The sequence below is a fragment of the Rhinolophus sinicus genome, linkage group LG12, assembly GCF_036562045.2.
Source record: "Rhinolophus sinicus isolate RSC01 linkage group LG12, ASM3656204v1, whole genome shotgun sequence".
Classification (NCBI taxonomy): Eukaryota; Metazoa; Chordata; class Mammalia; order Chiroptera; family Rhinolophidae; genus Rhinolophus; species Rhinolophus sinicus.
This window is the reverse complement of record NC_133761.1, coordinates 23233533-23305621: the sequence shown is the minus strand read 5'-3', so window position 1 is coordinate 23305621 and position 72089 is coordinate 23233533. Positions and strand designations below refer to the sequence as shown.

The 72089-nt window shown below is 38.2% G+C and overlaps 1 protein-coding gene across 1 annotated transcript; it reads left to right on the top strand.

Annotated features, from left to right (window-relative positions):
- Nucleotides 1-20820: 20820 nt before the first annotated feature.
- Nucleotides 20821-62792, top strand: TRHR (thyrotropin releasing hormone receptor). Its single transcript, XM_019750570.2, has 3 exons — nt 20821-21292; nt 21837-22710; nt 56195-62792. The coding sequence occupies exons 2-3, from the start codon at nt 21922-21924 to the stop codon at nt 56600-56602; spliced, it is 1197 nt and encodes a 398-aa protein (XP_019606129.1). The 5' UTR covers nt 20821-21292; nt 21837-21921; the 3' UTR covers nt 56603-62792.
- The last annotated feature ends 9297 nt before the right edge of the window (nt 62793-72089 follow it).

Here is a 72089-nt window from a genome sequence, read left to right as displayed (position 1 = left end):
CAGTTAGGAAGGGAAGATGGAGATAAAGTGGGGAGAGCAAAAAAAAAAAAAAGAAAGCTGGAATCCATAAACATGATCTGATGTCCAAAAAAGAATGAAACTCGTGTTATTTCCTGTTACTTCTGACCTGGATAGCGTGGGTGTCTGAAGAAATCTGGGTGTTTCATCATGGCATTAAACACACACACCTGGCCCAGGATTCAGAGAAGTTGAAGGAAGTTCCAGAGGAAGAAGGTAGAGTAGTTGCAGATCTGGCTGCTGCCTCACATTCATGAGGTGAATCAACAGGTGTGCAGCACATTGTATAAGTTACAAAATGTCTGCAGTTTCACTTCCACTACCCACGTATCCTACAAGGATATCTCTTGTTGGCCACCCTATTTGGAAACACATAGGAAAGGGACTTCTGAGGAATGTAGTACAGCCTAGCTACGGTGACACACGACAAAGCTTCCTCTCATATCTTCCAATTAATTATTCATGACAATTCTGAGTTGCATTCCTATTTTGTCAGTTATTAACAATCCATCATAATTAAGACTAGAAACTCGAGGAGGCGTCTTTCATTCTTTTATAAAGGTGTTGATAGTCATTACTGAGTTCCTAATAACATCTTACGTGTACCATGCCACTTAACATTTGATTGGGTATTCACTTAAGTTAATTGCTTAAAATTGGGTTTTTCTGAAAATAGTATAAAATCAAAAGATCTAAAAAATAAAAATTATTTCTCAAAAAGACAGAAGTTTCTTTCTCACATAAGAGAAATATAGAAGTAGGAAGCCTACAGTTGGTCCATGATCATCAGAAATCTAGGGTGTTTTTTTTTTTCTGTTAATGACAAAATTCTTATTGAAACTAATATAAAAAATTAAAAAGAAAAGTCTTAGCATCTTCAAAGTTACTTCATGGTCAATTATGGCTGCTAGATCTCCAATCATTACACTTACTTTCCAGTTACAGGTAAATTTCAAGGAACTTTACCTCTCAGCTCACTTGCAGCTTTCTTGACATCCTCCTGGAAATCCTGAAGAGCAACTTCCACTTGTATCTCAGAACTTCAAGAGAAGCTGAAAATTATAGTCCAGAATTGTGCACGTTGCTCAGAGGAAAGTGAATATTGGGAAGCAAATAGCAATGCCTGCCACAATTTCTAAGAAACACTCCCTATATAAATCACACTTACCAAGAGGAGATATTACTTTCTTTATTAGGGATGAGAATATTATCTAATATAATAGTGGGCTTTAAAACAGTTAATTTTGTGATAGATGACTTCATTCAACATTGTCAACAAGGACTTTTGAAACTCTGAACTTACATGGTGGGTGTACAAAGACCGTCCTCGAACACTTCAGCTGAAGCAGTGGAGGTAATACAGAAAGACAAATTTTGCAGAGAATGTATGTTGATGACTGTAAAAGTTGTTTAGAGTGATGAGAGCTCAGGGGGACCGCGGGTGCCCATTAGTGATAGCCATAGGAACTGGAGACTGATTCAAACAGGGTTGTGGATGGAGCACAGGCTGGCACATTAAGATCCACATGAAACCATCATGATTTGAACCAGGTTGTGGAGAGTGCAGGGGTCAATTCAACAAGGATGGGTTCACTAGTTTACCAGAAGGAGAGAGGAAAGGACCCTAAAAAAAAAAAAAAAAAAAAAAAAAAAGAGAGAGAGAGAGAGAGAGAGACAGAAATTTGGTACAAATTCTAAGAACCGGTAGAAGTGGAGGAAGCAACGTAGAATTTACTTTGGCCACAGAATTAGTACTTTAATATCACAGCATACGAACGTGAACTACCCACAGTTCCCATGCAGGTCTTATTCATCCACTTGATCGATCATATTACCATCAAAACACTTTTCTGTCTGCATTGTTAAGAATGTTATGCCAGACAAAACATAACCTTAATGAAACCACGATAGTGTTTTTATCTTTGCTTTTGTAGCCTTGCCCCTCTAACAGTAAAAAAAAAAAAAAAAAAAAAAAAAAAAAGGAAGTTGGCTTGTGAACATTTGCTTGTCACTTAGCCATGTTGATTACTATAGAAAAAGCACGACAACAGAGTAATGAGACTAATGTCTTACAGATGCAGTGGCATTTATGCATCCTACTGAATGACACCTCCTTCCAAGTGTCATAAGGAAAGGAGACAGTTACAGTAGTTGCTGTAGTTCCACACACTTTTGGAGCTCGTGTTTTAGAATTCAACAGAGACTGTGGCATTTTCTTTTCTGCAGTCACGTGTGCTTTCTTTTTTTCCATCCTGCTTGGGTAAAAGGGACCCAAAGAATGGATTTGTTCTATGCGGTAGGCAGTAGGGAGGCCCAGAGCATATCATTAGGAGCACAGGTTCCAAGGACAGAGCACCCACGTTCAAATCCCAGCTCTGCTCCACACTAGCTGGGCAACCCTGGGGGAGCTTTTTATCACCTCCTTGTCTCAGTTTTCCCACCTGCAAAGTGGGAAATACTGAAAATAGTTCTATGTCATAGAGTCTGGGGCAGGGCTGAGGCTTTAGGTAGAGTGTAATTTATTTTAGCTGTGAGGATAATGTCCCCGGGAGCAAACAGAAAAAAATATGTGGTATTGATGAACAAACAAGTATGTACATTAAACTTTTTTTCCTCGCAAAATATTCTAATTGCGAGGAAAAAACTTAATTGTTTTTAAGTTAAATCTGAACAACCAACTCCCTACTGTTTAAAAATAAAAAATAGAGCAGCTTTATAATTAATATCTTAAATCTTTTTAAAATAACAGATTCTCAATAATGTAAAGAAAATGCAGACCAAGGTGCTTTTACATTAGCACTCCTGTTTTGAAGACATATCAAATGTACTGAGAAATTAAAGGGCAATCTCTGGTTCCTCATTCAGCTTGCCTTCGAGACCATACAGTCTACATAAGCTCTATATTCTAGAATGATTTTACTGCCTTCTTTCAATAATCCAGGGTACGTGGAGTTGTGTCAGCCTGACAGGTGAAATTTAGTTTGAGGGAACAAATTGGAAAAGTGGAATCAGTTATTGGACAGTTTTACGGATCCTCAAATTGTTTCTTTACAGCCTTTACTGCGTTTATTAAATCAATTTTTACTCCTCATTAAGAACTGAGTGGTTATCCTCAAACCGCCATGTAAAAACAGACTGCCATTTGCTAGAGCTACAAAGCTCTAGCATTGATGGGTTCCTGGGCTCCATGGCTCTCACAGCCCAGGTTGGCATGTGTGGGGACAGAGCCCCAGAAAGCAGTTTCCAGGCTCTCGGCCTCACACAGAAAGGTGCTGGCTCAGGTAGTAAATGGCCATCAGCTGTGATTGGATGGCCATCAGCTGTGGCTAGTTGGCTGTCAGCTGTAACCAGTGAGCCATCGGCCACTAATATAACTGCTGTGGCTAGGCTAGCAAAAAGATGGGGGCTAGCAAGAAGATGGTGGCTGAGCCTGCAAGCGATGCAGTGATGGTTGAGAATTGTGTGGCTCCTGTTTCCTGTTTCTCCAACCCAGCTGCCAGCGAGAGTATAGAGGTATGACTCCCCTACCTATGGCTCCATGGGTGTTCCCTTTTGGCCTCACCATATCCTGCGTTCTCTTGTGGGGAGCGGGAGCAGAGACCCCGCAGGATCCCCCGCACGACAAAAGGAGCAGGGTTTCCTGCACGACAGCATGCCTGCCAGCTTGAATAGATCTTGCCATGGAACTGTTCCTGTGCTCTAGAAATGTTAATTTGCACTTGGGGTTTTTGCATGAGCATGTAAATTCAGACTTTTGAATGACTATAGAAACAATAGTTTGACCCAAAGTGGGTTTCTTTATTCCCAGTTAGACCTGGATTTGAAGAATTCACGTGGGTCCTTAGTTGTCTGTCTAGGTACTTTGCTACTCATGGCAATGGGTAGAATGTTCTGGTGGCTGGATTTGGCCATGGCTGTTTCCTTGATTCTTCTTCAAAAGGATACATTTACTGTCAGGCAATATATCCCTTCCTATGCAACATGTATAGCCCCTCTTTCTGGTTGAGAGAATTGTACAATCAGTCCCTGAACGTAATTTATACTGTGAGTGTGAAGCAGACAGAAGCAAAACCTTTTTTTTTTTTAATTTTTATTTAATTTATTGGGTGGCATTGGTTAGTAAAATTATATAGGCTTCAAGTTTATAATTCTATAATGCACCATCTATATATTGCATTGTGTCTTCACCACCCAAAATCAATTCTCCTTCCATCTCCACATATTTGACCCCCTCTACCTTTTTCTACCACCCACCCCTTACCCTCTAGTAACCACTATACTGTATTCTGTGCCTATGAGTTTTTTCTTTGTCTCGTTCATTTGTTGCTTTCAGTTTTGTATCCCTCATAAGAGGGGAAACCTTTATTAATGTACAAAATAGAATTTTTCAAATCCAAGATAAAAGACTGTTTTCAGAGTACCTATTTGCAATGGATTTCAGCTATCACGTTTACATTTTTCCTATTATTTGCTTTTCTCTCCTTGTTTCAAAGTGTTAATCTGATGCTTTGAGACTTTCCTTTAAAAAAAATTTTAAGACGCTCATTATGAACTCACTGTAGGCAGTTCAAAGGAAAATCTCTAGGACTCCTGTAAGTCCCAGGAGATGAGAAGAACACTTTTGTATCTGGCATGATATTGTATTTTGACCTTCAGAACACCAGCAGGATTGTCAGTAACAGGCAATATAGCAGACATATACGGGTGTTATATGGGTGTATAAAAAGATAAAGTATTGTTTTCCAAAATGAGTTCCACTGGACTAGTGCTTGAAACACACACACACACACACACACACACACACACACACACACACACAGTAGGGGAAGACAGGAGAGAATGCCATGGTCAAATACATTGGAGAAATGCTACGTGCTCTATCCCTTCATAGAGACAGACACCCAATACACTTTATTATCTTCAAAGGTATGAAATGTTCTATAATTAAGACATCTGTTTAGCCTAGGATTTCTCCACGTGTTTGAACCACAGAATATTTTATCACTTGGGATTAGTAGAATTTGCATTTTCAATAAAACGCTTTGGGAAACATTTTCTCAATAATCGTTAGTTAAGGCCTGTATCAAGGATTAGCTAATGCATTAATTTGAAAAAAGATAATGATCCTGTCAGTTTTAATCATATTTTTCCCGTGAACTAAATTATTTTATTTCTCCAATAGACATTTGTGTTGTTTGACCCTCTATAAGTTGAGAACACTAGAATGTTGACGTTTTGTCCATAGGAGCCAGGAAGTGAGGCCTTATTTAAGTGAATAAATACTTATTTTTCTAACCTGATGACTAATTTGGCAGTGGCCTTTGCTTTTTCCACTCCTAGCTAATAATCATAATAACCACTACATGTCTCCCACATGCCAGGTAGGGAGTGAATATTATTTTCCAACAATCACACTTAGGTAAAATCAGCCCCATTAAGACAAAAATGGAACTTATAGGATTCTAAGAGTCTTAACTAGTGAATAGCAGGGTGAGAGACTGAACTCAGTTCTTTTTGATTCCATGTGTTCTCCTCTGAGCTTACTTACCTTCTAATTTTAGGCAGAATATTATGTATCTACCTCCAAAATAAAAGCACACTGATCCTACTGGTTTGAAAGGATGAAAATTGACTGTGGCTCTCACCTAAAACTAAGCCCCCTCTTTACACACCTCTGTCAGCACCATTGTCACACTCTGTTGCTATTACTGCCTGACTCATGGTCTCCTCTACCAGTTGGTGAGTAGCTATGTCTTTCGTCTCAGAATTCCCAGAATTTACCATAAAGCCTTGACAAATTACAAATGTAATAATAACTAACACTTATTAGACAGTTATATTGTGTCAGGTCTTAATTTGGATGCTTTACATGCTTTTAACTTATTGTGTCCTCCCACCAATATCATGAGGTAAGTACTATTATTATCTTTCTGTTACAGATGATAAGCCTGAGGTTCAGAGAGGTTAAGCAACTTGCCCAAGGTCACATAGCTAGTAAATAAAAGAGGCCAAGGTTTGAGCATACTAGGGACAGGTGAACTCCCAGCTGAATAATAAATGAATGAAAAGAGCTAACATTTACTGAATTTTTACTGTGTGGTAGGCACCATCTAAGAGCTTTACATGAATTACGACTTTGATTCCTTGCAACAATTCTGTCAGATGGTTGAGATTCTACCCCCTTTTTCTGTACCTTTGCTCAGGTTACTGAGAGCTTAAATAACTTATTCAAAGTCACAAAGCCAGTGAGTGATGAGGCTGGGGTTAGAACTGACTCTGTTATTATGCTTTGAATGAACGAATAGTTTAATTACATTTTTAAAAACAACTAATTACAAGACAACTCAGTAGGAAATCACACACCTAAAAAAATTTATAGGAATCACACATCTATGAAATCATTAATCTCAGAAAATGTCTGACACCACTTTTAAGAAGCAATAAAAAGTGCTGTCAGTGGTCTCCATTAGGAAATTCCCCAAATTGACACCTGGCTTTCCCTAAGGGAGAGAGAATATTTTGGAACAGCATTCCTTCTTGTGGCTTGTATCTTTTAAAAAAAAAAAAAATTTAAAATTTTGATATGGCCTTTCTTGGGAAAACTGATTCGAAAGACTTTAAACCAATCATCAAAAAGAAAGCAAAAAAGAAAGCAAATCATCAGAACATGGCCTCTAGATATGTTCAAAATTCCCCCATTTCCTCTTCTGTATGCTCTACGCTTCCTATCAAAAACTATATTCCTCAGCTCTAAACTCCCTTAAAGGACCAGGAACCACAAATAAAAGAAGGCAGTGAAAGAAGAAGAGAAAACAGTAAGAGTCATAAAAAACTGTTTTAATAGATAACTCTGGGAGGGCAGTTCTCGACTGCCCAACAGCTGCGTAATGTTCAGCAAATTTTGCCTGTCTGGATTTATGAGGTATAAAAAATGGCCATCGTAAGATCTGAAAATGATGAGAACAGTCCTGAAATCACCGTGTCAACACTTAGAAAGTGCAGTGGAAGGCAAATAAAAATGATTAAATTTTTTGTGACAGAAGGTGCCGGCACGCAGAACACAAGCAGCGTTTCCACAGGGAAACATTCATCCTAAGTGGGACATAGATGGTGGCCAGGAGCAGGCAGCCAGGGGCAGGTGAGAGAAAGGTGGCTGCATTGCTCTGGTGACTGCAGAAGGAACAGAGGGTGCTTATATAGTGTACTCGATCTAAGTCGCGTTGGCTCTTTCCATGGATATCAAATCTTGCTACTTTGGTCCTGTCCCAAGATGGCACAGCATCTCCCATTGTGCCCTGAGGTCCTCTGTGGAGGAGAATTACTTCTATTAATGAGCATTTACTATGTTAAAAGCAATTCTAGCCACTGTATATCTAGCCACTTATTTAAATCTTAAAAATTCCAACAGTAGGTACTATTGCCAGTTTCACTGTACACCTGAGGAAACCAAGACATCGATAAAATTAATTGCCAAGGTAGAAAGGAAGACTCCAGAATGCAGAGAGAGAGACAAGCTGACTCCAGATTTTGCCCTTTTAACATTCTCTGCGAGCGATCAGCAGACAGCAGCCTGCTGGCCAAATTGGCCCACTGCCTGTTAGTTTAGTGGCCCAGGAGCGAAGGATAGTTTTTACATTGTAAAACGGTTGGGGAGAGGGGAAAAAATCAAAAGAAGAAGAATATTTTGTGGCGCATGAAAATGACATGAGATTCAAATCTCATTGTTCATAAAGTTTGACTGGAACACAGCCATGCTCATTCATCTCCATATTGTCTGTGACTGCTCTTGTGCTACTGTGCAAGAAGGGAGCACTTAGTACAGCGGTGGTCTGCAAAGTCAACAATATTTATTTTCTGGCCTGTTACAAAAAGTGAGTTTGGTGCCTGGCATAGGCGATACTGAGCAAGCACTGAGGAGGATTCTCCAAATGTGCCGAGCTCGAGTGTCCGTCCACTGCTATCCAGGCAAACCTCTCCTCCATCTATTCCACTCTCGTGTCTTTGCTCCTGGGTGTGAATGGAGGCAGCAGCACATTTCTGACCTATCACCAATAGGTCAGCTCATTTTGTCTGGTAAAGTATGGATAGACATATCAGCATGGCACACCTGCAAAAGTGGATGAGGGCATTCTACAAAATGGAACTGGAAATAAAACCAAGTTTCCAAAATGTAGTAATTGTGACTTTAAAAATATTGAGGCCAGTGTTCAAGTGGGAGGAGGGGAATGAAGCATTTAAAATCCCTTTGTAATTCAACGGCTCCCATTAAAGAGCAGAAGTTCAAATTGTTGCCCAGAAAAGGTGGACCCTTCAGCTGCCTTCATTATGGTTTGGTGATTCTCACCTGAGAATAAGGAAATGCAAGTGAGTCACTGCTGCTGAAGACACAGGTGTGCATAAAACAGCTGTCAAAGAGGAAAAGGCAAAGGTAATTGGGAAGGTAGTGTTCAGCTTCCCTGATCACCAGATTTTGAATGTTTTCATAAATAAATTGAGATCCATGCTTAATTTAAGCATTAGTTTGATAAAATTTCACCTGAATACTTCATGCCTGACTTTTATCTCCGGGATCTCTATAGCAACAGGACCGGAACAGATTTGGCATTTCCCTAAACCACAGTTAAGGGGGGAACCAATAAAAGAGGTGAACTTACAACAAAAGGCCTATGAAATATACATCATTTGCCCAGCGGAGCTCCAGTTTTCTCTTGTGTTAATATGCATTCCATAAGAACAGAAAGCAAGATGGTAAATCTCATGATTATCTCCAAAGAGGAGATATTACCCTGTGCTCTCAAGGGGACTCATCTACATATGTACAGTGGGTTTAAAGGTCCCCAAGAACTTGATTCTTATGCAGCTCTGAATCTCCGCAGGCTCAGCAAGCTAAGAGCTTTACTTTTGTGATGCACAAGAGCTTCAGCCGTTTTCCACGCTGAAGGTAAACCCACACAGAAGAGCCAAATAGAGCAGCCTTGTAGGCTGCCAGACAATGCAGGCTGTGCAGTTTTACAGATATGGGATGAAATCCTAAGGACACAACCAGAGGGTCCAATTTCCCAGCCTAGGCCCAGAAGACAGATTTATCCACTTTCAGAGAGGAAACTGACTTTTTCCCTTTTCATTCTCTTGAGATGATGGGGTAAGAGAGATGCTAGAGTAAGACTCTGTGATCCCTGAACCATAAAGATCTTTTCTCTTGGTTTTCAAGGAGAACCTAAAATATACTCAAAATCAAACATTTAAAACCACAACACGTCAATTATTCCCACACCCTAATTTTATAGACCAGGAAACTGAGGCTCGGAGAACTGAAGCAAATTACCCAGTCATCCAGCTGATTTATGAGATGCTCAAGTCTTTCACGGGACACTCAAGGCTTTCATTTCCATTATACTTACCCCCTTGCCTCCTTGCTCTTCCAAGTATGGACCAATTATTTTTAAAAATGACATTGGATCACTGCACATTATACTGAACTCTGGGTTGCCAAAAGCTAATATTGCTTGTTGAAACATGTTGTTGAAAACATATATCTAGAATGAGAAGATATTCTCACCACTTGTTCTTCCCTGGGGAGCTGGTGAACACTTGACATACTAATTGAGACAAGCAAGGGAAGTTTAAAATTGCTGCCTGTGGTGTCTTCCTTGAAAGACAGTCAATCAATGAATACAAAGTGTTTCAATTTTTAAAGCACACTAACCCCTTCGATAAGCCAGTTCAGCCAGAATTCATTAGGAACAAGGATAATGTTGTAGAAATTTCCTTTTCCAGCTGCGCTAGTATTCAATTACACACATTCACTAGAGCCTAGGAGAATGCATCTATTTTGGCAAGGTTCAACATTTCTTCAGTTATTAGGGTGTTGTAGAAAAAATATAGAATGTTCATTTTCAAAGACATTCTCATTACCAGGAAACGTGAGTTGGAACGACTTATGATATGTTCCATAAATACGTTCCACCCTCCCACTCCTTCACTTTATTACATGCCTTTTCCCCTCAACCTAAAATAACCCCTCCTCTTTCTATTCTCAAGATTCTCGTCAAGGATTAGCTCCTCTAGGAGCTTTTTAGACCCTCAGGCCAAGTTGGTGGCCATTCTTATGTACAACTGAAGAGCTCCCTGCATTTCTTCACATTTCTGTCATTGAACTTGCAAGGTCATATAGAAACTCATATTTCGTGTTTGCTTGTCTCTACCATTGGACTATAAACGACTTGAGAACAAGGGACCCTGTTTTATTTATCTTTGCTCCCCCCAATATTTGGAATATATAGGTTCACAGTGAATATTATTTGCTAAAATAATGTTTTGTGAATGATGCTAGCTCAAGTTTTTTTGCTCTGCCCATGCCAGCTGTTCACTATTTTCTCTCCCTAAAAAGATGCCCTTGAAGACTTGGACGTCTTACGCTTTTGCATACACTTATGTTCCTCTTTCATTCTTAAATTGATTCAATCATTTGGCTGAACCTCAGAAGAAATGTGAAGATTAATACTAGCTGTGATTGCTAAGATGTGGGAAGGATTGCAAAGGTAGCATACTTTCCTAGAGACTTTGGGGTGGTAAAAGTTGCACTTCTCTTCATCACAGTGGCTTTCAAACTCGTCTGACCTAGGCCTACAGTAAGATGCACATTTTATATTATAACCAGGTACCTCATAGCTTCTGGAGCCAGACTTCTAGGTCTGTGCCGTGACTGGAACATATCAACTCTCTGTCCTTGTAAAGTTGTTTAACCCCTTCTTCCCCTCATCTGCAAAATAGAGTTGGTCATGAAATCTACCTCCTAAGATTGTTATGAGAATTAACTGAGTTATTATAAAGTTCTTAGAACATTGCCCATCATATTATTACTTGTATGAATTAAGTGAAACCAGAAATTTATGAAATAATACCCATAGCATCTGCAATCTAAAATAGCATTTGTTGTCAAACTTTACATTGACTTCACAACCCAATATTGCATCTTGTCCTACCATTTAAAAAATTAGCAGTGCTCAGCAATTTCATTCTCTTTTTAAATATTCATTGGCTCGAGTTTGGTAAACACTGATTGCTTTTGGAAATCGTTTTTAAAACAGCCAGAGAGACTATAAATCGTCAATCAGAAGCAGTCATAAGAACAGGACTTCATCTCCATGACTTATTTCAAGAATAAGCAAAAAAGGAGCTTCCCTGTCCATTTTTTTTTCATCATTAAATAGATTTGAATCCTACCTTTTCTCTGCTAGTTCTCTGCAATACACATTAGCATCCAGCCTCCGCAGATGGCCCTGCCACTTCTGGAAACCAATAAGCAGTCAGCTGGATACAACTGTAGAGGGCCATGTCTCAAAAATCAGCAGAACTAGAAAACAGTCATTTTGTTTTTGTTTTGTTTTTCCCTACTCTTAGTAACGGTTAATATTTACTCAGTACCCTGCCTATGTGGGCATAAGTCTAATAATTTTAACTCATGATTTCATTTAATCCTTTTAAAAAAGACACACCACCCTATGAGATAGCTACTATTAAAACGACTTGCCAAAGTCCCACAGACAGTAAATGAGCTGGGACTAAAGAGCAGTCAGTCTGAGTCAAGACCGTGGGCCTTTGAAGTTGGGTTCCATGTTACTCAGTTTTTTCAGGATGAGGAATCAGGCATTGCATTTGCTCACCATGGGCATCTCCAGAGAGAAACCAAGCACCTACTGCTCTGCACTGAGGATTTCCTATGCATGGTTCCTGCCCATGTGCCATCTGGTTGGCCAGGGGATATTTGTCCAACACTTGATTACTTATTTTTTTCTCCTGGGCCTGAGTCCTATTGACTTTCTCCCTGGTCTTGTGAACTTACTCCATACTATTTCCCATGGAATGAGCACTCCTATATACCCTTAAAAATGTGTGCATACCTCCATTATAGCCACTAACACACTGCATTATAATTAGCAGTTTATGTAAGTATCCACCTGCCTGGCTGGGAGCTCCTCTGTGCTTTTTGTATTCACATTCCTATCTGTAGGGTCTGGCATAGAGCCTGTCAAATAATTGGCACTTGGTAAGTAAGCATTTGCCAAGTGTGAATGGATGAAAAGGTGGACAGACAATTGAACCTTTACACTGAAGGTGAGAAATCACTCTGTAATGTCTCTTAACTCATTCACCACACTTCTTTCCTACCATTCTTCTTCACTGAGGCTTCCCGCCAGACTGGAAAGTTTAAGGAAAAGTATAAGATACTTCACAACGGTCTCGCTTCAGAGGAAATTACTGTGATGATTTCACCAACTGAAAATTTGTTCCACATTAATGTCTCTTTTTATTTATTTACTTTTGTTTTCTAATCATTTCCAATATTACAGTAGCTTTTGATTCTCTATGATGCAATACTTTTGATTTTGGCAGATCTTACCGAACTCCTTCAAACAAACTACCACTTTCTATCACCATTATGCCCAATGAGCTCCCACTCACCCACTTTTTCCATGCACTTGGGCTACATGTGGGGCTGTCAGAAAACATCTCTCATGGAGATGTGACCCTTTCCACACATCAGTGCTAGGATGATCTCATCTGTAACACAAAACATCCACCTGCAACTAACAACCTCATAACTGACTGGATTTTATATTATTTGTAACTACTGCCTTCCTTTCCTTTTTATTATAAACAGCTTCAATATTCTGTACTCGCCTTTCTGCTTTAGGATACTATTTAAGATAACACTCCCAACAAGGAAAATAAATCATTTTTTTCAAGGTTTTCTATCACAATCATTATAATTTCAAAGACATCAGTAAGAATTTCAATTCTACAAATTTCCCCATTTCTTATGGACATAATGATGGTGAATGATCAAATACTTGCATTTTTGTTAATCAGTTAATCAAATTACTGAGACATGAAAATATTTAATGTTATATATTACATTAACTCAGTGTTAGAAGAATAAGAGTGATATGGCACTAGGATCTCCATAGAGATAGATCTCAGCCAAACCATTAAAAAACTCCATTAGATACAGCAAGATATATTTTATAACTTAGATATTTAAAGGTACAGTGTGTTGTTTTAGCAAGTTTAATAATGCCAGTTTCATAAACACAAATACATTGTGTTTATAGAAGTGCCAGACTGAGTGCTGGATATGTATTATGTCATTTACTCATCACATCTGTTCTATGAATTACATTTCACATCAATTACTTCGGAAAATTCATTCATTCATTTATACAACAAATTTGTATTGTACACAAACTGCCCTCTCTGCGTACTCTCTATATTCTGTCTGCAACATGCTCAGGGACACATAAATACATAAAGCAAAATTCACTCTAAACACGTAGGGTTTCTTTCTGCTTTGAATTTTTTATATGTAGCCATTATGCAGATTTTCATGAAAATAGTGTAATCATTTTGGAATATATTTTGGCTGTTTCTTAAAAATGTAAACATATTCTAAATTTATGTCCCAATAATTTCACTCTTAGTAAGAACTTGATCATTCTTATCCAAGAAAAATGACAAAATATTTCCACAAATATTGTATTCGTATATATTAATAGAAGTTTTATTCATAAAACCAAAACCTGAAAACAATAAAAATATCCAACAGATAAATGGATAAACAAAATATGATATATCTATATATCCATACAATGGAATATTATGCAGCCATAAAGGGAACAAACTACTGACTCATGTAATGAAATAGATAACATAAAAAAAATTATGCTGATTTATAGAAGTCAGACACTTAAGAATACATATTATGTAATTCCACTTATATGAAACTCTTCAAACGATAAATATAATCTAGAGATAAAAAGCTGAAAAACATTTACTCGAACACAGAATTGTTCAGGGGATGGAGAATTAACTGGGAAAGAACTCAAGGAACATTTACGATTTCTGTATCTTAATTGTGGTGGTGGCTACAAAGGTTTATGTATTTGCAAAAACTCATAAACTCTACACTGAAAATTAATTCTTTTTATTTTATCTAAATTGTACCTAAATAAAGTTGATTTTTAAGAAAATTATATGTACACATTTAGGAAGCAGTACTGTATGCCTACATTTGTGTGTATGATCCAATAAAGAAATAAAAAGAGGGAAAGACCTGAAGGTCAAATATTAAATTGATAGATTTAGTAGGCAAAAAAAACAAAAAAAACATTTTATTGGTAAAATCTTACACAACTATCCAAGTAAGGGTACAAATTTGGACTTGAGATTCCTAGCAGCCAGAGTAAAGAATAAAACCTGATCAGCTACAAAATGGATAATAAAAATAACAGTAACTTTTTTGAATTATATGGATTAAAAAAATATGTTTAATGTTCCATATAGCATGCAATAAATTGAGATAAACACAAGTTCAGAAATTAGATATTATGATTAAATTCTTACTCTTTAAACTTTTGTGTAGGTTGTATCCTCAGGTGACATTTTTGTAAACAATGTTAACTCTTTCTGAAGGTGCTTCACCTGACCAGATAATAAACAGTACAGACTGAAGAGCAGAAGGAGCTATGTGTATATGTTACTGAGGTCTGTGTGCCCAGTGCTTCGAAAGGCCAAAACTCAAAAGGCCATAGCTTGGTACTACAAAATAGTCACAGGGATGCAAAGTACAGCACAGAGAATATAGTCAGTGATGTTGCAGCAACTATGTCTAGTGCCAAATGGGTATTAGACTAATTGGGGGATCACTGCCTAAATTATATAAATGTCTAACCACTATGCCGTACACTCGAAACTATTATAAAATAATATTGAACATTCACTGTCACTGGAAAGAAAGAAATAATTTTTTTAAATGCATGAGAAAACATACACACACAAAAGGTCATAGTTGGGAGCACGGAAAGGTGTATTGATTGAGAGGGCGCCAACCCAGGAGATGGGAGACTTAGCAGTTTCTCAAATCCATCTTTAAAAAGTACAAAGTTCAGACATCTGTTATGTCAAGGGAAGGGAAAATGGGAGGGGCAAGAGGTGATTGATAACTGCAGTCATGGGGCACTAGCAGGGGTGGGAGGGAGATGGAGAAATCTCTAATCTCTTTGTTCCTGACCCCAGCTGGTCTGAGTCCGGTCTTGAGGTTCCTGCAAATCTTTGATAAACAATCATTCTTTTTGTACATATTTCCCCCATCTCCTCTGTAGAGGTACCTTCCGCCAACGGGGGGATAGGGGCGGGGGGTTGTTTTTGTAAAAACTCAAGTAGCAAGCAGAAAGCGTCTAATGCTTACCATGTCTATTCGCAGGTTTGAACAAGATGGAGTCAGAGAGGCAGAGCATTTCACTCTGTTACATATGGGTTTATACTTTTTCATTTTTAAGCATTTTTAGGTTGAGTTCTACTGAGCTTTGTTTTTCAATCTAAGATCCTCTTTTCTCCACAAATACTAAGGTATATCAAAGTATATACGATAAGAGAAATAGAAAGGAAGGGCAGCTTGTGCTCAAAATATACAAATTACGATACAGCATATTTTACCTTTCCAAGTAAACAAGATTTCATGTCTTTTCCAGTAAACACAAACACAACTTTGTAATCCCATTACATAAAGTATTTTCCTTTCTCGATCAGCAGCCAACCATTTTTATTTTTTAGTGAATATTTAAATTTCAGCAAAAATGGATGTTGAATGAAGTCTGCCAAATGCCTTCTTCCACCTCAGGCTCTGTGAGGAAGTTACACCTGAACAGAGGAGACTGAAGGATCCTTAGTTCAATACCTAGGTGACTCAGCATTAAAAATCCTTTTTTTCTACTTCCAGAATCCAGACCTTGTATCCGGATTCCAGGGACCAAGTCTTTGCCGGGGTTTCTGTGTCTGAATCTTAAATTGATATACTATACCACATTCAGCACTTCCAAGCCTAGACACTGCATTGTTATACAATTTCTCTCAGGAACTAGAGTCTTGTGCCAGAGTTCTGTTCCCAAAGTTTTCTGATGTCCCCTTTCTGAGTCTTGGCAGGGGCCTTGCATCCAGTTTATTTCACCTCCCTGGCCGTCCTGCAGTGAGGATCGCAATGTACCACCCATCCCTCATCTCCAGAGAACAACATTTGTTGGTGGAGCCCAGTGGTTCTTGACCATTGTTGTATGTACATACCAAAGCGTGGGTTTCACTTCATAACTAATCAAACAAGACTATCTGGGAGAGAGACCAAAGTATCTGTATTTTTTACAACTTTCCAGATGATTCTGAAATTCAACCAGGGATGAGAAAGCAGGGCATAGGGTGAGGCAAGTGAGGGTGCAAAATTCAAAAGAGCTCCAAAAAACCCAGTAATGCAATAGTTGTAAAAATCAAAATGAATGGCAAATAATCCTTAATAAACAAAATACCTAGATCTAAGTAAAGGATCAGTACTTGCAGCCTGAGGTGAAAGGGAAAACTCATAATATTGGTCTGGTCTTTACATTTTTGATATTTTATTCATCAATGACTTTTTCGCATTAATTTTTATTTTTAATTTTTAAAAGTTGCCTTAAAATATTAAATATATTAATTACTGAGGTTTTTGTTACTTCCTTAAATTTTGCCCTCTCCTCATCCTGCTCTGAGTTCTGTAAACCACTGACCCCGCTGGATGCTGTCCACTCTCTGTGAGCTCAGTGGGGCTTGACTCTAGTAAGCACAGAGATATTCTCTTTCCCAACAATCCCCCACCCACTCCAGTTATGACAGTTCAAGATGGAGAATGAGAAGAACACTTTTGCCCAGAGTCCCAATCTCTTTCTCAGGCCATAGTCCAATTGTAGGAAACACATACCTATACCAAAAATATATAGGACAGCTGGGCTGCTATGTACATTTTGTAAAACTCTCTCTAAGTGTCTCTGATTCATCATTGCTCCCCACCTCCTACATCAGGACCTGGAGTTAAGTCACAGAGTTACACTGTGGTTACTCTACAGACCAACAGCATCAACATCACATGGAAGGTTATAAGAAATGCACATACTCAGGTCTGAATCACAGAGCAACTGAAACAGCAGTTTGGGGATGAAGCCAGATGTCTAGGTTTTACCAAGGTCCAGGAGATTCAGATGCGTGCTAAAGTTTGAGAAGTGCTGATAGCTTAAATAATTACCTATCTACGAACGTCTTCGTGACAACCAGGGGAAGGCCACCGACTACCTAGATCACTTCCAGAGACAAGAATAGGGCTTACCTGAATTTCTCTTGTGTAGAGGTAGGTGGGCCCAGCAGGAGTGATATCATATCATACACTGTGTTCCAGGGACAGAGACCTGGCCAAGCAGATGAAAGGAAAGATGCAAGGAAAGAGAAGCCAGATACCAAGAGCAAACCATCTGACTAGGAATGTCAATGGTCGGTGAGAAGCAGAAGTACCAAGTCTTTTCTCAAGTTCAAGGGGCAAGTCTGAGGCCAGACAGAAACAATAGTCCCAACTAGGATTCCAAGGACATTCTTACAGAGGAGCCTGTGAATGCTGATGCTCATTTTTATTGATGCTAGCCAAGTGATATAGGAGTGAGAAGACCTGGTTAATGACATATGGTCAGAGGAAACAGAGTGAGGCTGAAATGGGCATGAAAGGTGTGCAGGGTTTTGGGTTTGCCATCTACACCTCTGTAGACATGACTTACCAACTTTTTTACAAAACAGATGCCACTGAACTGTTTTCAAAGGATGCATTTCTCTCTAGTCAGAAATATTCAAAAAATAATAAAGCTACAGTTGGTTAGCATTTAAGATATTGCTGTGAGAAAAAAAATGTCAACCCAGTGTAAGGTTTATTCTAATTGTACCCTATCTTTTTTTTGCGTGGGGTGGGGGGAAAGGGGAACAAGATCCAGTTGCCATTGTTAGTTGCAAGGGGCGCAGCCCACCATCCCTTGTGGGAGTCGAACTGGCAACCTTGTGGTTAAGAGGATATGCTCCAATCAACTGAGCCATCCAGGAGCTCAGCAACAGTTCAGCTCAAGGTGCCGTGCTCAATCTTAGTTGCAGGGTCGGAGCCCACCATCCCTTGCGGAATCGAGGAGTCCAACCAGCAACTTTGTGGTTGGGAGCCCTCGCTCCAATCAACTGAGCCATCTGGCACTAGCCCATGTGGGAATTGAACCGGCATCCTTCAGAGTTAGGAGCACAGAGCTCCAACCACCTGAGCCACTGGACCAGCCCTGTACCCTATCTTTGTGCATTTCTTTACACATAGGGAGCATTTATTAGATATTATCTCATTGAGGTTTACAAATAAAAAACCCACCATATGAAATCAGTTATACTGAAAATACAATTTTGTGAGGAGCATGAAATTAATTGAAAATAAGCAGCATCACAATGAACAGGTAAGCCTGGGATGGTGAAGTCAGAAACATGGACGCCCTAGAAGTGAAAGAACAAGTTAAGGGGGAGGGAAGGACGGTGTGTGTCAGAGCAGAAGGGAGGGCTCCTTACTAGAAAACCTGATTAGTGTCTCATTAGCAGCTCAAACTCCTCATGGCCAAAGCAGAGTCATAAAATTGTTCTCCCTCCCTTCCCCTCCGCTCCAAAATCCTTGCCATTTTCCACAGCAGGGCCGTACATAGCCTGTCACCTCCAGTCAGAAAATGTTCCCTTTCCCACCTATCAAAAGGGAGCTGTACTTTTCTTTGAGACTGTTCTCACATGTTGTCTTGCTTCTTATGCTCACTGTGGTCCCTCAGTCTATTGCCTCCACCACCCACAAATGACTTCTTCACAACCGAAACCCTCTCAACATATGTTTTTTAATGCATTAGCTCCCTGTAATTATTTATACTTCTGCTTCTCCCAGTAGGCCATGACCTATTTCAAGGTAAAAACAAAATTTTAGATACCAGGTGCCTGGTACATAGTAAGAGCTTAACAATTAATTATGTACTGAAAGAATGAATAGAGACAAAAATGGAGCCTCAGAATGATGCCCTTGCGTATAAATGTTGAAGAACATGATAAGAAAAGATCTGGAGCACAAGTGGAATGCCCTAGTACGTAGCATTGTAGATGTTCTCTCCCTTCATCTTTACTACCCAAGTATAAGACTTGGATAAGGTTCTGTGGGGAGGGCTGAAAGCCAGCTAAAGCCCTGTGGAGAATGACAGGGGAAGATGTGTTTTATGAAGTATGACTTTTCATAGGCATTTTGGGTTGAAGATGGTAGCATTGGGATGGGTTAGGGAGTCAATGTCTTCACCTTCGAAAACATTTTTAATCTGAAATGCAGAGGCCTGGTTAAGAAATGGGGTATTCAGAGTAACCTATGTCTTCTAGTCCCAAGAGAGAGGTAAAGGGGGCATCCATTGTCCAGTCTGCTAACCCAGTTGGGGGAACAAACTAGACTGTGAGCTGAAATTCTACTCGGGATAAAAGAATTTGCATTTGGCTGTCACTCTCCAATTGCTCTCAGGAATGTGTAGGTGATACAGGGGTCCAGACTCAAACAGCTACAGAGACCAGGTATGTGTGAGAACTGGGTGAAGCTGGCATGTGTGACAGATAAGAAGGAAGTAGTGTGTAGTGAGGAAAATAGAAGAGGGTTCATCCTGTATCAAGGGCTCCCATAAACTGCTACCCACAACCACTACTCAGCTTCAGATAATAATTGCTATGTAGGAATATGGGCCCATGATTGCCAGATCTTCCTAATTTTTATGAAAGGCAGAAATTCAGAATTAGTGTACAATTTCTCAATTTTCTTATTACTTTAAATCACACTGGAGTCTACATTGTGTCAGCCAAGTAATACACATCTGAAAGCTGAATCTGGGTCGTGGGTCATTAATTTGTTATCATGGATCATTTAGAAGGAGAAATAGATATTGAAGGAGCCCTTGATGGTTCAGAGGGTGGAATTTATTCAATATGATCCAGAGCTTCACCTCCATCTCATTGTTACCTAGTCTTCAACATGGTTTTGATATTCCCATGGTCCTGTCTACTCAAAATTCCTTCTTCCATTGATATCTTCTAGAAGGAAGATCATCCAAATTTCTTAAAACAGAGAATCAACCCATTCACCATACAGGGAATTCAGTTAGGGGCTGCTTTTCATAGACAGTTAATAAAAGTGGACAAGCATTAACATTTGGTGTATTTAGATGGTGCCTAGAGAAGGGATACCTCTTCTCTGAGCTTCCATAAAAAAAGTATAAAGATTAGCCCACAGGCTATCTTAGACAAATAAAAATCAAGGTGAAGTCCACTTTTCATAAAAAAGAGAGGAAAAAAGAAAGATGAGTCTATAAAGTTTCATTTCAAAGGTACAGAACAAGAGTGGCACTGGCTAGATTTCCACTGGATGAATTTTCACCTAGAAATAAATCGACAGAAAACATTGCTGGGTGGTACATGTGATTGGTAGTCCAGAGGGTGGGTGAAGAGGAGAAAGATCCCCAGAGCAATTAGGGAAATTCTATAATATTAAATGATGCAGAGGCAGAAGTGAAATAACAAACTTAACAGATCATATGCAAGTTTAAATTGATGTTCTTGGCTCAAATCGCTTTTTTTTAAAAAAAGAAAATAACCTTTATAAGCCTCAGAAGATTGCAGTTGAAATGGTTTAAAATCAATTTTAACTCATTTTCCATTCATATAATATGAGAGGAAGGAGACAATTTTACTGGTTTACTGGAGAAATAGTCCAAGGGTTTCTTTCCATAGTAGAGAAAGAAGTTGATTTCAGCTCAGACAGATATTTCAAGCTTCAAGGTCTCTGTCTGGACCGAGAAAGATGTGCTCTTCCCAAAGTCCTATCGAACAGAGAGTGTTAATACATTTCCCGGCTGCCCAGGTCCTGAAGCTGCTGCACAACTTCGACCATAAGCAACTCTGCAAACCACCTGCTTCCAGACCACACGCTTGTGATTTCAGCCTTTCAGATTGAGGACGGTAACATCAGCACATTGAAAAGTGTATCCTCCAAGGGGAGAAGATTAAGAATCAGTGAGGACTGACAGGCATTTGTGAATGTGAGTGTATGTGAATGTGTGTGAGAGAGAGAGAGCGCGAGAGCGAGAGAGACCGTGTGTTCTCATTAGGGGACGATCTATGATTTGACAGCCTCACTGCTGCTGCTCCTGCTGCGGCTGTATGGTATGTCATCAGTTGCAAAGGGCTGCGAGGGTTTAGAGGAACTGCAGTTCTGAAGACTGAGCACTGCTAAGTGGTCTCCCTGTCAAACAAAGTAGATGAGATTTGCTGCAGGATTGGAAACTTGGACTTATTACTGCTTCATCCACCCAGAGAAGCGGGCAGCACTACAGAAGAAAAGGTAAGAGAAGAAACTGTGCTCTCTGGGGTAGGTAGGGCAGGGGGCATGGGGAGATACAGGCTCGAAGGCTTGCTGTTTCGTAGCAAAGGGATTTTACCTTCTGAGAGTAAAGAGGGCAAATGCTGATTTCCTACCGGGCTTGATTATTGAGCCTCTTGGCTTTCCTACCCCCAGTACCTTTACCTTATTTATATAGTTTTCCCAAGCATCTGAGAGATTTCTTTGCATTTATTTTTCAGCTAGCAGATAGTGTTTAGTTTTTCCCATTGGGCACTCTTTCAAAACAAGGAGGTTTTCTGTTCCTGGTTTCTTAAGCATTTTTTTCCAAGAGGAAACTGGCCCCTCTCACTGTATGCTGGTCAAAACAGTTACTCCATCCTACGCTAGAGTTTCAATAAAAGGAGTTTTCAGAAATATGCCTGATCCCTATTCTTGCAGAAAAATGGGAGGTGAAAGGAGCAGAGGTGAGAGTTACCTGGCAATAACTGTGACTGGATCTAAAATGGTGACACTATGAATGAATATGGATTATACCTCTTCACAGGGGGAGAGAAGCACCGTGATAAAGGCAGGGCCCTGGAGAGAAGATGTTTTGAGAAGTGCTTCAGAGAAACTTCAAGCTACTAAAGATGGAAAACGAAACAGTAAGTGAACTGAACCAAACACAGCTTCAGCCGCGAGCAGTGGTGGCCCTAGAATACCAAGTGGTCACCATCTTACTTGTGCTCGTCATTTGCGGTCTGGGCATCGTGGGCAATATCATGGTGGTCCTGGTGGTCATGAGAACCAAGCACATGAGGACGCCCACAAACTGCTACCTGGTGAGTCTGGCAGTAGCCGATCTCATGGTCTTGGTGGCCGCAGGCCTACCCAACATAACAGACAGCATCTATGGTTCCTGGGTCTATGGCTACGTCGGCTGTCTCTGCATTACTTATCTCCAGTACTTGGGCATCAATGCTTCCTCTTGCTCAATCACAGCCTTTACCATTGAGAGGTACATAGCTATCTGTCACCCCATCAAAGCCCAGTTTCTCTGCACATTCTCCAGAGCCAAAAAGATCATCATCTTTGTCTGGGCTTTCACATCCATTTACTGTATGCTCTGGTTCTTCTTGCTGGATCTCAATATTAGCACCTACAAAGATGCTATTGTGGTGTCATGTGGCTACAAGATCTCCAGAAATTACTACTCCCCTATTTACCTAATGGATTTGGCTGTCTTTTACGTTGTGCCAATGATCCTGGCCACTGTCCTCTATGGATTCATAGCTAGGATCCTCTTCTTAAATCCCATTCCTTCGGATCCTAAAGAAAACTCTAAGATGTGCACCAGTGACTCAACTCATCAGAGCAAGAATTTGACTTCAAAGACCTCTAATAGATGTTTTAATAGCACAGTGTCTTCAAGGAAGCAGGTAAGCAAACCGGAATGTCCAGGTACACAGAGGAAATGTGGGCTAGAGCTCCTTGTGAGAGGGGATCAACTTTGCCCTAGTTAGCTGATGGCAAAACCAAAACACAGTCATGCAAACATTTCACAGTGTAAGCTTCTGTTTTACATATTAAATTCATCTCTAAAGCAACTAAAGATCTAAAAATAGAGGGGGAAATGTTGATAGCACATCAGTGGGGTACCAGTTCAGGTGTAATTAAAATATAAGGAAATATAAACAGAAGCTTTAAAAATCCACCTTTAAAATGTTTGTGCCTCTCTGAGAAATGTTATCAAAATATTTAGACCATTTCTGGCTTCTGTGGGGAGCAGCTGAATATCTTTAAGAATTCTATTGCACTACAAAGACTTGACAAGATAGTTTGAGAAAAGATAATTCAAAGCAATAAGGAAACTTCTCTTACCATTCTATAGTTTCTCACAACTGAGAGGGGTTCCTGGATTTCTTTTTTTTTTTTTAGTCTTAGTGGGAAAAGATTCTATCACCCTTCCCCCAGGTCCCTACAAAGTGTCCCTGCATGCAGAAGCTGAAAATTCACCTTGCTCAGGAAATGTTCTAATAACAAGGCTAACATCAAGCTCAACTTGTTACCAAAAAAATGATTGAATTTTTTAAATGTCTGTTTTTCCTTCTACGCATAACTGAAAATCCCTTTACACTTTCAGGTCACCTGCATGCTCATGTGGTTGCAGTAGTATTGTGGTTTCACTAGTGAATGAAGTGCAACTTTGTTACAGTAGATATGGTTTATAAGACAATATAAGAATAAAAGACTTTTATATCATATACACATTTATCTATATTTACACAATTGTTCTAAGTTACTTATGAGCTTAGCTTTCAGTTCCTTTTCTGTCTTTGATAAACAAAATAAACACAGAGTAAACATTTAGTCTCATAGCTGAAAAAGAAAACTTGAAATCAACAATACTGGCTCTTTCAAATGGGTTGATGTGTGTGTGTGTGTGTGTGTGTGTGTGTGTGTGTGTGTGTGTGTGTGTGGAGAGAGAGAGAGAGAATACAATTCTTCCTGTGTGCATAGATAGAAACTGAGTATACCTTTGAAAGTATGCATATGGGTCATCCATGTATCACTTCCTAAACTCTAGATTAGTTGATATGTGAAGAATTGTAATTGGACACTTGGGCACAAGTGAAATAAGCTACTAATAAATGTATGTGCTTTAGATATACATAAAATGAATAATGATGAACGATAACTGAGAAGAAATATTTATAGCGTTTTAGACAATATGGTGATGCTTGATATATATAACATTTATTATTAAAGTGACCTAGATGATGGACCTGAGCAACTGTTGCCAGCTCTTAGATTTCTATTTCTTTGGGTCTAGCATTCCTGCCTAATACAAAGCCTATTTGGCCATCTATTACCCAAAACTTGATTAAGAGAAATTTAGAGAGAACTGTTGACCACCTGCCAAGACAAACATTAACAAATACAATAAGAGAGTAAAGAATGTGTACATCTCAATTAGAGATGAAACATGGGTTAACGTCTTCAGCAAGAAGGTCGGGAGTAAATTCATTCATTAGATTCCAATTTATGTTCATGTTATAAATTCTAAAACGTTGTTTATCTGGTCTAATGTCCTTCCTTTCAATCGTTGCCATTAGTACCTATCAGCATTAATAATGTGCTTTAAATTGCTAATCGTGTTACATGTTCACTCTTATTTCAAAGCTGTTAGAGACAGTCTGGCTTTATAGAGGGTGTGTGGTAGAAGAAAAAGCCAAAATGTTGGCTCCAAACAATCCTGAGCTTAAATGCCAGGGTTCTAATCAACCTGTACAATCTTGGATAAGCAGAACTCTCTGAGTCTCAGTTTCCTTATTTGTAACATGAGGAGAAATAGCGACAGCCAAAGTTGTTGTAAAGGATCTAGCTTATGAAAGATACCTAAAATGCAGTGGTGGTTAGCACCTGAGTGAATTAGCCTCCTTCCTAGGTGTTTAATAGGTTGGCAACTGTAAAGGAAATGCAGATTTACTCTCAGAAATACCCGTTTGCCATTTAAACAAATATTATTTGTTGAACAAGTGTGTACATGATGTAGTAACTTCTCTAAGAAACATTTTAATAATGAAGGCATTTGGAAATGTATTGGAAGCATTTGGGGTGTCACAATAATGCTACTTACTGTCAGTTAACTTCAGGAGCCAGGGATGCCAAATGTCCTGAAACACACGAGTCAGTCAAGCACAAACGCCTGTGACAAACGCCAATCACACCCTCATTGAGAAACACGGGATGCCATATAAATCAATAGGAGTGCATTTAGGTACTATGTCATGTAATTCAGTCTTGATTTTAGATCGGATGGGAGTTCTGAGGGAAAAAAAAGAAATTATGGGGTTCGAGGGATCAGAGAAGACTTCATAGAAGAGGTGGCATTTGAGAAGGCTCTAGAAAGATGGGGATCATTTGGAAAGTAAAACTCAGGACGGACAGCACTCCACACAGAAAGGATGTGGCTGGGACGAGAATGGCAGAATTTTGGAGAAGGGGCAAGGAGGGGCACATAGGGTGAGATTTTTATGCGATAGCGTGACGTGGTTGATCAAAATGAATGATGTATTTGGAGGAGAAGTAACAAGTATGATTGGATTGACAGAAAAGTGTGTGTGTGTGTGTGTCTGAGAGGGAGAGAGAGCTGTGAAGGACGCCAATTACCAAGCAGTGAAAGGAGTTCGAACTTAGTGCAGAAGTAACAAAGACTGTGTGTGAGTAGGGAGCAGGAAGCCGCAGTAAGGAAAGTGGTGTTCCCGGATGATAAATCTGACAGCTGTGGACAAGGTAGATTTGATGAGTGAGAGACTGGCAGAAAGACCAATCTGGAAGTTGGTGATAGTGATTCAGGCATGAGGTCATAAGATGCTCTATCAGGACATTTTAAAATAAGTTGTGAACCAGAAAGATGTTTCAAAGAAAGGAAGGGTGAGATGTGAACACACAGAGAGGACAATTCAACGTGGCACCAGGGTTCTGAGTCTGGAAAAATGGTGGTGCCCCTCGTAAATGAGAATGGGAGCCATGAAGGAGAGTCAGTTTTGTCCAAAATCAATGACTCTTTATCTGGATTTTTCCTCTTAAGAAATTGTTCTTTCCTTAAATCTTTGAAAGATTGAAACCTCCACCTCCTATAATCCACAGACTTTCATTTTAATGTTTTCTCTGATTTTTTTTTTTTTTCAGGCAAGTTTAATTTACATTTTAATAAATATTCTGTCTGGGCCAGGTCTTTCTAACCAAGTTGTTAAATTCAAATGTACATAACCTAAAAAAACCTACATTTAAAAAGGAAATAAAAGAGCATTTATATTGCAGTTCTCAAAAGGGACAAATGTGAGTTTTTTGTTTGTTTTTAACTTATATCCCCTATGCAGAAAACCCAGGCCAGAATGTTTTGTTTTTTCTCCTCTATCATTCAGAGATTTAATCATGTTTTAGGAAACGAACTAAATATTTGGTAAATTCAATGAAGTAAATTACTCAAATTAATGGCTTTGGATCGTATAGACCAAAGAATTCTCTGATTGACTAAATCTTTCTTTTCAAATGGCTGTTTTCATATCGAGGAGACAGGTTTTAAATTATCAGTTTGCCACATTTCAGCTGCACCTGCACGATGTTGAAAGAGTCAGTTCAGTCCCTTCAGGTGTTCGGCACTGTGTAGATAGAATATTTCTATATTAACTGGATATTTCAAAGGAATTGATTAGTTTTTTCGGTATTTTGAAGGCAAAAAAAAAAAAAAATATGTTGGTAAAGGACTATCATATGGATAAACACATTCAATTCAAATATTTGCTTTCCACAGGAGGCAGAGGTATTTAGAGTATTTTATAGATCAGGCTACCAGTTTTATTTCCAGTTGAGTCACTCTAATATTTTTGTTTGTTTGTTTGTTTGTTTTCTGCTAGTATAACTGGTGGGGGAATTGAGTAACATGGTCCAAATAGAAACTCTAAGAGTTTATGGCAAATTTTTCATTAAGGATTTTATTTGACTAAATAAGCCTTTAAAATACTAAACAGTCTTTTGTCTCCATAAATTTCTGAAAAGCCTCTACCTTACTAGAAGAATGTTGGTTGGTAGCCCAAAAAACAAAAGCAGTTTTCCTTTGTAGAGTAACACGTGCCTTTTGCTATTGTGGCTATCATTACTACAATCATGTGTATTATGAAAAACCCAGAAAACTAGGAATAAGGAAAAAGCATCCTTTATCCTACATCTTCAAACCATGATTTATTAGCATGTAGTTATATTCTTTTTCTTACCATGTTTTCTTTTTTGTATACTTACAGCCTGTATGTGTAATTTTATGTTCTGCTTTTACACAAAATATTGAAATTAATATTCTCAAGGAAAATGGCACAGAGTGAAAGAAAACAGATACGACTGTGAGTCAATGTCTCTCAGCCTCAGTTTTCTCGTCAATAAAATGGGAATAGCAATGACTCATAGGGTTGTTGTTCAAATTACGTGAGACACATCATTCGAAATGCATCTTTGCTCTCCTCCCCCCTGTCCCATCAGCTACCCTTCCCTTACTCCTGTCCTTCCCAGTGATCTCCATCCCCTAGGCAGACTCCTGTCTCTCTCCTGTCTCTCTCTTAAGCCATTTCCTGCTCATGGAAAATGAAGACACGTGGATAAAGAAAGGGCTTAAATGTGTCTTCTCCTCTCCCTGTCTCTGTTCAGTTCCTGCTTCCAGTGCTATTTACTTTTTAAAGAGGAAATCTCGAACACGGAAAAACCTTTAAGACACGAAGGAAATGGGTATAGTGATGGAATGTCAGGCAGCAGGGCCTTAAGTTGTATGGGCAGCTTAATCACTAATTAACATTACAGGGCAAATTAATGATACTAAGTTCTTCAGCGTTAGAGTTGTCTGCAGTTTTCTAGGACTGTTTGTATAGTGTTTTCACAGGCCCATCTTTTATTTCTAATTGTTTTATTTGCTCCACCTAGGTTCAACTATATCCTTAATAGGATAAAGCTTTCTAAGTTGGGGGGCAAAAGTACAATTTTTGTCACTTAGCACACAGATATCTAAGTGTGCCATCTTATTTCTATTATTAAAAAATAGCTTTCCATCTTCTGATTCACGTCCTATATAAGGAAAGATTGTACATTCCCATAAATTGACTAAGTGAAAATCCCCTGCAGTTACATGCTTTATATCCTGTGGTTAGATGAATACACATTGTTTGTTCCCAATTTTATACTTCCAGCTTCAAGCCATAATTTCACCAGCAGAGAAAAATTAATTTTCCTAAATGCCTACAAAAGGGGAAAACCTGCACTCCTTTAGAATTCTCAATTTGGCCACACAAAAACACCTTAAAATCAGCTAACCTTGAAAATGACAAACTACTTTATGCTTCCTTATATAGCCTCTTGTGAATTCTTCAAACTGCAAACAGGTATCCCAAGTTCCAAACAGATGAAGGTGGGCTATATCTATGTTCTCAAGCTCCTTTCTTTTTTTATTTTGTTTGTTTTTAATCCGTTGGAGAAAGACTAAGAGGTATAAAGCCAGAGCTAGTTCAACATTTCGCAAAATTGTGCAGTAGGTTATTTTATATTCAATAGCATCCTCACTGTAATTAAACATTCACTCACAGTCCAAAAAGCACCCAGCATCGGGCTAGGAGTGGAAACTACAGGATATGTAAAGGCAAATGCTTCACCTTCAAGGATGTCACTGTTGGTCATGTACCCAAATAATCCTGAGAGGACCATCACGTTCTACAACAGAGGACGGGCATCTGTGAGGGAGAAGAAAAATGGGAGGAAATGGAGGAGGGCTTTATGGAGTACATTGTGTTCAGCTGGGCCTCTATGGGCAGAATGTCTAACAGCAGCAATGTGGAGACAGGGAGAAAAGGAAGGAAGACAGTTGAACACAAAAAGAGAATTGTCTAGTGAGGGGAGGCCCAACCATACTGTAGTCCTGTTAAATCTAACTCCTGGGTCCTCTTCCCAGCTCTGCCCTTTGTCATGTTGCTTACTTTTATCCATGTCAATGGTCACAACTACCACCTACGAGTCTCCAGTATACAGCCCTAGCAAAGATATTTCCTGACCCATACTTAAATGGTTTTTTTGTGTGGTGTTTTTTTGGACCTTATGTAAGTGCATCAAATCCAGTATGTCTAAAATGAAGCCCATTATTGTCCCTCATAAACACCTCCTTCTTTCTTTCCTATTTCAGGTTCCTACGCCAGAAATCTAAGAGCCCCTCTCAGTGCCTTTCCATCCTACCCACCTGCACACCTAAGCACTAGCCAACTCCTACTGCTTCTAGCTCGTAACTCTCACAGCTGACCTATTCCATCACACTACCATTGTCCGCCATTTGTCACCTGCTCTAGTTCAATACACACCTCACCAGCCTCTCTGACTCCCATCCTACCCACTCCAATCATTCTGCACTTTGCTCTCTAACAGATTTCTGTAACACAGAGGTATGTTATCAAAATGATTTTTATAACTCCCTGAGGCCTAGAGTTTAAACTCCTCAGGATAACAGATAAGATCCTGGCTCTTTCCTATGTTTTCAGCTTCATCTCTTGTCGCTCCTCTAACTTACACTTCATGCTCCAGTGATACTGTATCATTTGTAGTTCTCTGAACTTGCTATGTTCTCTCAGCTAGAATGCCCTTCATCTGGCAAACTCCCAATTATCTTCCAAGTCTCAGATCAAATGCTGTCCCCATGCACCCCACCAAGCCTTCCCTGAATTTCTCTGGCAGATTTATATACCTGATTGCCTAGCTATAAGTATGTATGTTAGGTGTTCTAACTATGCTCTTACAGTACTTTGCATATACTTCTAGTTTCATAATCTTATGTATCATAATTGTTACCTTGTTGGTCTTCCCACTGCCACTAACATGCTTAAGAGCAGGACCTTATATCCTCTGTGTCCTCAGCATTGACTTTAGCACATAGCAGGCTCCCAAAAGTGTATATACACAGTCGTGTGTTGCAGCCAAAGAATATAGACTTTGCAGGATCAGGTTGTTAGTATCTCTTCCCAATTGTGTGTTGTGACATCACACTGGTTACTTAAAATTGGTCATGGTTGAAGTACCTAAACTACAGAAATCAGCAAATATGACAACTCAGGGAACCCTCCCGTTTTTGTGGAGAGGTGATCATTAAATATGCATTTCTGTGTAGGTGTGTGTGTCGTATATAATTTTACATATAGTAAATGAAAATTTGAGAGTACCTACATGCATACTTTGGAACTCAGTCAAATCCAACATGCTGTTTTGCCTTCTGAAAATTTATTGTTCAGTTATGCCATATTCTTTTCCAATTTTAATTAAAATTTCCTTTTATTAAATCTCTTTTGAATTCCAAAATAGCCAAACTGGCTGCTGGGTAGTATGATGGTAAGTTTGTTAGTAGGTAAGACTTTTTAGGAAGACTCTCCCCTTTCAGACAGAACAGGCTAACTTAAAAATATGACAGACTCAAATAATAATTTGCTTTTTGTACAAAATCCCATTGGCTTTCCAATGAGTGTTTAAAATACCCTCCACAATGAGGGCGCTACATTGGCTAGAATGGGCCAAGATGCAGAGGGATGGCAACTAAGGGAAGGAAAGCAGTGTGAGCAGAGGTATAAAGATGAAAATCAATCTATCTGAGGGCTCCTATGTGATTAATTTCCCTAAGACAATTTGCGCACACCACCTTCTTTCAAAAAGAAATATCCCCAATCTCCTTTGACTGGCTTTCAAAGCCCACTGAAATCTGGCATTTTTATCACTTTTCTGGCTTCATTCATCTGTTATTTTGGGAATTCAATAAACAATTATTGAACACAAATTTCATGCCAGGCGTTGCTCCGGAGAACCAATGATAGCCCCTACCTTATGGAACATTCAATAAAATATGAAAGATCACTACTTAAAAGTGGTTGGAAAATACACGTGCAGCCTGTACAGTGTGCAGAAGAGGCCAAAAGGAAGGGGTGCACACTGTACTTAAGGCTGGAAAGCAAGCCTCCTGCTGAGTCAGAGTCACTTCCGCTCTTACATAAGCCTTGAGTAAGCATTCACCAGGCCAACAGGAAAAACAAGACCTTCAAACCAACAGAAGTAGTCATTTACATAATGAAGACCTCTAACAAGGACAGTGGCAAGTGGAATTTGACTTTTGGGAACTTTTCTCATAAAATTGCACGATGAAGCCAACATAGAACCAGGGAAATAAAAATACGGATTTTGCAATTCAAGCAAGAAGCAAGGAAGGTTTGAGCTAAGAGGTAACAGCAGGGAAGGCTAGAAAGGATGTAGATGAGTCAAATCAGTGGGATTTAACTACTAGTTTGGCAGATGAAGATGAAAGAAGTTCCTACAGGAAGTCCCAGAGTCCTAGCTGGGGTGACTAGACAGGCAGTGGAGTTAATAACCATGCACAGACGTCTTATCTATATTTATTCCTTCTCTGTAGAGTCAGACATGTCGCACCGGATTTTCCCATACATACCAAGCTCATTTGTACTATGCAAACTTACTCATGTAATTGTTTCCTTCTTATAAAGCCCTCTCCACTCTTGATGCTTCCACTCTTATAAGCAACACTCAAGATCCCAGTTCAGGCTGCAGTTTGATCAAGGGTTTCTATACGTTCGACGTATACTGGAAGGGAGGTGAGTATGAGCTCTACAGTCAGAAAAACATAGTTCAAGCTCCAGGCATTCTACTTCCTATCTCCATAACTTTGGATATTTTACTTCTTAATATGTCAGTGTATTCATATGTAAAAATAGAATACTAATGATACCCACTGATAAGGTTGCTGTGAGGAAATAAATGTCTAATACATAACAAGCACTCAATACTTTTTATTTACTGTACGTAAGTTATATATTATATTTAAAATATCATTTGTTCCCTCCTTATTCATGAAATAGCAAAAATAGAAACTAGTAATTCTTTCCTGAAGAAGATAAAGTTTAGAGGTTATAATAGAGGTAGATCCTTCAGGTTCCTCTAACAATATATTCATGAGTTCAAGTCACTAAGTAATTCTTGAGCTTCTACTATGTGCCCAGAGAGAAATACAGTAAGTACAATACCAAATCACCCCCATAACAGAAGCTACATATTATTGGCTTTTGATTATGTCTTCTGTACTGTTCTAAATATTTTACATGAACTCACTCAATAAAGCCTCACAACAAACTTGGGAAGTAGGAACTAATTAGAGAAAAGGATTTAGGGGCATAAAGGATGCTAAGTGACCTGCTCTGGGTCACACAGCTAGTCGTGGCAAAGTCAGGATTTGAACCCAGCACTCCTGTTCCAGAGCTTCTATAATATCAATCATAGGGCAAGAGAAAACCAAATAAAGATGAGATTGTTGGTGGTTAAAGTAAGTTTCCTGGCGCTAGTAGACAGGTGTCTAGAAGTTTGGAGAGGGTTAGTTAAGGAGAATGAGAGGAGAGAGTTCATTCCAGATAAACAAGGAGGAAGGGAAGGGTATAACAGGAGAAAAAAAATCCCAGAATTTAAAAAAGCATGTGCTCTCTGAGGAATAGTAATGAGATTAGCCAGATGTGGACCAAAGGTTCAAGTTTGGGAGACTTGGGAAGTGTTATAAAATTGGAGGACATATAGGCTGGACCTGGATCAATGAAGACGGAAAACCAAGCACAGTGTCACCATCACCACCACCACCACCACCATCATCACCACCACCACCACCACCGTCATCATCACCACCACCACCACCACCACCACCACCATCACCACCACCATCACCACCACCACCATCACCACCACCACCACCACCACCACCACCATCATCACCACCACCATCACCACCACCACCCCCATCACCACCACCACCCCCAACCTTCTCAGATTCCTCATCATGCTATTGAGGAACACAAGGAAAATCACATTTATAGATAGCATCTACTTCACCCTTGGAGTTTCCATTCCAGCGGGCCCTCGGTGATCTCCACATATCCCTTTACAGGACCATAATCAGTTCCCTCTTTTCATGCCTTAAATGTCTATTTCAAACCTTCATACTCCCCTCAAGTCATTGTACCTGGAATTATTTTTTCTGAAATGCCTCCCATGTCCAACCCCTCCTTGCTATTGCTAGACTCATTCTCATCAATTCTAGTCTCGTCATTTCCTCTCTGCACCTGAGACAAGCAGTCCAGTCTCTCTGCCTCACCAAACTGTTGCAAATGCTTTGTAACCAATCTTTCTGCCTCTTAATTGCCTTCTTCCAAATCATCCCCCAGCAATCACTAAATGCAAATTTGGTAGTATCACTACAATGCCTAAAATCCTCCAATATACCCATTTCTTCTAGGTTTAAACCCAAAGTCATTATCATGGCATACTGGGATATTTATGTTCTGCTCTCTGCTTACTTTCCCAAACTCATCCTATCCCTGTCCCCAACATACCACTTGACAAGCGGTTTCCTAAACTGGCCATACTCTATGATGCTTCCAAGCCAGGGTGCATACTCCTCCAGCCACAAGCATTCTGCATCCCCTCATTTGACCTGTTACTTCTCACCTACCCTCTCATAGATAACCCAGCAGAGCAGACTTTCCTGATTTCCACTGGCAGCGTTTGGTGTTTCTTCCTTCTCTTTGTAGCAGTTTGCTCTTGCATCTGGACAGCATACCGTGTCACTGTGACAATTTGTTCAAATGTCTTTCCCACCAGATTGTACACAGCACAATGGCAGAAACATCATCCCATTCATTTTTGTGCCCACTTAGTGTCATGGTGTCCAGGAACATATTGATAAATGACTAAACTAGTAAAGACTGGATATAAAAGATGAGAAAGATGGAAAGATCTAATATGCCTCTAAAGATTTTTTTTCAGTGGCCTGAAAATTGAATTGTTGATACAAATGTTGAGGGAGAGATATTAAAAAACACCACCAGAAATGTTCAGTTTAAAATGAGGATGTGGAAATTTTAGATTGTAAACAACTGGTCAAGACCAGATATGTGGATTTAGGAATCATTAGAATAATGAGGGGAAAAAAAGTATGACTATTGACTAAAGTTGATTTTTAAAAGGAGGAAACACAGACTGACAAAAACTGAGTTCTGGAGGAATCTTTACATTTAAGAGCCTAGAAGAGCACTGTGGTGCTGCTAGGAGAAAGAAAAAAATAATAATAAAAAAAGACCTAATTTCCCCTCTTGGAATATGGCCAGAGGGCAGAAGATGGCGTTTTACTGGATGGTCCCAGTTGGGAGGGAAAATAAAGAAAGAAGAATGAGCCAAGGAGAGAGAGAAGGTTCAGTTAAAAGAATGAATATATTTATATATTTTGGATATTAGCCCCTTATCGGAGGCAGTTTGCAAAAATCTTCTCCCATTCAGTTAGTCACCTCTTTATTTTGTCGATGGTTTCTTTTGCTGTGCGGAAGTTTTTTAGTTTGATACAGTCCCATTCGTTTATTTTAGCTTTTACTTCCCTTGCCTTTGAGGTCAAATTCATAAAATCCTCTTAGAATCCAAGGTTCATAAGTTTAGTACCTATGTTTTCTTCTATGCAGTTTATTGTTTCAGGTCTTATGTTTAGGACTTTAATCCATTTTGAGTTAATTTTGGTACCCAGTGACAGATAACAGTCTAGTTTCATTCTTTTCCACATGCCCTTCCAATTCTCCCAGCACCATTTATTGAAGAGGCTGTCTTTTCTCCATTGTATGTTTTTGGCTTCATTGTCGAAAATTATCTGTCCATGTTTATGTGGATTTATTTCTGGGTTCTCAGTTCTATTCCATTGGTCTGCATGTCTGTTCTTCTGTCAATACCATACTGTTTTGATCATTGTTGCCCTGTACTACCAGCTGAAGTCAGGGAGTGTGATACCTCCAGTATTGTTCTTTTTTCTTAGGATTGCTTTGGCTATTCGGGGTCTTTTGTGTTTCCATACAAATCTGATGATTTTTTTTTTGTTGTTCTATTTCTTTAAAACAAAATGCCGTTGGGATTTTGATGGAGATTGGATATATAGATGATGTATTACAGAATTGCACACCTGAAACATATGTAACTTTACTAATAATTGCCACCCCAATAAACTTTAATTTTAAAAAAATACAAAATAAAAATTTTCTGAAAGGTTAAAAAAAAAGAATGAATATATTCCTTGGTGAATATTCATCCATCATTCAACAAATATATTTTGTGTTCAATTTTAAACAGTGAATTACTCTACAAATATAAAATATGCAAAATAGTAAAAATGTTGCCATGGGAGGCATAAAAATCTGTTTTTAAAGTTAAAACACAGCATAAGTGGATTTATCTAAAACTGAGAAGCCATTGTCTTGTCACTAGCGTCAAACACAGGTCTTCAGAGCTGCTTGAGAGGCACATGAGAAGAACTTGAATAAACAAAAAATTGAATCAGCTCAAAAACTTAAAAAAGGCTCAATACCTGTGCACATGAAATAGAATGAATAATAGAAAACACCTGAAAGTCATCTTGAGTTGAAATAAAAATAGAGACTATCACTTTCGAAAAGAGAATTCTGCAACCTTTCATGAACAACACTGGTGACCTTTGGCTATGCCCTTTGGATAGATGGCCTGAACATAATTATATAGTAGCTGTAAGTAAGGCATTCTATGCCTCTCCATTCTCTGCCTTTGGTTTTTGAGCTTTATGGGAATTTATGACTATGGGAGAACGCAGCATATTTTCTGCAGGCAGCAGCTTTTAGCTTGGAAAATAAGGAAGTGACTCAGAGAGATGTGGCACCATTGTGAGAATTAGAGAGGACAGAAGCAGGGTAAGTGCAGAGCACCCCATGAAATTTTAAAGATCATTGGTAAAACCAAGTGATGAAAGCCTCCACCAATATGCAGGCTGACACCCTGCCATGTTCCCTCTGACAGGAGTTTGCCTATATGACTGATACTACTTGGCAAACATTTGAAAGATTATGCATACATACAATTTGGGTGGGGGAAAGTGGGAGAAAAGCATAAACTGATATATTTTCTGTGTTGCCAGAAAAGATAAGAATAGGCTCAGATTCAGGGTAAATTTACAGGAGAACTATCTAACGAGAGATTATAAAAAGCTAGGATGGACCTCCAGGCATTTCTTCATGAATCGATTAGATATCCCTCTGACCCTGTCAAGAGAAATCAAGTCAAGACTTTTGTATAAACCAACTGCTGTGTACAGTGGCAGTGTTATCTTGAAATTAAAGATGGTCTTCTTAAATGATTACAAGTCCTTCCAGGGCGTTATTATACGGAATAGGAAAATCGTAGAAGTGAGGACAGATTTGTACCTACTTATCTATGATTTTATTGAAAACCTACTGTATACGAGGTGCTGGGTTCGGTACTAGAATATAAAAATGAACAAAACAGGGTACCCGCTCACAAAACGTTCACAGTCTAACAGGAAACACAGGAAAGTAAACTGATAGCTAAAGCCATAAAAGAATATGTGTTACTACGGAAAAGTGCACAGATTAGTGTTACCTCACCTAGATGGCTTGGGGAAAGGTGAGCAACAGAAAAGCTCTTTGGGAAAGGAAACTCCTAAGCTGTGCCTTGCAAATTAACAGTAGTTTTGTCGATGAAGAAGGGAAGGAAGACAGTTATGCAATGGGAGCTGTAGAGGTGAAGACCAGAGGTCCGGAAAGAACACGATCAATCCAGAGAACTTCAAGTAGCTCATTAGGGCTAGACAACAAAAGATGAGACTAATGAGGCAAACAGGGACCAGGAAATATGGTCTTTATATAAAATGCTGAGAGATTTGAACAATATTCTAAAGGCTATGAGAAGTCACTCAAAGATTACAAGGCAAAGCATGTTATAATCAGATCTATGCTTCAGAAAGATTACGGTGTTCGATGTAGGTAGGCTAGGATTGGACCAGAGTCAAGGACATTAATTCGGAGAATACTGTAATGGTATGGGCGAGACAATGATTCTGCAAAAGCCTAAATGATAAGATAAATAGCAGTAAGAACAGAAATCAATAAATACTTTGGGAATGGAATCAATAGATGTGGTGTGAGTAGATGTGTAGAAAGGGAGAGAGAAAAGAGTCAAAGCTAACTCATTGAGAAAGAAAGTGGACGGACAGTTGGGAGCCTGCATTCCAGAATCTCATGCTCTGGGGTCAGAGCCAGGTTTGGCGCCTGACTATGTGATATGAACGAGTTAATTTGACTCAGTTTACACATCTGTAAAAAGGCTGCTAATAACATCCTAGAAAGGTAGTTATTACGAGTTAGTGCAAAAATCCTTACAAAGAACTGAGCATGGTACCTGGCTCCTGGAAATAATAAATGGTAGCTACTGCTACTGTTATTATTCATTGTATAGGGTAACTTGCCTAAGTGAGGACAATTAGTGGAGGAACGTATTTCAGGGCAGTGAGCATGTTCCTTTCAGTTATGCCCATGTGGTATTTTAAGTGTCTGTGGACTACAAGGATACACTTAGAAATATAGAATTAGAGCTCTAAAGAAGCACCTATATATACATTGGGAGCAATCAGTATATAGATGGTTTGTAAAAGACCTGGAGTAGATATGATGGCTGGGCAAATTTTGTGGATTAGAAAAGAAACTCTGGAGTAGCTAGAATTCTGGGGAGAATGGGATGTAAAGCCTGTAAAACAAACAAAAGGAATTGCCAGAGAGGGAGGGGTAAAACCAGGAGGAAGTAGAATCACAAAAGCCAAAGGAGGAGACTTGCAATAATGGTCAATAGGAAGATGTCAGGATAAGAACTGGAAAAGCACCCCAATTAGGCATTAATAACTTTTGTGAGTGCAGTTCCCATAAAGTTTTGGGAGGAATAAATTAGATTTCATGGAGTTGGTGAATGAATTGATAGGGGGTGAAAATAGAAAGAGTAAGAGTAGACAGCTGTTTTAACAAACAATTTGGGGGCGGGGAGAGAGAGGAGTAATGGCAGGCAGAAACAAGGCTGAGTATTTATATTTGTTGTTTTGTTTTGCTTTACTTTTTAAGACAGAAGAAACCTGAGCCTGTTTAAATTCCGATGAAAAAGAGCTAGTAGAGTCCGCAGAATTGTTTGTAGGTACACGAGCAAGGCTCAATTGTGATGCGGCACGGTTCCTGAGGAGGCAAGAAAATATACCATAAAGAGTATAGGCAAAGTGATTACTCTGGAGAATGAAGAGGCAATGGCGGAGGGAGGGGACACGAATAGCGGCATGGCGGTTCATGGTGGGGAACGGGATAGGTAGATGACGATTAGAATGATAGCAGGATTAAGTCCCATTTGTGTTTCAAAACAAAATGAACTGGTGTAGTAGTAAATTACAGGTGATCTGAATTTCTTAGTGACTTCTAAACACTGTGTAGTGGGCTTGTCGGGGATTCATTCCCAAATGAACATCTCAAGATAGTTAGGGAAATGCCTCTCTTTATTTTGACAGCCAGAGGCACTGATCCTGAAGGTCCTTACACATGGTGTCCTATTTAGATGAGCCATTTCATTGTCCTCAAGTTTGTTTCCTTTTCTGTTGTGGCAAGTGACATACCCACAACTAGTACAATTTCCCATTTAGCCCTTCAACCCTCTTTACTGAGGCAACGATTTCGTGATAAGGGCCAGACTGGATCGGAGCTGATGAATTACTACAGGGCAGGGATTTCTACATTCACCAAAAAGTTCTTCTGAAGCCCTGCCTTCAGAATAGCAGTGAGGTGCCTCAATAAACCCCTTACTCAAAAACATTGTGAACAGAACTCCTCATTGGCCATAACTCTGTTCTCACCATCTTAAGCCAGGTTTCTCCTTTATCAGCCTCTCCAACCGACGTGTCTGGTGTTCACAATCTGTTTTTTCTTCCCTCAACTATCTCAGCTCTTTCCAATTTATCTTTGAAGGATTCCGGAAACACACTTCAAAGCAATTAGCCTTGTGACAAAAGCAACACACTCCATTTTGCACAGTTCTTGACTTTACTTTGTGACTGAGTGTATCTCAAAAAGAGATGGCGTTATGAGGTGCAGAGAATAAACAAGGATCTGCACGATCGAGGGTGCTTGACTCTTCTCGTTCGTTTGCAGGCATACTGAGTTTTTGTGCCTCACCAAGACCCTTGAGACACGAAAGGTAAAAGCCAGAGAGGCTCCACAGAATAACACTTTCTTGATCAGTACACCACTCTTCACACTTCAGCCATCAGGCAGGATGTCTGTTTATTCCTTAGGGGAACACTCCCAACTCAAGAAGTCTGTGCCAGCCACTCAAAATCCAGTCCAGACCCACAGTTCAGATATGTGGAAAACTGCTACTATTGACCATGGCTTTTAAGCTAATGAATAACTGTTTTGGTTGCTGGCTCCTCCCCAACAGAATAATGAGTCAAGACAGGTTACTAAATCACATCAGGCTGATTGTCCCCATCCTAAACATGTTTAAAAAAAGACAATGATGCATGCAAACACCACCGGTAGAAAAAGCAGTCTTGACATTTTTTTTTTTTTTTTTTTCAAATCATGAAGACAACAGCCCTGAAAGAAAACTTGTGTTCTTATTACACCCAGTTAGTCAAATGACAGAAACTTCTGGGCTGTGACAATATGAACTACCTGTTCAAATAATTTTTAATGGTCATTAAGAAGCTCTTGGTAACATGGAGGGTACATTAATTTTTGCAAACTGATACCTAAAGTAAGCCCACTTTGAGACAATACCAGTGTCTTTTAAAGGTATTACAGAGGAAAGCGATTAAAATCAGAATTCTATTTATTTGGTAAGGTCACCTTTCTGCCTCAGCTAAACTGACACAGTATGATCCCAATATTAAAAGTAAAGTCAAGTTATTTAGACTATGCAATATTCTTTCAAAGCACCAATAATTTATCATAAAGACAACTTGTCGTACAACGAATAGCAAAGATGAAATTCACAAAGTCATTTTTTCCCCAAAGAGAAATAGAAATGTCTGCATTCAGAAGTAAAACATCTCGGTAAACTGTTATCGCAGTGCTGTGGGAAACGCTCAGCTACGGGAAACCCTCTGTAGTGAGTAGTGATTTCCTTGTATAATTAGCCAATATTTCAGCTGTATACCAGGTTTGCAATCATAAAAATTTGAACATATTACATAGTACTAATGTATTGTAAATTTATCAACTTTTATTTCACTCCCAAGACCCAGAGGAGCAGGACATTTTCCCCTTCAGCAGCAGAAGTATAACCCACACAAATCCTAAAGGGGACAGAATGTTGTCGTCTCTCCAGGAGCATGGAGAGTTTTGAAAATTCCAGGAGATTCTCCTGACCCTCCTCAAAGCCTCCCCTCCCATTTCAAGAGTCACTGTTTAAGTATTCCAGCTTAGATTCTTCAGTTACTATCATATACCATTGTACCCTAGAAACTAGTCTGTCCCACTTGCACAGGTGTCAGTGGTTTATTAACCTTTCGAATAGGTAATAATTATGAGCTCTTATTATGTGCCAGGCATGGTGCTCAAGGATTTTCATGCATCATCTTATTTGCACTGATGACATAGGTATAATATACCATCTCCATTTTAAAGGTGAAAAGTCTGAGATTTAGACACATTAAGCTCAAGGTCACCCAATCAAAAAATGGAAGAGCAAAGAATCTCATCCTAGCATCGAATCCAAAGCCTCTGATAGCAATACTATCCTCTACTTCCTCACACTGCAACATGGTACTAATAGTATCTCAGAGAGGAGGTATAGTATGGGCTATATCTGCCTAAGAAAAAGGGACTTTCTTCTTCTATATGTAACAATTAAATGGACTCATTCGTTCCCCAAAATACGTTGAACACCTGGCTGAATGTTCTGAGCACTGTTTTAGACCCTGGAAACAGAGTAATGAGCAAATAAGACAAAAATTCCTATCCACGGAGCTTACGTTCTAAGGAGGAGGGGGCAAATCAAGGAATAAGTACACATAGTAGGTGAACAAATATGTATCATATATCAGATTGTGACATATCAGATTGTGGAGAAAAATTAAGCAAATAAGAAGGACATGAAATACTGAAATACAACGGGTACAATTTTAAATAGGGTAGTTAGAGATATCAAATCAGTAGCCCATTTTCAGAGTGCAGTGCTATTTTGATTCTATATTCAAGGCACTAGCAAATGTCATTTGTTAAATCAATGCCTGAAACAGCAGAGTTGTTCCCATTAATGAAATGTTAAAACACCAGGCTGGCCTACATAAGTCATTTGGCTTTTATGCACAGAAAGTATATATAGCTTTCGTGATGCTGTTTAATTACATTCTATAAACTTTTGAAACAATTATTCTAAAAGACAATGCATTCTATGTTTTAATTCAGAATCAAAACATGTCCCAGTGGCGGGAGTGGGACCTCTAGGTAGGTCAGAGATTGAAAGAGGTTTGTGATGAGTATTCCTTTACCCAAATACAGCATCAGCTCTCTTCATTTTTGTAAGAAAAAGTATGACAACCTCTACCTATTTTCACTTGGGGAATAAGAAACAATGCCCTCTTAGGTACAGCTAGACCACAGACTTTCATCTTTTTTAAGGTCGGTAGAGGGGCAAACTGTCAGGATCAACTTCCAGGTTTACCACTTGTAAGTGGGATATGGGTTTCTTCAACTGTGGAATGGAGGTAATGATAGTACCTTCCTCTGGATGCCATTGTTGAAATTAAATGAGTTAGTATGCAAATTAAGCACTTAAAACGGGGTTTGATGCACAGTAAGTAATGAGTGTTTTCTACCATTAGTTTCAAAAATAGCTTTTGCTTTTCTAGCATTTACTACGTTCCAAGTACTAGCATAACAGCTTAGTATACGTCATCTCGTTTACCTGTAACAACCCTGGGAAATAGGTAATATTTCTTTCACTATTTTTACTGAAGAGAAAACTGAGACTCAGAAATAGTAACGGGCCCAAAATCTCAAAGTCAGTAAGTGGTGTAGCCAGGATCCCATCACAGACTGACTGCTGTCAAAGAGGAGTCTTTGACATGGATAATTTAGGAGAGTCTGATATAAAATCCAAGAGCCTGCCTCGCTCTGAGCCAGTAGGGCCACTACCATCAATACAACAGTGCACGTTCTCCGACTGGCTCCTGTAGTGTTTTCTACATCACTCCTGATTTAATCTTCCATAAGAGTGCACATCTTCTGGGGAAGTAGCTCCCAGGATTACTAAAAGTACAGTGATGCCATTATATTTTCTAGGTGACATTTTTTAGAGTGGTAATGCTAACCATGATTCTGTCATAAGAGACATCAAGTTTTTAATGAAAACTGGTTCACAAGCTGAGAGCCAGCATTAGTTGGTCCATATTTCTTACAAGAGCTGTTGATAATTAAGTGAAGAACTTGAAAAACTTAACCATAAATCACAATAGTGATCTGAAATAGGTTATATGTCATTTGTCAGATTTATTAGAAGTGTTGGACTGTTCCATTGGTTGGTAAACTATGGTCATGGGCCAAATCGAGCGCTACGACTTGTTTTTCTAAATGAAGTTTTAATGGAACACAGCCAGGCCCGCTCATTTCTGTCATCTATCGCTGCTTTCACATTACAATGGCAGCGTTGAGTATTGTGACAAAGACTGTACAGCTCCATAAAAGCTAAAATATTTATTATCTGGCCCTTCACCATAAAAGTCTGCTGAAATATTCCCATTTAAAAGTTTATTTGTGCAAATAATATATACTTAGTACAGGCACTGGTACGTGACAGGTATTCAAGAAATAAATGATAAATACATATTAAATAAATAATTTAGGATTCCACAAAATGACTATAAACAGGAACATTCACACTTATTACAGGCAGCCTAAATGAGCCACTAGTGTATCCCTTGCCTTCATCTTGACTCTGTCTTCCCTGGAGAAAACGCTTTGCTCATTAGATGGGAGAATCCTTGATTTCAATGGGCTCTAAAATTGCAAATTTAAGATGCAGAGTGACATCTAAAGATAAAGTTTTCTACAGTTTTATGAGTGACAGAGAAGCCACAGATGATTAAATACGAAAGGAAACAGATAAGACAGAAGAAGAATGTCTGTTAAAGTGAAATATGTATGTTGTGGAGGCAAATCCCACCTACTTTGATATATATTAATACAGTATCAATCCACATCCAGTATTGGAAAATAAACTCAGTTTAAATCATATTGAGTTAGCATAGCCTTAGCTCTTTACATGTCCTGGGTTCTTCATAACAACATATATGACAACTCTTTATTTCTACAGAATAACAGACTAAATAATAGAATAAAGTTACCCAGAAAATTTTCTTCACCATAATTCCAGTCTGATCTATCATGCCCCTTTTTGAGACTGAATCTTTACACATTAATTTTAATTTTTAACTTCAAGCATTTTTTTAATGCCAAACCTGGTTTCAGTGGCTGGCAATAAAAATATGCTAGACACATTATTCCTGCCATCAAGATCTTACATGTCAGAAAGGACGTCAGACCCAAAATAATGACATTTGTATTAGAACTAGAAATACCAAACAATAGCATTAGTGAATTCTTCCTTCCCTCCTCTTTCCCTCCCTCCTTCCCTCCTTTCTTTCCTTCCTCTCTACCTTCCTTCCTTCCTTTACTTCTTTCCTGAATAAGTATTGCACCTCCCAGGTGCCAGGCCTGGTTGCTCCTTGCAGGTAGGGTAGGGCAGGGACCCTCAAAAAGCCATCATTCTAGGGAGGAAAGAGAGACACATAAACAGGTTAACAAATGAAGCAACAGGATCCTTTCAGAATGTGACTATTAGAACAGATGAAATAAACAGGGAGATATGAAAAAAGTAACTCGAGAAAGGACTAGGACCACCACTCTCTCTAGAAATATTAACTTCTTTGGGTCTCTAGATATATTACGTGTTCACTAAAGTATCATCATCATCATCATCATCATCATCATCATCATCATCAAAGGTTTCTTTTCCATTTGTTTAAATCCCACGTTTCCCAAAGATGAGAAACCTTACACTCTAAGGGTAAAATGAGCTATTGTTTATTGAAGACCGTACTGTATGCCAGTGCTTTACACAAATTACCTCATTTATTTTTTATACTTACTTCTATTTTACAGATGAATATACTGAGGTTTGGAAGGATGAGATGTCTTGCCCATTGGCATACAGCTAGTAAGAAGCAGAACTAGAATTAGAATCTAGCTATGTCCACAGCCTGATCCCTTAACCACTCTACTGATACTACAAGGCAACCTAAAAAATATTATCAAAAAGAGACCGTGATGACTTAACAATCTGTGGTGAAAACTTAGTCCTTATAGGATAGTACCAGCATGCCATGGTTTTTATCTTATACCTCGTAGACTCAAATTGGTTTCTAGTCAAACAGTAAAAAGCTGATAAATGCAAAGATGCTTCATTCCATCTATTAGGTTAACACAGAATGTTAAAGCTATCACTCCTTACCAAGGATGCAGATTTCAAGGCAGGGTCAGAAATATCATAGCCCTTTATTAAAAGGTATAGTATCCATTACAACGTGTTTTCATGTCCTTCTTGCAATTAATCCTCAAACATAAGTTTTCATATATTAACTGTGGACACCAAGGCTCCGAAAGCTTTGAGTGGTAATGAGTGGTAAAGCTGAAATTTCAAACCAAATCTTCTGATTTTGAGTCCCATGTTTAGCACATTGGAAAGCTGAAAATCCATGGGAAATGCTGACTCTATGGGTTGCTGAAGGAGAGAAACATACCACCACCATTTTGGCTGTCTCTCTGAGTTCTTTCAGGACAGATAGAAAATTAGCTCTGTAACTTCAGACGGGCTCAAGCATAACATAGGCAGCCTCCCTATAAAGAAGGAATTGGCTGCCTCTCAGGTGCGCTCACCCCCATGCTAAGGAACTTTGTCTAAGATTTTTAGAAGCAAGACAACTAAATGCCCACTAAAAATATGGCAGCCCTGAGAGCTTTACTTCTATTTAAAGAACACCTCCGTTTCCCTCCATCAGTCACATTTTACATTTTAAAATATTCTCATTGATTTTCCATCCCCTGCTGCGTGAGCAGCTGAGGGATCGCTTGTCTGTATCACAGTCTACAATGTCACCCTTATCAAGCTATGTGTCCAGAGAAGCACAGGGGAGAGATGAGATTGGAAATATCTCTCTCAGAAAAGATCAATCTTTTTGCAGAAGTGTTATCACTAGCAACTGTGTTCACAGCTCAGAGCCAGCCAAGATACCTCATTCAGAATTTCTAAGGCTGGTTCCAATGAGAAAAATGAACTGGAGAAATAAACATACCCTAGAGATCAAAGGAAAGAAAATCAAAGCAGACGTATTAAGGCAGGCTTTTCCACATGCTTAGCCATCCGCCAATATTTACCTGGAAGAGAGAACATTTAGAAAAGGTTAAATAGCATATGCAACCCATGGCTGATAAACAGCGTTGTTTCAGCATGGCTTATGAAAGAATTCAGAAGGATATTTTATTTTCTAAATTGAGATATTATAATTTTGAATCCCAGTTTTGCCAGCTGAGTCTTTCCCTCCCCAGCATGTTTCCAAATATCCACCTCCTGTGAACAAGAAAACATCCAAGCAACAGGAGGGAAGCCAGACTTTCACCATACACAATCATCAGACTCTGTAATCAATACATTCATCTCCACAGTACAATAGTTGCTAGTGTTGTGGAAAGTTGTGCATCTAATCCTTGAGTCTAGCTGCAAATATTACCTAGTACGTAGATGTTTTCCACTCTGAGCAGAAGAACCTTGAAATCAGAAACAGTCAAAAACTACATTTCATCAGGACTTAGTATCACAGCGTGAATAGAAATATCCTCGTTAGCTGCTGAGCTGGCAACCCTTGGGTAGAAATATTAATTAGTTGTGCATTCTCCCTGCTCCACTCTCACATACAGCCTCTAAACCCAAATTTTGGTATTTGGTTTGCAAACCTCAGAAAAAAATTTTTCTTCCCCAAATTCAAGGTGTTATAATAAAGAGAAAAAGGAGACTTTGGAGTCAAACATATATGTGGCTTTGGTTCATTAGCATATGGCTTTTCTCAGCATTGGTCTTATTCTCTATAAAATGCAGATAAAGTAGGACTGTTGTGAAGAAAATACCAAGCACAATGCTTGGCACATAAAATGGAAGGTATTTTATACATCTTATTGCTCTCCCTCCCTTTCATCTGCTAGTTTGTATTGCTAGATTGGAATACCTTCCATTTTCATCCCATTTTCCTCTTTCTAGATCAAAACATATTAAGAAATACTGCACAGCCTCTATTGAACACAGAGTCTCAGAGTTTCTCAGAAAGTGAGGTTTGCAAGCACTCGAGGTCTTTCTTCCCCTGAGAGGTTTTGGTATAATTGAGCCCTAACCTTAGACCCACAAACCGGAACAGCTCAATGTTCCATCACTCTTTTCCACTCTTCATGTGTTTGTGCCTCTTTCTAACTTGGCTCTTGAAAGAAAGTACAGGCTTTGAGGGCTCATCCCACATCAGATTTGGGTGCAAAACTCTGTTATTTTTCCTCAAGGACCTCCCTCACACTTGGTATTTGATGATGCTTAGTAATTTTACTAGAGAACTGGAGGTAGCAGAGAGGAAGGGTCTGTCATGTTCTGCACAGAAGTATGCCATCCTGTACCTCCAGCTGTCATCCATGCTCTTGTATCTTACCAACAGCAGTGCCAACTCATGACCTTACTGACATATGCAGTCCTCCAAGATATAGAGTTCAGTTTCCTGTCCCCACAAATGTCTCACTCAAGAAACAGCTCTGCTTGATCAGTCTACCTTCCTCAGCACCCCTAGAATTGTAGAGAATGTTGTTGTTGTTTTCAATTTCACTGGACACACCACACACATTGACACTTAAAAATCTTATGTCACCATTTTTTCTTTTAATCCCTTCTTCTCCTTTCTCAAGCACCACCGAATACAACCCAAGTTTCTCTCCTGTGAATCTCTGCTAATATTTCCATGGGTATTTTCAATCAGAGCAGAGCCCAGAAAATTCTCCATAATTCTTGCCAGAATGGCTATTCTGGATGGAACATTTAAATATTAAACTTGACAAGTGGAGTTAAGAACCCATGCATTAGCATCTCGGGGTGGCTTCTTGTCAAGAAATGTAATCCACAACGCAGGATGTGACAGTCCATGATCTGCCCCACCGTGAATCACCACTCAGATTTTATTCACTTTTATTATACTTTAACTGATTTGAGTTGATTCCAAGCCCTTTTCCGGCCTCATCATTCAATTTCTAAGCCCAACCAATGATCTCACTCCATGATAGGAAGCACCCACATTGATTATAACTGTCTTTTAAAAATTGATGTCAAAACAGAGCAGAAAGATCAACAAGAGGAAAATCCCAGAGGCCCCAGTCAGTGTAGAAACTTGGCCCAATTCAGGTTTATATAACTGTCTAGTCAAGTTTATCCTGTTGGCTCATTTAATGCAACAAAATGCAAAGGGTCATTGATCACTTTGCTGTAGGCCATCTAAGAGCAAAATATCTATCCCCAGTAACAGGATACTTTATTAATAGGTAGCATTGCAGGACATGGACAGCCTCCAAATGCAGAATACATTGTTACCCTTTAAGAATGGCATCGGAAAATTAAAGCTAGCTGTTTTGTATTCAGTAACCAAGAAAATGTTTCCAGAAAGAAGTGCACTTCTGAAAAATTGGACCATTCCAGCCAGGGTAAAAAACTAGAGCCCAAACCCACACATACCTCTACAATTATATTTTAACATTTGTGAAAAATAAATATTTACTCAATAATTCAACTGTGCATTGAGCACTTATTATGTGGCAGGCACATGTACTAATGACCTCCCAATCTTTGGTGCAGTAGGGATTCAATAAGAGTTTGTTATTGATTTCCTTTTTCATGAAGCCAAAAATAGAGCTCTGATATTATACAATGTGGGGTCCAGAATTAATAAAGAGCCTAGTCACAAATTAAATGTACCTCCCATGATGCTCTTGAAGATCATTGATCATGAAAGTGGCACATACTCTTCAAATATAAGTTTACTGATGTGTTTGTCACCTCCTGTCATATGGCTTTGCCTTATTTAATATCAAGAAACCATCTTCACTATTTAATGTAGATACTATGTGACTAAAAGCTAGCCAAAGGTTTGAATGGACCCTGATACCTTTTATTAAATAACTTTTGTCTGTATATTTCTTTAAAAAGTCGTATAGATTGTCTTTAAATTGACCATACTCCCTAGAAAGGGTTTCAGTTTTTGCTTTCTTCTCAATGGGATACCTCTAAACCTGTCTATAACTCCATTTCTACAGCAATATTTCAGTTATAATGAACTTTAAAAGAGAAAAGAATAATAGGTCAGTAAACCAGGGTGTTGAGTCTGGAGGTGCACCATGTTCTTCATTAGCTATAGGAAATTAAAATGTACTCTAGTAATTTTTTCGGCACTTCAGGAAACTGCATCGCCTCTGTGAATGCAGCATTTAAGATGATTCCTGACCATCACTGTGATTAAAAACTGAAACTGCTCTTATGGTTTATTAGCACCTTGAGGGATAAGGACACTGAAGGTACTATTTCCCTTTGCCTGGTTTTATGACCCCCACATAGCAAAACCCAGTTGTGTGAAAATTATCACAAACATGTCTGAATATTGTGTTACCATTAGTAACATATAAGCTATATTTTCTAAGAATGTTAGAACTGAAGAGATTTTTGAGACAAATCCAGACTGTACATTTACTGATTCTGGAAAATGAGGTTCAGACCTAAGACCATGTGACCTCCCAGGTCTCCTCAGAGTCACAGATGGATTGTGAAACCGAAATATCGGATGCCAATTCCAGCTCTTTCTTCTGTACTCACTACACTTTGTTACTCACTAACATATAGAAGGACTATGCGCCGGCCTTTATCTCCCAAGGAAGAATGTCCAGCAAAACTTACGATTGCGCACAAATTTTTTTCTGAATCATACATAGAATCACAAAAATCAGATTTTTTTTTTCTGAATCAGTATAAGAATTCCAACTAAATCTCCCAGAGAACTTAGTATCAATTAACTCCCTATGACCTTGTAATCAGACTAATGAACTAATATCTGATAATTAATGAAAATGTTCTCAGACCCCATGTAACCAGATTCTCATAAGTGGCATGCTATTAATTAGGCTGAGACGCCAAAAATGGAAGTTTCCATTTTATTTCTTTATTCCATTTTGTTACTTCTGTTTTTTTTTAATTTTCTTGTTTGATTTTTTTTTCCCCTAGGAAATAGATTGATGTGAAGGATTCCTATCTTTCTTGTTATGACAACTTTCTTCTCCCTAATCAATACTTTCTAAATGTAGCACTCCAATTTGGGGCAAAAAACCATATATGATTCCAGGCTATCAGTATTTTCTACTAACAATATTATTATTTCCAAATATTTCATAAACATCATTAATAACAACTGGAAGTCTTCAAGTCACTATATATATGCTGATTTTTGTAATGATCTAGAAAGGAACCTAGACCTAGAGTCAAAAGACCTTAGTTCAATAACTAATGTCGCTACTTATATGTGAGCTGTATGACCTTTAGCTCTGCCTTTCTGAGTTCAGTTCCCATTTCCTCATCAATGAAATGGGAGTAATAACACCTATCCTATGGGTTTTACAGGGATATGAATACAGATGGTTTAATGACAATGAAAATATTTTGGTAATTCCAAGAAATTAAACAATTAACTGCTCTCAGGATTCCATTCAGGATTCAGGGTATTGACAAGAAAGGTGGCATTTTCTCCTGCATTATTTTGATGTCTCAGGAAAAAAGGATAGATGTCAAAAAAGTAATTTTGTGTATACGCTTAAGAAGAGGCCAACCCTGCCACTTTTGCACTGGACTCTATTCCCTCTTCAAGAACGTATTTCCTCCAATTGTCACCTTCCTCTCTCTCCTAGATCATAAATTTCCCGTGTCTACAGGATTGTTCCCTAAGCAAACAAAGTTGCTCTAATATCTTCTATTTTTTTAAAATGTGTTGACTCTTCATTCTTCTTTGGTGACCCCTCTATTTCTCTCCCTTTTCCAACAAAAGTCTCAAAAGAAATTTTTATAATCACTACCAACTTTTCTCATCTTCTCTTGAACCCACTCCAAATAGGCTTGTCTGATAAACAAAAGTTTTTAATAATATAAATAATTTTCTCCAAAACTACCCATTTCCTTTTACTCATTTTTTCCTGTCTTGTAGTTTTTCTCCAATTAACAAGAGCAGCCTAAGAATGCATCCCAACTATTTTAGTTTTGTCTTTACTCTGTATCTTTCTTGAGTCTTAATATATCTATAAAGTCATTTATAGTTTTTACTAAGTATTATAGTAATAATTGTCTCTCAGAATTGTTTCAAAGATTAAATGTTTAATATTCTTGAATATTTTATAATTTAAAAAGCAAAATACAACCCGGCAATTCCACGCCTAGGTATATGCCAAAGAAAAATAAAAACATCCACATAAAAATATGTACATAAATGTTCATAGCAGTACTATTTATTGTAAGCAAAAAGTGGAAATCACCCCAATGAGTGGATAAATGAAATGTGATATATACATAGGATGGAATATCATTCAATAATGAAAAGAAATGACGTACTGATACATGACACCAACATGGCTGAAACTTAAAAACATTATACTAAGTGAATGAAGCTAATCATATACAAAAGACTGCATGACTCCATTCATATGAAATGTTCAGAACAGGCAAATCTATGAAGAAATAAAGTATATTAGTGGTTGCTTAGGGCTTGGGAAGACAGATGGGAGGTGGAGAGTAACTGTGAATAGGTATGGAATTTCTATTCAGGTTGAAGAAAATGTTCCAAAATTAGATTGTGGTGAGGGTTGTACAACTCTGGAAATACACTAAAAACTCATAAGATGAATTTAATTATATGTAAACTGTATCTCAATAAAGCAATATATAAGGTTAACATCATCAGCCATAAATCAAGTGGATAGTATGCACCCTTTATATACATTGTTGGGAATCACACTCCACCTCTGTGGCTTTCCTCCAAAACTCCATAACTTAATGCTAACCATGAGAAAAACATCAACCATACTCGGATTGAGAGATAGTCTATGAAATACCGAACCAATATTCCTCAAAGCTATCAAAGGTATCAAAAATAAGAAAAGTTATAGAAATTGTCACAATGCAAAGAAACTAAGATGTGATCACTAAATATAATGTGATATCCAGGATAGCACCTTGGAACAGAAAAGGACATTAGGGAAAAACTATGAAATCTGAATAAAGTATGGTGCTAACTCCATATAAAAATTATTAATATTGGCTCATTAATTGTGACAAATGCACCATACTAATGTAAGATTTTAGTAGTAGTGGGACTTTGAAGTAGGTTTATGGAAACTGTATTATCTTTTCAACTTTTCTATAAATGTAACACTTTTAAAAAACAGCAATGTATAAATGTTTCTTAATGTTTTAGAAGATGTACTAAAAGTCAGTACTAGTAATGTGATAGTAGTTAGTAATACAAGGTTGCTCAGCAGGCTAGAATGGAGAACCTAGTTAGCCTCTGGTTTTTCATATGCAGCACACATATGCAGAGCTGAGCTCATGCCCACTCAAGAAACCATAATTTCAACTTTAACAATCAGATAGAAATCTATCCAGTTCACTTTTTTTTTTAAAAAAAAAGGAAGAAAAAGAATCCCTAAATAGAGTCTTTATCTAGAGGTTTTATAAAGATGACAAAAGGAAGAGTTGAGAAGGACTGAATCCACACTCTTATGAGAATTATATGCCAATATTCCACATAATTAAGTGAAAGTAAAATATATATATAGTAGGGCTTAATTTCAAAATTTTAAGCTCATCCGCACAAAAAAAGAAAAGATAATCCTTTACCACAGTGGCCAAGGACAGAGCTCATCCAGCTATTAGACCTTCTTTTTCTCACGCTGCTCTTCTCAACCATTGATGTAGAATGTTTTCTTTATGCTGGTATCGTGTCTCGTGAAACCGAAGAATAGAAGCACGGACCAAGGAGAGGCAAGGATTTGTAAAAGAGGATAGTGTATTAAAAGTAAAGAGTAAAGAGTCGCAGCTCTCAGAACGAGAGAGGTTCCCGACCGGGTTGCCCAGTAACTGAGGCAAAAGTTCTTACTTTTATACCTTCCTTTGCCTGCTTGGGGAAGGGGGCTGGCGCCTTCTAATGGAATTCATCTATCAGGTTTGTCCTGTTTACCCACCCTAAAGGGATTAACGAACCCATTCCTATCTATCAGATCTGCTCCTTTGTCCAGCCAAAAGGGATTTATGGGATTTATGAATTTATTAACCTCAAGGTGCATTCTCATATCTTTGTCCTGGAGTGAAGGAGACATTCCAGAATATGGAGTTTCAAGATATGGCTGCCTTTTGTTTATTCCACCAGGGACCTCCCTGTTTACCTAACAACATGCTAACTAACCTGTCTCACCATCTCTGCTGGTAATGTCTCTCTTTAAACACTATATTTTAGTCAACTGATTTTTACAGCCTCATTTCTTTGCCTTCAATATACTCTACAAAAATGGCTGTCTACTTCCTAGTTGACTAAAATGTCTCCAGGGAGCGGAAATTTTCAGAAAACTCTGCCTTGCAGCTCCATCCCCTTTGGCAGCTGCATCTCTCCTTCTGTCTTAGCAATGGAAGGCCAAGCAGCCCTCAGAGTGTGACATCACCTATCATACAAAAACGATGGCTTTTGTAATGGTTTCCACAAGCCTGCTAGAGAGACAGCTCCACTTCTTTACATGGTCTGCAACTGGACCTAAATTATTTCTGGTCCCCATGATATGCCCCACTATCTCATGCCTCCTACTTATCCTACACAAACCAAATCTCTGCAGGACCACTCTTCCTGCCTCTCTTTACCTTCAGATTTTGGCTTCGATGTGACTGAAATCAGCAAGCCCTCATTATCCACCCCTCAACCCCAAGTCCAGATCAAGTGCTCTCATAGAACCCAAAATTTCCTCTGTCTTAGCATTTATCTCATTGTATTATAACTACCCATCAGATCATAAGTACAAGAAACCATTGGCAATGGCTCTCTGGATCACCATCAAATCCTCACAGGCCAGGACACTGACAGGTACATAGTAGAGATGCAAGTGGATCTCCTAGAATGAATAGATCAATTCCTTCCCAATCAAAAATATATTGTAAGATCATTCCCCCTTGATGACTGTTTCATGCTGTTTCTCAAGGACACTTACATCCTATTCATATCACCCCATAGCCCATGCATTGCCTTGGCAAAAATGGAAATGCTTAAAAGCGATGGCCCAAAGGTATTTTCAAATATGCATTTTTGTCACTTCATTTCAGATAGGAATAACAACAAAAATAAAACTTTAGCAACCACTGTGAAATTAATTGCATATGAAAGACAATCTTCAGGACATTTCCTTTCTGTGTGTTTGCTCCCAATATTGACTAAGAGCTATTAAAATCCAAGCTATGGCTACACTAACGTGAACATTTTGGAAACTGATTCAGTTCAATCAAAGATATTTGAAATCAACTAAAAATAATTGTGAGTGGGATTACATGTATTCTGTATCATTCCACCAGAGACATAGTTTTCTATGGGTCAATCTTAGAAAATCATTATATGTGTTTCATTTCACACCTCCTTAAATTTTTAAAAATATATTTCAAACAAAAAGCTGAAATGCATCAAGGATTCATTTTATGAATTAACCAGTCTCTGCTTATAAGGGAATTTTTAATAGTAAATAAAAAAATTATTTGCAAAAATCTTCTAACAATATGTTGGAGTACTAGAACCCAGAGAAAGATCATTGTTAAATAGTTTGAAATAATTATTTCCATGTTTGAAGTTATTTAACATTTACTGAGGGTAATTGTATGTCACCTACTGTACTGAATCCCTGAAGCCAGAAAAATGAATAAACTTACCCATGCTCGCCGTCTATTGGAGAAAGGGACAAACAGCCCATTGCAGTAAAGTTTGGGAGTGATGTCACAATATGCATGAGGGTGGGGGTGAGGGGAGCTGTGAAAGCTCAGGGCAGAGAAACTAACCTCAAAATACATTGTTTTCCTTTGAGACAATGAGAATTGCTCTCTTGCTGACATTAACTGAGAGATGGGTAGATATTAACTGTGGATTCTATGTTTCACCTGACAATTGTAGAGAAAAATATAAAGCTAGATGAAATTCAATTTTTAAGTTCGGAAATTTAACAGCAATAAGTGTTTTGGATTTATACTTAGAAGTTAAATGTTTTGGCAACTATGGTGGGGATGACACAGCAGAAATCTCATCATTGAAATGCAAAAGACTTTCCTAGAGAGCAAAGTATAAAGAAAAAAGGATGGGCTTTGACTTAAGTACTTAGGTTGAATTACTACTCTGTCACTTACTATGCATGTGTCTTTACACAAATCACATGTACTCTCTAAACCCCAATTTCTTCATGTGCGGAATAGACATACTAGTAGCTTCCATGTAGAGTTATTATAAGCATTAAGTAAGATAATATTTACATATCTTTGTGACGGAGCATCATAAAGGACTCAAATGTGATGGTAGCAGTCTATCTGTAAATCAAGCCAGGGATTCCAAAGTAGGATGCTTAGTCCTGGGCAAGGAGAGGGAGGATATTGGCAAGTGTGAAGCAGTGATCTGATGTCAAAGAAGCTGGAGTCGTAGGCAGGGAACAAAGGCAGGGATGTGAGTGGGAATGATGATGCTCACCATCATCATAGAGATAATTACTATAGCTCCTTGCAAAGCTCAGAATATTTACCGCTGAATTAAGCCTTTGTTTCAGTGGTAAATGTGTCAAGTGTTGCTCTTGAAGAAAAGCAATCAGTTATTATCTCCCCCACCCAAAGGTATTCACTGCTACAATTTTAACGTACCCTTCCTATAGTTCAAATACTATGGTCTGTTTATAGTGTCATCAGTCAAAGGGTAATATTTTCATTGTGTTTTAACGTTGCAAAGCCTTTATCACATTATTTTATTTTCTCAATGTCTCTATGAAGTAAATGAAGCAATATGATCAGACATATCTCCAGGTGTAGAAATGGAAATACAGCTGAATGACTTTTATGAAGGTCTTAAAAACCACGTATAAAGTCAAAGCCAGACGATTTAAGTCTGAATTCAGGCCCATTCCCAGCCATTCACTGAGCACAGAGGTGAGAGAAGAATCTGCTAAATTATATCCTGTGATGATCTTGTCCCTGGGCCATCTTGGATTGTAAACCTCATCCTACCTATCGTCCTAGCTTCTGTGCGTTGCTTGTACCTGTGTACTTAGGACTACATTAAGTCCCAGAGTTTGTTTTCTCTGACCTCCATCTCCCTTTACCTTGAAGGAAAGCTGTGCAGCGGGAAGGCAAAAGCTTTGGATTTCCCAGACTTCGATTCCAATCCCAACTCTAAGACTCTACAACTCCCGCCAAAGTACTTCCCCGCATCTGTACCTCCATTTTCTAATTTGAAAAATGAAGGATGCAATACCTATTTGGGAGGTTTTTAAGCTTTTTAAATGTGGTAGCATATGTAAAGCATAGCGTATAGTGTCTGGCACATAGACATTCAATCACCATTGATTTTTTTGCTTAAGACACTTTATCCTTTTCAAACTTCTGTGTGACCTCATTTGATAAAGGGGAGTAATATGGGCTCCATGTTACAGACAAGCTATAAGAAAGGTTATGATCATCTCTCAGGATCACATATAGGTAAATGAAGATGGGATTAAACCTTAGGTCTCCTAATATTTGTCACAGACACTTTTAGTGTCTTGTGTCACGTCCTCTTAGGTGGACTCTGATTTCAGCCATAGGTACAGTGGATGGTTTCTGCATGCAGAGAACAGCCCACTTCACATACCCACTGTGCCCTGACTGTGTATCCTTTCCTCTGCCTCAAGGTTCTCTGTAAAGCCCCCAGGAGTTTCCTGGAAGTGCAGCACTGTTCAAGTCCCCAAGGGCACCCCTCTACAAATGGGAGATGGCAGCCAGTGGATAAATGCCCTCGCCTCTCTTTCTCTGGATAGATAAGCCTGAAGTGCCCTGCTTGATCTGCAGTTGCCCACAATGGGAGTAGTCTCAGCACCCTATTTTGGTTTTTCCTCCTCAATTGCACTCTCCTTTATACGCTTAATCCGACTTCGTAGGACCATCTCCCAAATACACTGCCTATACTTAAATCTTTTTCTCAGACTACATCTTGGGAACTAAATGTGTGTGTGCAGGGTGGGCGAGGGGGTGTTGATTTCATTTTTCTGCTTTGCTTTATCCTCCTTCATGTTTGCACTGCATTTCTCTCTATTTCTCTCTCCATAGGTCACCAAGATGCTGGCAGTGGTTGTAATTCTGTTTGCCCTTTTATGGATGCCCTACCGGACTCTTGTGGTTGTCAACTCATTTCTCTCCAGCCCTTTCCAAGAAAATTGGTTCTTACTCTTTTGCAGAATTTGCATTTATCTCAACAGTGCCATCAACCCAGTGATTTACAATCTCATGTCCCAGAAATTCCGAGCAGCCTTCAGAAAACTCTGCAACTGTAAACAGAAGCCAATGGAGAAACCTGCTAACTACAGTGTGGCTCTAAATTACAGTGTCATTAAGGAGTCAGATCATTTCAGCACAGAGCTTGATGATATTACTGTCACTGACACTTATTTGTCTGCCACAAAAGTGTCCTTTGATGACACCTGCCTGGCTTCTGAAATAACCTTTAGACAAAGTTGATTCATGAATTAGAAGAAAATGGACCACAAAGTAAATTTGTGCAGCCCCAGAGAGAAAAAGGCCAAAAATCATCTGTGAAGAAAGAACACATAAAGTCTTTGCCAATGATCCAACAAGTCCTGGCCCCAAAATACTTTAACCCATGTCAATGGCTCATATTTCAGTTCTGGTATCACAAAAAAATGAAGCAGACCTGTAAAATAGCCAAAGGGTGGAAATCGGAAGTGTAGCCCTTTCCATTTAATTTGAGAAATTCGCTTTAGTTTAGGGGCCTCTGATGTTTAGATAAAGTCGAGACATCAATTTACATTATTCATAATAACCTTATCAAATGTGATTTTCTTAACTGCCCCCCAAATTATTATACATTTGGTAATGTGAATGTTTAAATGTTTGTACTTAGAATTTCAACAAAGTACAGTGCTATTTCCTGACTATCTGAGACTACAGAGAAAAATAGAAAAAAAATACTTTTTTTATGGAGTAAAAATGAGAGTTCAGACAAATATGTTCACTATAGTAAAACAAAAAACACATGTCATAATGCTTGTAGAATTCTGAGGTGAGTTATATATCTTACAAAATAGATGGTCATCATTCAACTTTAATGTAAAATAAACCTCAAAATAGCCAAAATGACAAATTATGAGGAAATGTAGATTTAATTTTTAGACAAATCCAGCTCTCATCAACTCTTAGAGCCTCCTAAATGATGCGTGAGACATAAGGAATATTCAAATTAAATAACTGTGAAGAAATAAACTAACACAAAATTAATATTGAAAAGTATACCCAGGACAAGACGAAGTAGTTAAAATAAGGTTTCACTTTTTCTATGAAACTTTTAAGGAAGACAATCCTTTCTGAGCAAGTATTCTTGTATATAAAATACTGAGCCATGTCAAGTGAATAAATCCTTCTAACTGAATCTAGCTTAAAAATCGGGAACATTTTCGAAAGCTCAGTTGTTCCTGCCTGCTTCTTATTTGTAAGTTCTTTTTTTTTTTTTTCCAAATGCTAGCGATGTTTTGTTCACAGAGTCTAAATCAAAGCAATGCAAAATTCTATTGCTTTCTTTTCAATAGAGATAAAACTGATTTTATTCATAATCAATATCTCTTTATAGTTATGACTTAGACCAGCTATTCTTTTCCAGTGATTATTAGAGAGATGTGAATGTGAATTTGCCTAGGCACAGTGTCTGGTCTTACTTTAATCTCTTTCAAATCCCTTTGGCCAATCAGCATTCCCAAGTGTATAAATTGATCTTGCTGATGATTCAGTAATGGCTGGTTTTTAACGACTGGGCCAGAAAGTACTGGGTACATTTAAGTGTCCCATAGGCTGGAATTTTCCCTCTCCAGCCTGCATCGTTTTCTGTGCATTTTTTTCTAGATCCCGATCACTAATGATAATTACCCCTCACTACCTTCTTAATGAAAAACAGAGCATTCTGTTTTGGAAACTTCAGTTTTAAAATGCTGCTTCACGGAGACTCTGCTGTACAAAACCTCATTCCAGAATATGCTCTTGTGAAAATTGGCCTCATCCACTGCAGGAAAATATTCTTAATTTGTCACTGAATCAGTAAACAAAGTGTAAGCAAATATTTATAAGAAATACCCTAAAAGTCTATCTGCATGACACTAACCGACTTTTATCCTAGATTAACTATTAATCTTGGAAGCAAATAGATGGAGCATCAGAATGACCCAACCCCAAATCACAAAGCATACATACAAGTGCATACAAACACATATACACATGTAAATAAATTGCTTAACAAGATGTATTGGCATATCTTAGATTTTTTTCATTCGGGAAAGGAACTGATGTCATTGAGCATCTAACTAGGACTAAGGCATGATGCTGGTGGGTACTTAATTTACATTATCTTCATCAGAGTCTCACTACAGCTGTGATGTCCCTGATGATAAGACCAGGGGTCAGGGACCCCTGCAGCTCCCCTAAATTATGTAGATACTGGGGAGAGAAAATATGTCTTTTTATTTTCCTTTTTTAAGCCAGCATGCTGATTAAAATTCTTGTGGCCCAATGGCCTAAATTGTATATATACATATATATATATATATTGCAGGTTGATAATATCACATGTTGAAAAAAATTACAATTAGTCTTACATGTTATACAGAGACCACAGTATACCCTTTCCACCTTTGTACATTTACTATATGAGCTCAGTTTTTCCATTTTAATTTTAAAAAGTTATTTGCTAATAATCTGTTGGTTTTAGACCACATGGGAAATTCAAAGGAACATAGTTCACAGTGTTTCAACTCTAAAGCAAATACCGTTACGAAATTAAATGTTCTCATGCAATGTTGAATAGATATTTGGATTTACACAGAAGAGATATAACTTCTTAAAGTGTTCTTTCTCACACTGTACTAACTCATAAAGTATTTCCATGAAGAATCAAAACTACATATACCGTCAAATGAAAAATAAAGAACTAGATTAAAAATTGCTGATGGAGTGAAGTAATATTATTAAGGGCCTCCCTTAATAAAACTCTGTGCATCGTTTTATTACTTCCAATTTCATTAATTGCTGGATGTCTTTGATTAGATCTTGCACCTGAGGTAATTAGGTAAAGGTCGCAGATCACTAATAAAAGAAGCGAGCATAAATTCCCTCTTAGGACTTCACCATCAGTATTTTGATGTATTTCCAGAGCTTCAGTCAACACAAATATTGTAAATGCTGAAGAGAAATGGAAAAAATTCAAATTATATTCATTCTTAAACAGGTGAAATTGCACAGAACAATACACCTTAATAATATTTCAAAACAAGTGGGTGGTTTGAGCTAACTCACAAGTAAAGTCAAAGGAAAGCTATGGCCATAATACTTAGTTTAGTGTAACTAAATCTTAAATGGATACTTTAATTGTTTCATTTGCAGAAGAATGTATTGGAATAATAAGGACCATCTGTCTTAAAGCTGAGAGCACAGGGTTTTGAACTGCTCTTGAAGAGTAAAAGAGTTACATCATTCTAAACTATGTGAAATCTGTAAACATGATAGAAGTGAGAAAATATTAATTTTTGGACGAAAAGGAGATTTTAAATAGTTTACCCATGATTCTGTGAATTTTATAAATATTATATTCAACATTAAGGAATAGACTAAGAACGGCGTAAGGAAACTAGATAATGAGAGAGTATTCGGAAACAACTAGTCAGTCTCAGGTTCAAAGAAATTTTTCCCAAATATTTGGAATCACTTGTTCCCCCTAAAAGAAGCAGAGGATGAAAATGTCTAGCAATGTACTTTCTGTTTATGTTCCGTTGTCTACAGTAAATATCCATCAAAACCAAGACTTGGCTGAGCAAATATGTTTTCAGAGTAATACACATGAGAAGTCTCATATAGCTCTGTAGTGATAAACATATTTTTCTCTCTCCCCTCCTCCGCTATCAAACTCTTATCCCTCCATAAATATCATTTTCCTCAGAGCAGGCAGTTTCCTCTGACTTCATTTAAGACTAAACCTGGACATGAAATATCTTAAGTAAAAGTGTAAATGTTTCTTCAAAATATGTTTATTTATAAGAAAATATTTTGTTGTTCTGAACACTTTCATGTTTTCATAAACTCATGTTTAAATTATGGAAAAATGATGGTTCTAGAATTTCTATTTAGCTGACATCCCCGTTTTTATGGTAGAAATCATCTGTAGAGTTGAGCTGCTCACTATGGCTTTTTCCTCACAGAACAAAAAAGAAGCTTGGCATTTCAGAGGTTTCAGTGAAAAACCAAAAAAAAAAAAAAAAAAAAAAAAAAGAACAGTCAATATGTGAAAAAAACACTGCAGAAAATAAAAACCTCTTCCTAATCTTAAGGCTCTCACAGTCCTTGAAAAAACTGAACAAGACCAATATGATATCATTTCAAGATAACAGTTTGGCAATATTTAGACTATAAATTAGAAAATTCATAAATGTTTTAAAGAAGCAGTTATTAAAAGTCTATTTAGAAGTGTCGAAGATGACTTTCAATATAAAGATCATTGACATATTATGATTCTATTTTATGAACTATAATTAGAAATATTGATTAACTTAATTATTAACTTCATTGATTTCAGGAGGGAGGGAAGTTCAGATAAAACCCTATAATATTTTTGTTTATATGTTTGGTCTACAAGTATACTCTCAAATCACTCAACAGAAAAATCTCACAAGAGTTGCACACTGGGGAACAGTTTTGTTACCCACCAAATGGAATGCACATGCTGATGGAAACTAGATCTGTATGGCTCCAATTTTAATATTCAAATAATCTCTTTTGAAACAAATGGTTGTGAATGTTTGTACAGAATGTTGTCAGGATTGTTAACATTCTTCTACCCCCAAGCACATTCATAATAAATCCAATTTGAGGTGACTGGTTTATGTTTTAGAAACTACATCTGGAAAAATAAAGGGGCTGAATGAAACAGGACAGCCGGAACAGCACACTGTCAGATCTGTCAATTCTGGATCCAGCAAGGAAACAACAGTTTTATGGCCAATAACAGCAAATCCACACAATGATGGCCTGTACGTCCTCACGGAGGAGCATGTGGGTCAAGTCCATACCACAGGCTCTCAACTAGAATAATGGAAATGAAAGCACTTTGAAAATTATAAAAGTTAAAAGGATGGGATAAACAATGGCATTGGCTAGAGTTTCTGCCACTTATTTGAGCCCAGAAGCCACACCCATCAGTGACTATTTTGTTCCTCACAGAGCAATAGACTAATTTTTGTACACGTGGCTGTTCTCTGACTTGCGAAAAAGAGAGACTATGAACTTTCTCAAGAATATTATGGACTGATATGGATAAAGATGACTTTTCAGAAAATAAAAACAAACCCAGCATAGCAGTAGACTAAGACCCCACCTACCGGAGGTCTGAGTTCAGAAGTCAACAAAAACAGTCTCTGTATTCCTGAAATGGCACAAAATGCTCCCGTAAGGAAGCCAGATGTTTACTGCCTAGCCAGGAATGATAAACTACTCCCACTTTGGTGTGTATAAGAATTACGTAGGAGCTTTCCTTAAAATGTGCTTTATTTGGCCCTGTCCCAAGAGATTTTCATTTATTAGGTGATTTTGATGCCTATAGTCAGTCTTACCATACCCTGAAAACTACGAGTCCTGCTCCCCATGTAGAAGCTCCAAGGCTCTTGATTATCGCATAATTCTTAATAAACACACTACATGGAAAACTCCTTGAGGATAAGTCTATTGCATCTTTGTATTCCATACATTATCTAAACTTGGATGATGTCCCAAAGTCTGATCAATGAGTGGATGAATCAATGAATCCCAAACTAAGCAATACATTTGGAGGTCTTCTGGTGATGTCCAATTTGCCTGCAGATCTGTCTGCACAATAAGGCAACTAGTTCTATTTGTTTTTTATTTTCCTAAATAGCTCCCTTGGCTCAGTGAAAGACACTGCATTAAGCATGCTAGATCATGTTCAGAATAATCCTTTATGCATGCAATGATTGACATTTTCATGCCCTAATTTAATAATGAGAAATAAAGATGGCTAACACATTGCCTCCACCCTCAAGGAGATTACAATTTAGTAACAACATACCAAATTGTGATTTCAGAACTACCAGCAACTGAGCTCTTCAGAGGAAAAAAGAAGGTCAATAGGACCTGGAATCATTAAAGATGACTTCGTAAAGATGACAGCACTTTTTTCAAGAATACGTTTGGTTTAGATAGTTAAAGGAAAGACGATCCATGTAGGAGAAATTAGATGAGTGAGGGCAGGGAGACAGCAATAAACCTTAGAACAAGGCTCTGGACCCGGAGGCTTTGTGCCCAAGGCAAGTCCATTTCATGGGGGAGTGATTAAGGAAGGCAGCTAGTCCTTTAATATTTGTCACCACTAGTAAGGCCCAAGTAAAGGAAAAGGAAAAGAAATCAAGGACCTACCTGTACTTATATTTGGTGAGGAAATAGTCACTCATACACTAGAATATATAGAGAGTTAAAAAGCATATAGGTTGGCTATGTTGATTTTCTAAACTTTGTAAATTTCATTGATAATCTATAAAAAATGTAGTAGTGCATTATTTGTCTTATAAATGTTATAATTTTAAAAGTATTATCATAGTCTTAATTTTCCAAGTGCAGCATATATATACATACATATATGTATATATATATATATATATATATATATATATATATATATGTATTTGTTTCTATATTTTATTGTCACCAAATATTTAAAAGTGTTTATACCTGTATATATTATTCAGGGGTCCATAATAACTGCAGGTTAACCCAATTATGCTAAACTTAGAGATCAGAGCTAGCGCGGGGAGCTTGGCCCCTTATGAACTTAAGCTTCAAAATTAAATAGGAAATTGAAAAGCATGTAGTGATTAGCTTCAGATTCCTTGTGACAACATTGTGTACTTGCATGTTGCTTATGATGTGCTTCTGAATGCATTGGCTTGCTTCTATCGATTCTAGAAAGTTGTATGCTGGCTCTCTTTATCACTTGGGAATCAATCGTTGCATCCTTGTGGAACAAAGACTCTTCTTTAAGAAAATACAGGTATTACATGTTCTGCTGTGGGAAACTGTATCTGTTCATATATATATATATATATATATATATATATATATATATATATATATATATATATACATATATTGAGCAATAAAGCTTCAAACTGAAAGAACTGGCTCTTTACCTTTCTTTTTCTTCCAAATTATTTCATTTTTGGTGTAAGTTGACCCTAAACCACTTGCCCAGAAGAACTTCATTTTAATCCAGGGGCACCTAACATGTACCACTGTGGTTTTGGGAGATGATTATAAGTAACACAGAGACAGACATTTTTCATTTTAATAACAAATTTTGTGTGTATTGGACCAAATATAACTAGCTCATCAAATTCATGATGTTAATAATATTAATTAGTTCATTTAATATTGCTATTAGATAAAGCAAAAACCATGAGAGTTATATAAGTGGCAGGTAACACTAAAATGATCATTTCAAATGTCTCTAACTGTCCCTTTTTGAACAACAGAAAAGTAAACTCAATGGCTTGTGTATTATAGTAGAACAGATTCTTCCATTACCATTATAATTCCAACTAATGTCCAATTTACCTGGAATAGTCAAGTCAAAAATATGCAAACGATAAAGTTCACTTCTGTGTAGAAGGGGGTTTGGCTGCTCTACTAAACAGGCTCCATTTGATAAAGTTCATTTGGGCATGTAAAGGAAATACTTGTTTAAGTACATCTCACACTTTGCTTGAATGACCTCATCCTTTAATACTTGGAGAACATGGGAAAAATAAAATGAAACATACATTTGAAACTCTGTAGAGTTCTTTGAACAAGAGAGGATTAATCCTCTCTATTCAGGAATAGAACAACCTTGCCACCACTAACACCATCTACTTTTCGGTTGTTCTTATATTATAATATCTAGCACCTCCAGCTGTATAGCTTTTCCTCAATTCCCCCGCATATTTGGTTTAGTCGGATTTTACAAAGTAGCACATTCTTCTTCCTTAGATCTCCTGATAATGCTACAAAAATCAATGAAGACACACCTTGGCTTACTATGGTTAGTAAAGTGCAGTGAATAGCACACTGCCTGGCACATATGGATGCTTCAAAAATATCTGTTAATGTATATAAATGAATGTGCTTATTAAAGAATTAACTTTAACGAACAGAAAGCATTTTATATCATAGATAATACTTCTAAGAGTGTAGGTTTCAGGTAGACACTGAAAGTCTCAAGTCTCTTCAATTTCAAGCACCATCCACTTATTCCTATTAATCTTAAATATGTTCAGCTTCATGATTCTATACTGTTTCCTCTGACAGGAAAACCCACTAAATGTCCCGCTCCACACCTCCCGCTCCACAAAACTACCAGCTCTGCTGATAGATTTCTTATAAAAGGTAGATAATGTAGATGATTCTATGTAAATAAACCACTGGTAGCAGTCCCTTGTGGAGCTTTGTGCCACATCTCCTCTTTGGCCCCCATGATTTCAGCACAGCTGTGGTGGACAGTTCCTCACACGTTGCCTCTCTCCCATCTCCAGCAAACCAAGGTGACTCTGCCTGTCTTCCTCACAGCTGTCTCCAAAGTGGTGCAAAGCTACTCACCTTGAGCATAAGTAGCCAAGGATTTCAGGGAGTTAATGCCCCTAGAGACAACATACGACAGTAAGGGATGACAACTAATAGAGAAATGCTCCAGCCTCTCATCTTCTGAGAGAGTATTTCTGGGGCATTTTCAAAATTATTCTTCATAAGATCTTCAGCATGCATAAGCCCCCACTCTCCATATTGGTAACCAGCTCAAAAGCACATGCTTCATTAAGTTTTCTTCCTTCTGTGTCTCACTTTCCCAATTTCCTCACTTCTGCTTCCTGAAGTCAGCTCCAAAATATAACATTTGCACCCAAATCCTTGTTTGAAGCCCAGCTTTGGGGTACCATCAATGCTACAATTTTTTGAGTGGATGTCTTATGATTGATGGATCAGAAATATCATCGTGAGAGATTGACACCGAGAATAGACCTCAATGTATTTTCAATCAGGGGTTGCCTTCTAAAATCTCAAAGAGCTGATATTGTATATCAGTTATTACTTCTAGTATAACACACATTTTATAAATCACAGGAAATAATAGTTATTCCTCGATTCTATTGAAACTTAAAAGATTCTTTCATTTAATTTCATTTTTGTTCTCCTCATTCTATCTCATGATATTTATACTCATAAGTATTAATATTTGATACAGCATATAATCATTGCATCTATAAAATGGAGATAGAAGCATCTAATTCATGCATGAATTATGAGGATTAAATTGAATTACACATAAAATCAGTTATAAGATACATGGCCCATGGTATGCACTCAACATTTTTTAACAATTACTAATTAGATTTAGGACAAGGAGCTCCAACCATGTCAAATCACAAATATTCATTGAGAAGTGCTGTGAAGAAGGCACTTCCCTAGCTCCTAGGATAAGGCAAAGATGATAAGAATTCTTCTCAAGAATCTTACAATCTGGCTGAAGAGACCAAATGCAAGCATTTAAAATTTAGGTAACAGTACAAAATTTAACTACCAGTTCACGATGCCAAGAAAAAAAAAAAAAAAAGAAATGCATAGTTCCCTAAGTATTAACGCAGAAAATAATTACCAACAAAGTTCAGAAGAGAGAGAAATCACTGCAGGTTTAGTCATCAAGAAGAGACCTTGAAAGGCATTGGAATATGAGCTGAATGCTAAATGGTAGTAAGCTGTGAAAGAGAAGAGAAACTATGTAGTGAAGTAGATGGAAAGGGGGGCATTCAAAACATGAATATATATGATGGTGTGGAGACAGAGGAGTGTGATAGAAACTATGGGAAATGAATTTGTTTATAATAGACTATCAAGGGCAGAATAATGATCTGAAAATGAGATAGCACTAATTCAAAAAGGGAATTTAGTTGGGGTATGTTTCATTGTCAAACTAAGAACTTTTTCCTGGAACTATCAGGCCTGAAAATCATAATACTGTTATGTTTGTGTGACTGAATGTTTGTGTCCCCCTGAAACTCACGTTGAAATCCTAATTCCAAGGTGATGGTGTTTGGGGGTAGGGGCTTTCGGAGGTGATTGCATCATAAAGCAGAACCTTATTAATGAGATTAGTGTTCTTATAAAAAGACCTCAGAAGCTCCCTCACTCCTGCCATGTTATTTGGCAAGAACTTTACCATCTATGTACCACACACCAAATCTGTCAGTGCCTTGATCTTGAACTTTCCAGACTCTAGCACTGTGTGAAAAAAAATTTTATTGTTTATAAGCCATCCAGCTTCTGTATTCTGTTATAGTAGCCCAAGCGGGTATGACAAATACTATTTTTATTAACTTGCTTCTGGTTTAGTGTAAGTACAAAGTAAGCGGAATAAGAGTACTCTCTTTGAACCTGTCTGTAAACCTAAATTATTCCCTAATAATATGTTTACTGAAAAAAATAACAAATGTTTGTTGTGGAAGTCCAGGAGGAAAGCAGTTTGATCTAGAATGTTTCCCCTATACAGCCCCACATTATTTTGACATTAAGATGGTTTTTAAAAATATTATTCAAATGGCAAAAGTAGGCAAACCCTCTTGCCCGAATCACTAACAAAGTTCATAACTATCCAACCACAATTCAAGTGTAGCAGGGCGTTTTTGCAAGGAGCCTTTTGAATAGCTTTCAGTTGAGTCAGTTAGCTTCATATTTTGTTATATAGCTGTATAAGCCAGAAAAGCCACATCCTAACCCCAAACACACACACACACACACACACACACACTGCCAGATTACAGAATTTACAAAAGTATAAAATAATAGGGAGCCCAGAGTGACCGTAGACATCTTTCTTTCTCCACTTCATCCACATAACTGTTCATCCACTGAAATATATATCTACTGCATGACTTCAGTCATTCTCGGGTGTTATAAAATGGTTGACTCCGTGGAGTTTCTAATGATTCTACCTTTGCCAACTTCCCTTCAGAGAAATTCTAGCATTAATGATCAAATGGTGTTTTAACTTTTACCCCACACTCCACACCTTAAATGTCACATGTCTCATGTCTTCAGCTATGATGGCAGGTGACAGGGTTGTGGCAACTTCCAAGTTCTGAAAAATAGGTGACAATAGCAACAATTAGAATATTTGTTTGTTTGTTTAGCTTCTTAGTCTTAGCTGTAATTGGACAGAAGGTACAGAAATATCTTGAGACATTACCCCAACAGTCAGATGAAGAGAAGAAAAACAAGAAGATAAAACAGAATCGATGAAAATAACTTCGAAATAGCATATTTTGTGTTGGATCTATTGGAGAAAATCTTCTTTTTGAGTTTAGGATTCAATATTTAATATGAACACTTTTATTTTATTCCCAATCAGTCATTTATCTCGAAAGAATGAAATTGGCCACCAGATGATTTGAGATAGCTGAAAGAATCATTGCCTTTGCTTAGATCATCGAACACATTCTTCTTAATGCCAAGATATAAGAGATGTGGAAACACTGGTTTCTATAGTCAAATGGTGAACTACAGCTTCTTTCAAATGGAGCATTTGCTAAGTTTACCCACATCATGTACTTTTCACCTAAGCTGTATTTCACACTGTCCTTCTGCTTGCTGATCAGAAATAGCAATGGGTGTAATTAATATGAATTGCTGTCCTTTAATTTCTTGTGTCAGTTATACATGTTTGGGATTTTTGTAAAAATTAATATTGCTATGCCTTATGATTGGCATGATATAGCAAACGGAGCTACACTTAGAAGACACAAAGCAGTTGGGACCCAGCATCAAAACTGCTGCCTATAAGAAGCAAGCACTGTGTAGAAAGCTGGGGTGAAGGCCCATCTATCTACAGAAGTGGAGAGGGAATCCATTCCATTAGGGAAAATGGGGTGCATATAATTCAATTTAAGACAGCCAATGGGAAGTGAGCGTCTATGATGTCCCAACACTATGACTGGTAGAATACAAAATACACTACATATATTAGATAACAGGAAGTCCAGTGTAGAATTGTTTATTGACTCAAAAGAAACCTGAAAGAATTTAGTGCTATTCAGAAACTAACTAGGCAGACATCAATGTAAATAATCAGAGCCACACTGAGTATCATGCTGTGCATTCATTGCAGTGATGAGCTATGTGCTTACATAGAGCCAACTGATGTCACAACTTATTTGAGAACCTGGAATAGGACTGGGCCTGCAAGGAGAGAGCTAGCGGCCCCAGGCCTGGGAAGGCAACGGCAGAGAGTCAAAGACCAGACAGACCTGACCTATTTCCTCACCTACTTAAACATTGTGATTACTATTCGGATAAAGGAAAATTTCAGTCTGTCTTTTCAGAGATGGGATGAGCAGAAACATGTGTTACCCCAGCTGTTTGCCAGAGCAAAGCAGGTACATGTTTGAAGAATTTGATCTGTATGTTTTAAATATTTTAAACAAACAGTTTTTATTGGAAAGAGAAAGAAACCCCTGTTTACTGGTTTAAAAACTCTGATTAACCACAAAACTAGGAATGAAAGAATGTTCCAGAATCAATAAAAATTTTTAAGATCTCTTGCCTGTGTGTGTGTGTGTGTGTGTGTGTGTGTGTGTGTGTGTGTGTGTTCTCATACCAAAATCTATAACAAGTACCAGGATAAATTTCAATATTTGGGATCACAAGTAACAAAACATGCAGATTATAAAAGAATAACTTAAAGGATTGTTTTGTGTCAGGATACTTTATGTGCTGAGACTTATGTAGAGTTTTTAGGGGAAAAAAGTTTTGGTCATTATATGATGGAAAACAACCCATACAGTTTTTGCAAAGAAGAGTGTGTCAGGAATTAGACGCTTTAGTCTTTCAGAATCCCACTCAGTGGGAGAAAGGAATCAATTCAAAGGGAAGATGATCTCAGTGTTCATCAGTTGCTACAGAAATTGATGAGTCCAGTCTTCGTGAATATCAAATCACAGTATGGAAACTTACTCTAAACGTTTGAGACTTTAGAGCAAAGCAGATCTAGGTTGAAATCCCAGCTCTACAACTACTTGCTATGTGATTTCAGGGTGGCTGTATAATTTCCCTGAGCACCTATAAAATGACCAAACTAAAGATTTAGGTAAGTATGGGTGAGAAATGGGTTCAAAGTACCTGGCACATTAATACACTCATTAACAATAGACATGGGTATTGTGAGAAATTTGTAAAAATGTCAAGGTAAATTGGAGCTGCCATGTCTCGTAAAGCTATTTGAGCATCGTGGAAAGCATCAAAATTTCTAATTCTCTTCACCATCACAGGCACAGGAAGACCACATATCCCAGCTCCTCTGCAATTGGGTGGTGTCATATGAGTAGTTGTGGCTAAACTTTTAGGTTGAAGTACTTAAGATACAGCACACAATTCATGCTCTCTCTCCCTGCTGGCAAAATGATAACATATGTATATGACAGAGGTGACACAAATCAAAATGCTTGGCTCACTAACACATTCAACTAGAGAGTCACCCAGATTTGCATCAGACTATACATGAGTAACAAGTGAACTTAGTTGTGTTAAGCCAATGATACATTTGGTTTTTTGGGACTATAGCATATCCTGACTGATCACAGCATTTAGTAGAGACAATGACCAACTATAGATATAAAAGAGTCAGAGTACATATGTGCAAAGAGCCTGGGCCTTTGTCTCAGTCTCTTTGGGGTGCTATGACAAAACACCATAGACTGGGTGGCTTATAAACCACAGAAATTTATTTCTCACAGTTCTGGAGGCTGGGATATCCAAAATGAAGGCACCGACAGATTTGGTGGGTTGTTTTTTTTTATATATATATATAATTTCTTTTTTGGGGGAAGGGGAACAGGGCTTTATTGGGGAAGAGTGTGTACTTCCAGGACTTTTCCAAGTTGAGTTGTTGTCCCTTCAATCTTAGTTGTGGAGGGTGCAGCTCAGCTCTAGGTCCCGTTGTTAGTTGCAAGGGGTGCAGACCACCATCCCTTGTGGGAGTCGAACTGGCAACCTTGTGGTTGAGAGGACGCACTCCAACCAACTGAGCCATCTGGCCATCTGGGAGCTGAGCGGCAGCTCATTGACTTCATTCTAGTTGCGGAGGGCACAGCTCGCTGGCCCATGTGGGAATCACACTGGCAGCCCTGTTGCCCAGAACTTGCTCTCTAACCAACTGAGCCACCCGTTTGTCCCAGATTTGGTGTTTTCTGAAAGCCTGCTTCCTGGTTCATAGACAGCAATCTTCTCACTGTGCCCTCACATAGCAAAAAGAACAAAGGATCTCTCTGGGACGCCTTTTATAAGGGTACTAATCTCATTCCTGTGGACTCCACCATCATTACCTAATCCTCGCCTAAAGGCCTTCTAATACCATCACCTTTGGGGTTAGGATTTCAACATATGAATTTGGAGGGAACAGAAGCATTCAATCTAAAGCAGCGTTAAAGTCAGAATTGGGTTTGAACTTTCCCTCTGCCCTTATTACCTGGGTGTCCTTTGCAATTTACTGAGCTGTTTCCTCATTCAGAAAATGCAGACTATAACCTTGCTGGGGTTGCTGCGGAAGAGTAGAGATAATGTATGTAAAGTACCTGGCACCCGGTAGGTCATCATCATTACTATAATTAACATTTGTAAATAAAACGAGCAAACACCTCTCCATTGCTTTCTGCTTTCCTGGCTTTTAACAGTCTCCTGACATTCTGGGGAGATTTCCATAGCTGGTCAGATAAGGCAGGCAGGGCCCACTGGTGGAAAACGGTCATTAGTTTAGGGGAAGAGGAACTGGATAGAGAACGAAGAGAGCCTTAAAGATGGCTCTCAAATGAAAATTCTTTGATGCATTTGTGCAACTTCCTTTTACTGACAATATTTTCATGCATTAGAACATCTCCTTTGTCCAAATTAGAAATTTGTGAAAATCTTTCTTTGCCTTCAATAGATATATTACCAAAAAGTGGCTTCCTTGTTTTAAGAATGTGCAGTAAAAAAAATCAATAACATTCACTATCTATTATACCCTATGCATCATGCCAAGCGTTTTGCATGTATCATCTCATATAATTCTCACAAGATTCCCATGAGATGTGTACTATGTATTTCCTTCTATAAATGAAGGAACTCTGCCATAAAAAGAACTGAGAACATGTCTCATTTGATTTCTAACACTATTCCATAATGTCTTGTTATTATCCCTCACTCACAAGGACGAAAACTACAACTCAGAGAGATGGGTAAATTTATTGCTTTCTTTCTTTTTTTTTTTTTAGAAGCTTAAAACAGCATAAATTTATTATCTTAGAGTTGTGGAGATCAGAAATGTAAAATGGGTCATGGGGCTACATTCCTTCTGGACACTCCATGGTAAAAGCTAGTCCTTTGCCTTTTTTAGCTTCTATTTTTTGATTTTTACTTATTTTTTAAGATTGTTATAAATATAGAGCTAACATACAATATTATATTAGTTTCAGGTGTACACCATTGTAATTCAACAGTTATATACCTAAAGAAGTGATCACCATGATAAGTCCAGCAACCATCCGACAATGGGTACATTTCTTAAGGTCACACAGCTTGCAGAGAGCTAAGGATCACTTGCATCCAGACAGTCTGACTTCAGAGCCCTGTTTAGGAGCTCACATCACATCACATTGTGCCCAAGGGCTCGGGGCACATAAGCAGAGACAGAAACCAGCCTTTTTGTTGGACTCCAGACTCCAGGGTCACATTATAATCTTTAGCAGCACTAAAATATATAGTTTCTCCCACATGCACACATATGTCATTCAAAATTAAAACCATCCGAAATTATAAAACCAAACTTTTACGTATGCTAAAATTAAAATAATTTCTATCTAGCTTTCCTGACGTCAAAACTCTAATT

Excerpts from the sequence above, each read along its gene's own strand:
- TRHR (XM_019750570.2), top strand. The coding sequence starts at position 21,922 with ATGGAAAACGAAACAGTAAGTGAACTGAACCAAACACAGCTTCAGCCG. Across the intron at positions 22,711-56,194 it reads CAGTGTCTTCAAGGAAGCAG|GTCACCAAGATGCTGGCAGT; the intron begins GTAAGCAAACCG and ends CTCTCTCCATAG.